The sequence below is a fragment of the Notamacropus eugenii genome, chromosome 5 (genome assembly GCF_028372415.1).
Source record: "Notamacropus eugenii isolate mMacEug1 chromosome 5, mMacEug1.pri_v2, whole genome shotgun sequence".
NCBI lineage: Eukaryota > Metazoa > Chordata > Mammalia > Diprotodontia > Macropodidae > Notamacropus > Notamacropus eugenii.
In genome coordinates, this window is record NC_092876.1 from 122,533,876 (window position 1) to 122,605,964 (window position 72,089).

The following is a 72,089-nucleotide window of genomic DNA, read 5'->3' on the forward strand; positions in this document are numbered from 1 at the left end:
TAAGATCTAGTATGACTAGGCCACCTTCCCTGGCATTTCTTTTCATTAATTCCCTTGATATTCTGGAACTTTTGTTCTTTCAGATGAATTTTTATTTTATTTTTTCTAGATCTATAAAATAATTATCTGGTAGTTTGATTAGTATAGCACTAAATAAGTAAATTTATTTAGGTAGAATTGTCATTTTATTATATTAGCTTGGCCTACCCACAACCAACTGAATATTTTCCAGTTACTTAGATCTGACTTTATTTGTGTGAAAAGTGTTTTGTAATTGTGTTCCTATAGTCCCTGGGTTTGTTTTGGCAGGTAGGCTCCCAAATATTTTGTAGTGTCTAATGTAACTTTAAATGGTATTTCTCTTTCTATCTCTTGCTGTTGGGTTTATAGAAATGCAGATGATTTATGTGGGTTTATTTTGTATCCTATAACTTTGCTAAAGTTGTTTATTATTTCAAGTAGTTTTTTACTTGATTGTCTAGGATTCTCTAAGTATATCATCATATCATTTGCAAAGAGTGATAACTTAGTTCCTTCTTCATGTATTCTAATTTCTTCAATTTCTTTTTTTTCTCTTATTGTTGGCTATGTAACCTATGTATCTTCCTGATCTTCAGTTTCCTTATTAATAAAAAGGAGGTAATAGCTATAGCAACATAACTAATGTGATAATATTCTGAAGGGAATTGATATTTTCACTAAATGCTGCCTTAGTAATACTCCATCTGGAATTGTGCTCTAGTCTGGACATTGGGACCACCTATGGCTTTTAGAATGGATATTGATAAGTTCAATAGCCTTAGAAGAGGATAACAAGAATAATGAAATCATTCCATGTGAAGACTAGTTGATGGAAATAAGCGTGTTTGGTCTGGAGGTGACTTAGAGTTAATATGGTATGTCTTCAGGTATTCTAAAATAAAATGTCATTGATATCTTTTTTATGTCACCAGAATTTCTCCCAGCATACCTTCTTTGTCCTGTTTCCAGAAAGCTATCAAATATAACAAAGCACAGTTTTAAAGAAGAAAGGTTGAGGAGAAAAGAGTCACAAACCATCAATCAGTCAATGAACATTTATTAATTATTTACTATGTACCAAGTACTATGCTAAGTACTTGGGCTACAAAGAGAGGTAAAAGTCTGTTCCATCATCAAGGAACTCACAATATAATGGACACAAATAATAAGTAAAACTGCTCGATGCTGTTTTTAAAAAAAGGCTGAACATATCTGCAATGAACCTCTCAGTCAACCTCTCACCTCTGCAAAGGAGTGGGGTTGGGATGTTTTGTTATATCTTTTCTTTTTGGAGCTATATTTATTCTTTGCAATTTTTCACTTTCACTTTTAATTGTTTTGGGGTTCTTTCTATATTTTAGTTTTGTGTATATAGTTTGCTTGGCTCTTCTTCACTCTTTTTCAGATTGGTTAATCTTTCCATTCTTCTCTGCATTCATCACATGCACCATTTTTATAGCAAAAAAAGTTCCATTACATGCATATACACAATTTGTTCAGTTGTTCCCTAATCAATGAGTCTCTACGTTGCTTTTGATTCTTTGCTAAAACAAAGAAAGTATTGCTTATACATATTCTGTTGTATATCAAGACTTTCTTCTCATCAATCATGTACTCGACATATAAACTTAGTAGTAGACTCTCTGGGTCAAATAATATGGAAATTTAGTCATTTTATTTGCATAATTCTGGATTGTTTTCTAAAATAATTGTGCTGATTCACAGTTCCACCATCAATGCACTGCTGTGCCTCTGACTATCTCTGTCTTATGTCATCTTTACCAATTAGCTTTGTCACTAAACCCCAGGATGCTGTTGATTTATCTTTCTTATTAGTAGGGAATTGAAACATTTTTCATTTGGTTTCTAATAGTTCCCAATTCTTCTTCGGAGAACTGTTTGTTCATATCATTTAATCACTTATGTATTAAAGAATATCTTCAAGTATTTTAAGGTCTGTCACAAAGAAAGAAGACTAGCCTTGTTCTATTTTGGCCCTGGGGACAGTTAGGAAATTGGGTTTGATATTTGAGTAAAGAAGTTTAACTATTAGATCTATACAAAAAGTGTTCTGTGACTATTTAAGTCAAGTGAATTGTAGATAAGGAATATTTACATTTTGGGGGGTCTTCAACCCTGTTGGTAAAGTCAATAGACTCCTTAGAAGAAATTGTTGCCTACACTGATAATTGAAGGAAATGAGAAATTTCTGTTACAGTCTAGTGAACATAAAGATGTATTTGTTTTCTCATCCAAATTCTCAGACACCTTGAAATCTGTTCATAGACTCCTTCTGGGAACTTTGGACCTCAAGTTAAGAACCTTTGTTGTAGAGCAATTTTAGTTCAGGTAAAGTTTCAACTAGATGGCCTCTGAGGCCAATTCTCCACTTAGGATTCTGGGATTCCCTTACCTTCTTCATAAGGTGATAGTGAGGAAAACAGTATTTGAATATCATCTTCTCTTATGAAAGCGTACTTATCAATATATCAGATAAAACAAACATGATGGGACAGCAGAAGCGAAATATTGACCTACAGAGAGGATGACAAAATATCTCCATGAGACAGAAAAATTGGTTGAAACCAAGACATTAAAATGAGAGAAAGAGAGAGCTACTGTACTTCTGAACCTCAGCTTCATCTTCAGTTGAAGCAATAATATTTTACTACATGTTTTATATGGATATTTTCAAAGAAACCATTTCTAAACTATAAATTATCATAATAATATGAATGATTTTTAATACTTTTTTTTTCAATTTTACCTCCTCCATTTGAAAAAAAAATTTAAAAAGTTCAAATGACTTTTCTGGAATCCAAAGGGATGACTTTTAGATGACAATAGTCTGCTAATTAAAAATGATTCATATAGGGTTCTCTTAGTGATTCATGTTACTAAACTAAAGCTTCAATCACTGATTGTTGACTAATGAACACATTTGAATAAAAAGAAATTTAGATTGAATTTTAATTTTCTTTTTGAGCTCCTATGCCCATTTAAGTTTCATTTAATGGTTCTCAACCCCTACAGTTTATTTCTACCTTCTATTTAATTCTTTATTCACAGAATAATAAACAACAAGGGTAAAGAGAAGAAAAGAAGAATATTTAATCTTGCTAGGAGCAAGTACCTTATTTGTTTATGGGCTTTGATTACTTCAAAATAATGATTATTTCCATTCCTGATTCATATTTAAATTACAACAAGAAAGAGAATCTGTCAGGGCCAAAAAAATTCTTTCTGAAAGTATTTGGAGCAAGTAGTAAAATTCTAAAGTTTTCTTGATATAGTTGAGTAAAATAATTTTTGAATTCCTGTGGTTGTTATTCAGCAGTTTCAGTCATTTTCAACTCTTTGTGACCCCAGGGTTTTCTGGGCAAAGAAACTGGAGTGGTTTGCCATTTCCTTCATCAGCTTATTTTACAGACAAGGAAACAGATGAAGCAGCAAGTAGAAAAGTGACTTGCCCAGGGTCAGACAGTATTTCTCTTAGGCGGGATTTAAGCTTAGGAAATTGCATCTTCCTGACTCCAGATCCAGCACTCTGTCTGCTAGACCACCAAGTTGTCCCCTAAAGAACTGGATTCTAATCCAGATTCTACCACTGCCTGTCTTATGTAAAACTGAGCAAATTACTCATTTGAATTTTGATGAAGAAAAAAATGTTTCATTAGATAACCACTTCCAAGTCTGACACTCTGTGTTCTATCCTTTGCTATTGGAACATTCTATATTCTGAAGTCTCTCCTGGTCTCAGATATACTATGTTGTAAGGTCCCTTAACATTCTAATATTCTAATGCCCAATATCCTTTCCATCTCGAAGAGTTAGTGTTCTGTGGTCCCTTCCAGTTCTGACATTATATGTTCTCAGAGCTCTCTAAGGTCCAACAATCTATAATCCTGTTTAAAACTCAAGCATGTTCTTCCCCCCATGGAGTTTCTGGAATAGCTGGTTGTAGTTGTATCATGTCAATAACTTTTAAATAGTTGGGGGGAAATGAAATTGATCTAATTCTCAATTAGCAACAACAATAGGGTCATAACCATTGACCCCCTTCCCATGGAATTGATTTGTCTAAATAAAATGTTTACTTTTTAACACCAGAAGTTTTGTTGAAAGTGAAATTATTAAATGTAGTGTAAACATTACTAAATTAGGGTGTTAACATTTTAAAATTGCTTTGTTCTCCCTTAAAATGTTTTGTTATTTTTTTCTGCCTAATTACGGCCCTTTTCAATATTTATATGTTACATGACCTTTCTTTCTGATTGAATGACTTTAACTATTTCTCACAGCATCGTGATTATTAAATCAAACTATGTTGTTTTAAAAGACAAACCTATCATTAAAAAGAGTCCAAAATGGTGGAAGGAGGGTCAGCTTTTCTACCTTGATAAATTCTTCTCTAGGCTTCACTTCCTCATTTGTAAAGAAACAATGTGTTAGATTAAATGGCCTCCAATTCTCTTAAAGCTTCTAAATTCATCATTCCATCAAAAAGCCATAACTATCTTTTTGGGATAGGTTTTATCCAGGTTACTTTTTAGAGCACACTGTGTCCAAGCTAGGACAAGTTTATGATATATAATACAATGAGCTTATTGTCTTTTTTGTTACTCTGTATGTGTGTCTAAAGAGGTTATCAGGACAACCCCTTTATTTTACAATTCACCTCTCCCATCTTTTCTAATTTCTTATTTCAACTTAGATCATTTCTAACTGCTTTTATAAATCTATTTTATTTTACTGAAAACTGTCTGCTTATATCCACTGCCCATTAGTCATGGTGTATTTTCCTTTGCTTTTCAATTCACATAATTATTTACTCTCATTTTTGTATTGCAAAATTATATTGTTTGTATTGTAAAAATTGCAATTACATTATCCCAAACGTGGGATAATATATTGTCTATGACCTAACATGTTAAGTTCATTTTCAAATAGTAATGTTATCTTTAGTTCTTAATTGAAGAGAAGAAACCAAGCGGTATTAACCTAGAAGTAAGTAAAAATCTTTATTTAAAAGTCTCCATGGCAGACCCCTCAAACTGGCAAGAGGAATATGAAAGACTGTTCCTCTGCTCTCCTGAGGCCTTGTTAGAGAAGTCCCCTAGCTGAAAAGAAGTTCTTAGATGAAAGGGCATGTTCAACTGTGCATGACATCATTTCCTTGGAACAATGAGGAAATATCAGAAAGAGAAAAAATACATTCACAGAAATGATCAATGGCTGGTTGGAAAACAAAACTAAGATTTAACATAAGAGACAGCTCAATGTAAAGTTGGTTGGTCAAACTTATATATGAGGAGAGACTTTTTTAAGTTGCCAGCTTCCATGGAATAGAACTTGGGGGAGAAAATACAGAAGTATAATTATAGAGATGGGGTCATAAAGGATGAATCAGAAGTCCATTTCATTGGCAATATAACCTTGACCATCTTAGCTTGAAACTATGGACCATATATTTCTATACTTAATTTTTTTACTAGTTAATTATATTAACTCCAGTCTTTTCCCAGTTGAATTAAAGGAAAAAGAATTTATTGAATCCCTACTAATACTAATGGAAGTACTATTTACGGTCCCTTGGGATTTGAGGTTAGGTAAATGGTAGTGGGAATAAGACAGAGAAGAAATCCTTTCAGACTAAGACTTTGCAACTCATTTATAGAAAGATGATCCCAGTCTTCCTTCCCAGGGGAATTTATCTATATCTAATAACACATACACACACACACACACACACACACTTATATGTATGTCTATTTGTGTGTATATATGCCCTTATTTACATAATATATGTAAATTAAATACATACATACTATATATGTGTCTATGTATATATACACACACACACACACACACACACACACACATATATATATATGTACATCACCTCTACTCTGAATTGAAAATGGAGGTGATAGCTAAATATAGATATATATCTCCATACATCTAGATATTGATATATCACCTACATTTTCAATTCAGAGTGGAAATGTCTAATCTATAAAGCTTCATTCAGAGGTATAGGCGAGATGTTGACAAATAATTGGGGAAGGAGGAGAAGTTTAAATTGATCAACCTCTAACGCTCTTTTGAGCTCTTAGATTCTATAAATGGCTCAAATGATAATTATATGACCTAACTTGTCTGGAGAATCTCATAACCTACAGAGTTCTTGAGAATCATAACCCTTCTCTCTTCCCCACAGGATTATTTTTATGTCTGGGGTTAACAGAGAGGAAGGCACTTCAGTACTATCACTGGTCCATATGAGTTTTCTTTAAAGAACTGAGAATATTAGATATTCCTAGTACTTCCCTAGCAATTATGGAAAGATCACATAGGATAATGGAAAAGTTACTGGAATCTGAGCACCTTAAATCTAGTATTGGTTTTATTTACTGACCATATCACTGTCATCAAGTCAGTCATCTATGAGTCAAAGACACAGGCACTGCTGAAGAAGAAAAAATAATCAAGAAACAAAGGACTAGGTGAGTGAGCAGTGATTTAATAGAAATGGCTATTTTTAAGATCACTTCTGACAAAAGAGGACAGGTAGGTTACATAGTTGAGAGAATGTAAAGATTGGAGTCAGGAAGACTCATATTCCTGAGTTTAAATCTAGCCTCAGACACTTACTAGCTGTGTGACCCTGGGCAAGTCACTAAATGCTTCCATTTCCTCATTTGTAAAATGAGCTAGAGAATGAAATGGCAAACCACTCCAGTATCTTTACCAAGAAAACCCTAAATATGGTCATGAAGAATCAGACATGTCTGAACACGATTGAACCACCACTCCACCTAAAGAGTCTGTGATTATGGTACCATATAATTCTATTAAATCGCTGCTCACTCACCTAATCCATTGTTTTGTGTTTTTTTAATCCTCTTCAGTAGTTTCACAAGCTGACATGATTTACATTAACGAAATATACCATTTCTATTTTCACTGAGCAAAAGTGCAACTTACCCAATACAAATGAAAGGAGGTGTGAAGTAGAGCCCAACCTCTGTGCCTGTGTCTTTGGCCTCCATTATGGCTCTTCCTCAAGTTTGACAGGGGAATTGTTTTAGCACCAAGCAGATCAAGGGTGATTCTTCACACTTTAGTTGAGAAGACAATTTGAAATAAATTGTTTGCCACAACTTAACTTCTGCCGAAAGACTGGTTACAATAAAAACTGTACCGAGTTTCTTTTTCTTCCTGAATTTCTCATCCAGAATTTCCATAGTGCATTTCTTGGACATATCTCCTTCTATTGTGCAAATAATACTAAGCTCAACCTTTTTACTATGTATAGGTCATTGTTAGTAGCTGGAAGAATTAAAGTGAGTTCAAAAATATTTTAAATGAATGGAATTGAGGGAAGAGTTCTGGGTCTGCCAGCAGAGGGCCTGGTTTGAGATGTCACTTATATGATTTAATTTAGGGATTGTGTGACTTAATACAAGTAACATCTTGCTGCAATTCAATTTCCTCATCTTTGAAAATGATATCCTCAGTGTCTGAGTCAGATGTTACCTCCTCCATGAAACCTTCTCTAATTCCCAATTAGAAATTAACTTTTCCTCCTTGATTATCCCATAGGAATCATTTTAGGATCTCTTCTATGAGGTTATATTCTATTTTGTTTTATATTTACTCATATACATTTCATTTTTCTTTGTTTCATTGGTCTCAAGAGTTGGTAATTAAAAGATCATGGAAAAAATTAATTTCATAAGTTATTTACTGTTTATTAAAGTGTTTAGTACACAGTAGGATGGCAAGAAATGTAGACTAATGAATGTTTTAAAGGAAGTTTGGTATATAATGCTTAATGCTTAGTAAATTATTGTTCTCCTTTCTTTCCTCTCTACAAGCTCAAAGACTCTTCGGATTCACAGAGTGTCACAATAGGAAGGAATACCATAGGTGATCAAATCTAATTCATATCCAAACAAGAACCTTCTAGCCAATATACCTGATGAGATCATTCAGTGTTTTCTTGAAATCCTTCAGAGAAGGGAGACATAACCTATACCATATTTTGATAGCTAATGACCAGGAAAAAAATTCCTTACAGTAAACTTAAAACTGTCTCTTTATAACTTTTTTCTAATTAAATTTATTTTCAGTTTTCTGTATTCACTTCCACAAAATATTGAATTTCAAATTTTCTCCCCATCTCCCTCTTCTCATCACCCCAAGACAGCGTGCATTCTGGTTTCCCTGTCCTGCAATCTATCCTCCCTTCTATAACTCCCCTACCCCCTTCCCTTCTATTTTCCTGTAGGGCAAGATAGATTCCTATACCCCATTGCCTATGTATCTTATTTCCTAGTTGCATATAAAGAGAATTTTTAATATTCATTTTTAAAGCTTTAAGTTCCATGTTCTCTCCTTTTCCCCTCTCTATCCACCCTCATTGAGAAGATAAGCAGTTTGATACAGGTAATACATGTGTAATAATGCAAAACACTTCCATAACAGTCATGTTGAAGACTAACTATATTTCTTCTATCCTGTCCTGCCCTCCATTTATTGTTCTGTCCTTTGATCCGTCCCTCTACAAAAGTGTTTACTTCTGATTACCCCTATTTCCAATCTACTGTCCCTTCTATTATCTCCCCTCTCTTATCTACTCCCCTGCTCACTTTCCTGTAGGGTAAGATAAATTTCCATACCCAATTGAGTGTGTATGTTGTTCCCTCCTGAAGCCAAATCCAGTGAAAGTAAGGTTCTCTTATTCTGTCTCACCTTCCCCCTCTTACCCTCCACTGTAAAAGCTCTTTCTTGTCTCTTTTGTGTGAGATGATTTACTACTTTCTACCTCTCCCTTTCTCATTCCCCCAGTACATTTCTCAAAACACTTAATTTTATTTTTTAGATATCATTCCTTCATATTCAGCTCACCCTGTGCCTTCCCCTCTGTCTCTCTCTGTCTCTGTCTGTCTGTCTCTGTCTGTCTGTCTGTCTGTCTGTCTGTCTGTCTCTCTCTCTCTCTCTCTCTCTATATATATATATATAAAATATATACACATAAGCATATGTTTATATATATATACATATACATAGATACACACATATATATGTGTGTACATATATGTGTATATATATATATGCATATACATACACATATACATATATGTGTATATATATATATATATATATATATATATATATATGCATATACATACACATATACATATTGTCTCCAACTACCCTAATGCTGCGAAAGGTCTCATCTTTCCATGCAGGGATGTAAACAATTCAACTTTAATGAGTTCCTTAAGCCTTCTCTTTCCTGTTCATCTTTTCATGCTTCTCTTGATTCTTGTATTTGAAAGTCAAATTTTCTATCCACCTCTGGTCTTTTCAACAAGAATTTTTGGAATTCCTCTATTTCACTGAATTTTCATTTTTCCCCTGAAGTATTATATTCAGTTTTTCTGGGTAGATGATTCTTGGTTTTAATTCTAACTCCTTTGACCTCTGGAATATAAAAATTCCAAGCCCTTTAATCTTTTAATATAGAAGCTGTTAAATCTGATGTTATCCTGATTGTGTTCCCACAATACTTGAATTTTTTCTTTCTGACTGCTTGTAATAGTTTCAGCCTTGACCTGGGAACTCTGGAGTTTGGCTATAATATTCCTAGGAATTTCCTCTGGGGACCTTTTAGTTGGTGTTTCCATTTCTATTTTACCCTCTGGATCTAGAATATCAGGGCAGTTTTCTTTGATACTTTTTTGAAAGATGATGTTTAGGCTCTTTTTATTATCATGGCTTTCAGGTAGTCCAATAATTTTTAAATTATTTCTCCTGGATCCATTTTCCAGGTTAGTTGTTCTTCCAATGAGATACTTCATGTTATCTTCTGTTTTTTCATTCTTTTGATTTTGTTTTTTAATTTCTTGATTTCTCATAAAGACATTAGCTTCCATTTGCTCCATTCTAATTTTGAAGGAATTATTTTCTTCAGTAAGCTTCTGGAGCCCTTTTCCATTTGATCCATTCTTCTTTTTAAGGCATTGTTTTCCTAATTGACTTTTTTGGACATTTTTTACCATTTGGGTTAGTCTAATTTTAAAGCTGTTACTTTCTTCAGCATCTTTTGGAGTCTCCTTTAGCAAGCTGTTGATTCAATTTTCATGATTTTCGTGCATCACTTGCATTTCTCTTCCCAATTTTTACTCTACTTCTCTTATTTGATTTTCAAAATCCTTTTTGAGCTCTTCCACACCTGAAACCAATCCATATTTTTCTTGGAGGCTTTGGATGCAGTAGCCTCACCTGTCTTCTTCTGGTTACATGCTTTGATCTTCTTCATCACCAATGATGTAAGAAAATACCTTTTCAATGAGAAAGTAAGAATCTATAGTCTGTTGTTTTTTTTTTTCTCCCTGGTTTGCTCATCTTCTTAGTCAGTCATTTGCCCTTTAAGTTCTTTGTTAAGTGGAGAGCTCCAGAAGCTTAGGCAGTGGCTGCCACCATCCTGGGCCTGGGGTCAGGCTAGGTCTGGGACTAGACTAAGCTCTCCTCTAAGCCTTGTTAGAGACCCTTCTTACTGACTTTCTGAGCTTTCTTTGGCGTTTGTGGGTTGAGAAGTCTGGAAACAGCTGCAGCCAGCAGTGATTCATTCTCTAAGTCCTGCTCCAGCTCTGTCTGCTCTGGCATGGCCCATGCTGAACTCTGCTCCCCTCCCAGGCCAGTGCAATAGACCCTTCCTCTCACCCTTCCAGATTGTTTTGGGCTGGAAATGTGCTTCAATCTGTCATTTTGTGGCTTCTGTTGCCCTAGAATTTGTTTACTCATTTTTTGCAGGTTTTTTTAAGGGGTTTCAGGGGAGACGTCAAGTGGCTCCCTGATTCTAATCTGTCTTCTTGGCTATGCCCCCCTCTTTATAACTTTTACCTAACTCTGTCCTCCAGGACCAAATTCAACATTCCCATCAAATTTTCACTTGGAAATAATCTTCCTCTTACACGCTTAATGTACTTTGCTGCTATTTCCTCTATGATATCACACTCCATTTACATTCCTTACAGTAATTTAAGCATTAGTAACTATTATAATGTGAATTCCTAGAGGGCAAGGGACATTTTTGCTCCTTCTTTTGTATTCTTAGAGCTTAGCATAGTGTCTGGCACTTAATGAAATTATATTGATTAACTGTTTGATTGTTCACTTTCTCCTACTTCAGAACAATAGACAGACAGGTAGATAGATAATCTCTCCTAAAAATAATAGTTCATATTTCAATAATTCTTTGTAGCTTACCTGTAAGGTCCTTTTTTAATGTAGTCTAAAATGCCCAATTAAAAGACTGGAAAACTTTGATTTAGAGAGATGATCTGACTTGACCCAAGATCACACAGTTAGTTGAGCCTCAAATCCAGAATTCATGTACAAGTATCTTTTTAAAGTAATTTTTCACACTCTTAGTCCTATCTCCTCATGAAATGCTTCCCAAACCTTATTTATAATCTAGTAGTGCCTTCTGCCTTGGATCAATTATTCACATATTTATCATAGTCCCCACCTCTTTTCCCCAACTAAGATACAAAGTCAGGAATTCTTATTTTCCTTTGTATTTCTAACACTTTGTACATAGTGATAATTTCAGCATTTTGTTCAGTTGGAATTAGATTGAATTATGTCCTAGTGGTAGCTCAGTGAATGGGATGGTAAATTCTTTGAGACCAAGGATGATATCTTTTTAATCATTGTATTACACAAAAATTCATAGGTGCTAAGAAACAACAGTTAAATAGCTTCCACCCTCAAATATCTTACAGTTTAATTTCCTAAATATAACTTTTTGTAGCTACTCATAATGTTTAAAAAAGAATTAAGTTAAAGTGGGTAGAATAGTTGTCTTATTTTCCCTAAGTGGTAGGAAAGATTTTTTTCTAGTAAATGATAAACACCTTGTGGATAGGGTTTATACTTTGTTCATCTCTGTAGAGCTTTTGCAGTGTGAACATATCTTCATACATGGTAGGGACTCAACAAAGGTTGGAATATGAGTGAGTGAATGAATGAATGAATGAGCAAATTAATGAATGAATTGCCATTTTGAGCCTGATATGGATTAAAAATGTCATCCAGAAACTAAGGAGTAGGCACTTATCAGGGTTTCAGATGAGGAACATGAAAAATGAAAGGGTGGATAAAGGGAGAAGAATCATACTTTTTAGGGGAGAAGATGTCAAACTGTCATGTTAGTGTCTACAGAGCCTCAGCAGGCTAATGGTTTCCAAGGCAACAGTGGTGCCAAGCCTCAGCACTTAGGTATTTTTCCATTGATAATTGCTAATGCGAACAAGTGCTGGCTTGCACTTTACACCTGCCTGGCTTGTAAGACTACCTTAATTGGATGTGCCAAGATGGAGGAAAAAGTAATCTGCCCTTTCAAGACAAGTGATGGGGAGATGAAGCGTTGCTTAGGCCTTTATTGTAACAATTTTGCTGACAAAATTACTATGAACTGTCTTCCTTTAGCTCACAGCCTGCCTTTGTTGACTGAATTCTCCGCTGTGTTCCAGGTGCATTACATTTAAGTGGTGAAAACTTTTTAAAAGTATTTTGCTCCCAGGCTAGAACTCTAGAATATTTAAATTGGAGGGAACTTTTTGAAATGGAATGTGAGAACACAGAACATATAATGTTTAAATAGGAAGGCACCTCAGAGATCACCAATTAAACAGGGTATCAGAGAGGTAACCTCTGGGGAAGTATCTATGGTACAAAGGTAATTGGATTTGGAGTCAAAATCTGGATTAAATTTCTAGTTCTGAACTTTACTAACTGTGTGTTGTTGGGAAATTCATTCCTTCATTCTGAGCTGTAATGTCTTCCTTTTAAAGAATAGGTAGATAAAGCAATTTCCACTCTCTGAATTCTGTGAACTTCCATGAATTCTAAGTCATTTAGTGGCATGGCCAAATCAGCAGACTAATTCTTATTCCTCTATCTTATATGTAGCCATAATATCTCACCATGCTGTTATGGAACATCTGTGAGGGGTCATTGATGCTTGATATATAGTCTCTTACATCAGCCCACGGCATCACAATTCAGTACCAGGGACAAATGGGATGTGGAATATGCCACATTTTCCTTCTGCATTAGAAAGGCAAAGAAATGTAATGTTAACAGTCTTGGAGTCACAAAGAACCTTTGCCAGGTTTTAAGAGACTAGTATCCTCAAGTTGAGGGTGGCAAAATGTACCACCTCCATGGTCAAGAATTCTGAGATCCTCTTACCTGACCATAATTTGTTGGTTTTTCACCTCTTCCTCTGCTTCCCTTATATCACCCTGTTCTTCATATGCCCCATGGCCTCCAATCCCTTGACCCTTTAATTCTCTTTTAAACCTTCTCCCCTACACAAGCCCCTCTTTTCTCTTCTCTCCATGTTGACCCCTTGGTAAACCAATTCAATCCTACATTATCGTCTTCTTATGAATCCCTAGCCCTTTTATTATATTGAGAATTACTCCCTACTCTAGACTCAGCTTTGAATCACTTCCACCATTCATCATCTTAGGTTCTACACATATGCTGCTGAGTAAGTAGGAAAAAATCATGCAACCATTCTGACTGGGTCCACTACACATTTAATCTATAAAACCTCAACTGGGCCCTCACTGCTGCTAGGTAATACTGCTGTTTTTACCTTATCAACTCACTATCCTATTCCCCACAGTGGCTCTTCCAAAACTATTCATCCCTCTTCAAACCTTCCAGGGCTCCCCCAAATCTACTCTCTTTTCTGAGAACTTGGCTCATATTTTATAGGAAAAAAATGAGACCACTGTCCTGAACTCCCTCTCCTGCCCCCTTCCTCATCTGTGACTCAGGTACCTTTTGTCACTCTATCCTCCCCTATCCTTGTTTCACATGATGAAGTGGTCTTACTCCCTACCAAGTCTAACCCTTCTACTTCTTCAAGTGGTGTTTTCCATCCTATCTCCTCCAACACATCAGTCCCTCTGTTGTTGATCTCTCTACTGACTTCTTTGCTACTGTCTAAAAATGTGTCCATGTCTCCCCCATACTGAAAAGACCCTCAATTGATCCTGCCGCCCCTACTCTCTTCCTATATCTCTTCTGCCCTTTGTAGCTAAATTCTTCCAAAGACTACTTGGGATAGGTGCTTTCCATTTCCTCTCTTTTCATTGTCTTCTTAATCTCTTACAATCTGGCTTCTGACCTCATTGTTTCACTGAAACTACTCTCTCCAAAGTTACTAATTACTGCTTAGTTGCCAAATTCCATGATCTTTTCTTAGTCCTCATTCTCCTTTAATTCTCTGCAGTTTTTGATCTGATGAGCACTTTCTCCTCTTTGATACTCTCTTCTCTAGGTTTTTGGGAAACTTCTGTCTCTGTCTTTCTCTGCCTGTCTCTGTTTGTCTATTTCTGTCTTTCTGTGTCTCTCTGCCTGTTACTGCCTCTCTCTGTCTCTCTGTCCCTGTCTCTCTCTGTCTCTATCTCTGTCTCTGTCTCTCCCTCTATCTCTTTCTCTCTCTCCCTCTCTGTCCCTCCCTCTTATACCTGACAGCTCCTTCTCTGTCTCTCTGTCTCTTTCTCTCTCTGTTTCTCTGTGTCTTTCTTTGTGTCTCTGTGTCTCTGTCTCTCTCTCTCTCTCTCTCTCTCTCTCTCTCTCTCTCTCTCTCTCTCTTTCGTCTGTCTGACAACTTCTTCTCTGTCTCCTTTTGCTAGATCCTCCTCCAGACATACCCTCAATCCACAGATGTTCTTTAGGGTTCTCTCCTGGCCTCTATTCTCTTCTGCCTCTATTTTATTTGGTGATCTCATCTACTCTCATGGATTTAATAACTATCTCTATACAGGTCATTCTCAAATCTACCTTTCTTCCCACAGTCACTCAACTGACTTCCAGGCTCAGCTGTCCAACTGCCTTTTAGGCATCTCAAATTGGATGTCCTATAGACATCTCAAACTCATTATGTCCAAAACAGAATTCATTATGCTTTTCCCTAAACCTTCCCCATCTCCTACCTTCCCTATTAGTATAGAGGACAATACCATCCTCTCAGTCCCTCATGCTGGCAACCTAGGAGCAGTACTATGTTCTTCACTATCTCTTACTGCCCTGGCCCCCCCATATCCAAGCAGTTGCCAAGGTCTGTTGATTTTACCTTTGCAGCATCTCTCAGATACACCCACTTCTCTCCTCTACCAGTGTCAACTTTAGTATCAGACCTTATCAACTCATGCCTGTATTATTATAGTAGACTTCTGGTGGGTCTGCCTGCCTCAAGTCTACCCCCATGTCAATCCATCATCCATTCTATCACAGAAATTATCTTTCTAAAACACAGATCTGATCATAACACCTACTCTACTCAATAAATTCCATTGCATTCAGGAGGAAATAAAAAAAATGGTTTGACCTTCAAAGCCCTTCATAACCTTGTACCTCCTACCTCCTACAGGCTTCTTACACTTTCCTCCTTACCACGTATTATTTGATCTAATGACACTGATCTCATGGTCATTCCATGAATAAAACACCATACATCTGTTCTGGGAATTTGCTCTGGCTATTCCCCCATGCCTGAAATGCTTTCCCTCCTCACTCCAACTCCTGATCCTCCTGTCTTCCTTTAAGTACCAACTGAAATCCCACCTTTTACAGGAAGCCTTTTCCAACCCCTCTTAATTCTACTGTTTTCAATCTGTTAATTATTTCTGACTGATGCTGTATATAGTTTGCTTTGGATTGATCCATTTGCACGTTGTCTACCCCCTCAGACTGTAGACTCTATGAGGATAAGGGACAGTCCTATGACTATATTTTTATATCCCTAGCACTTAACACAGTGTCTGGCACACAGTTAATAAATATTTTTTGATTGATTGGTTATCAAAAGGAATAGGCAACAGGAGAGATTGTGCTTAGTGAGGATAGAGACTGAGCATTAGTCCTCTTTCCAAATAATCCTTATTAGTGTTTGTAGAATGAATGAGTAGATGGATGGATGGATGAATGAGTGGATAGATAAAAGTATGAGTGAATTACTACGATGTTGAACTCAACTGAAAAGTAAATATCCTTTCATTATTGCCACTATATAGATGAGTGATTCAATATGGGTACACTATTGAGAAACTGTGAAGGGAAAAAATAAACATTTGTTATCAGTTGTTTAGAAGTATTAATAATAAGATAATGAAATTTCTAATGAGTATTACACTTTGATATTATTATTTCTGCCTTGTCTTCACAACCCCATAATGAGGTGGGAATGGCCATGGATTTTATCCCTTATTATATATATGAGAACTAAATTTGGAGTTACTTACCCTAGGTCTCATGGCTTGGAGCAGCCAGGACTCAAAACTAGGCCTTCTGATGTCAAATAGAGTTCTGAACCTGGAGTCAGAAAGACTTGAATTCAAATGCAACTTCAAATAATTACTAGTTTTGTGATCCTGGACAAGTCACCTAACCTTTGCCTCAGTTTCCTCATCTATAAAACGGGGATGATAGCACTACTGACCTCCCAGAGTTGTTGTGAAGATCAAATGAGGAGATAATTGTAAGGCATTTAGCACAGCTCCTGGCACATAGTAGGCACTACATACATATTTGCTATTAGCTATTATCCAGTCTATTTCACTATCCACACTACCACACTGTGTAAGCATTCTTTGTAAGTTGCTGAAGGGTACGATTTCATCCTGTGTAGTTTCACTGGACCTGAAAAATGATTCTCAATAATAAATTCAGCATAAATGTATTATTTCAGTTCTGAAGTGTTCAAGGTTTTAATGTAACTATGAGTTTAAACATGAACAAGACTTCTTTTCTTCTACTCCTAAATTATCCCTGTGCTGGAATGTGTCCCTAAACTTGCTGAAATCCTATGTGTCATTTGAGACTTAACACAGATGTCAGTTCCTCCATAAAATCTTCCCTGATTCCTCTAGTTCCAAATGGTCTATCCTTCCTTGCCCTTTTCAAAGCACATTGTTCCTTTCATATGCACTTACAACAGATAATTATTATAGTCAGCAGAGCACTGGGCTTGGAGTAGCAAAGACCTGAGTTCAAATGTGGTATCAGACACTTACTAACTGTGTGATTGGATAAGTCACTTAGTCTCTGTTTCCTTAGTTTTCTCATTTGGAAAATGGGAATATTAATAGCACATAAGCCACAAGGTTGTTGTGAGGATGAAATAAGATAATAATTGTAAAGCATTTAGTACAGTGGTTGGCACATTATAAGCACTATACACACATACATGTATGTATATATACATACATATATATACTATTATTATTTTATTATTAATACTGTTGTTATTATTTTCTGATGATAGGTAGTGCAATAGATAGAATATTGGGCCTGTAGTTAGGAAGACCTGAGTTCAAATTCAGCTTTAGGCACTAACTAGCTATGTACCCTGGGCAAGTCACTTCATCTCTGTCAGCCTCAGTTTCTTCATCTGTATATTGTGGGTAATAATATCACCTACTTCCCAGGGTTATTGTGAAGGTCAAATGAGATAATAGTTACAAAGGGCTTTGCAAACCTTAAAGTGATAGATAGATAGATAGATAGATAGATAGATAGATAGATAGATAGAAAGAAAGATAGATGATACATATTAGTTAGTGTTATTTTTACTTATACTCTATTGTTGCCATGACAAGATTTCTGAATTTCATCTCAGAAGATATTCAATCTACTGACACTTATTAGACATTTGACTGTGCACAAATCTCTTAACCTATTTCAGGCCCAGTTTCATTATCTTCAAAGGGAAAATAATGATATTTTTCTCCCACCTCCAAAAGCATAATGTGATGAAACTGTGTTTGAAGTTGTAAAATATGACAGAAGTCTGAGTTATCATTATTATTTTGTATGATATCTCTCTCTGCATGTTTTACCTCCCCTAGCGGATAGTACATAGTTTAATAGTAGGATCTTAATAAATAGTGGGTGAACGGATCTCTGTACCCTATTTATCATTGTACACTACCTTTCCCCTTACTCCACCCCATACACACCATTGCATATGAAGGTTTATTGAATGAATATTGAAAGTTGAAGCTGTGACAAACAATGAATGCATCCCAGTGCCAAAGAGGTTTCAGAAAAAATCGAGCTCAGTGCAGATTCAATTAGATAATACAAATAAATCCCTGGCAGAAACCAAACAGACTGGGTTGCTTGCTAGCTACTAATCATATACTTCATAACCGACCCAGAATGCCACCCACATTTCCCAGGCCAAGCAGGAGATCCAGCCCACCAGGTAGAGGAGATTCAGTAAATAAATAGTGCTTCCTTCCCAGGCTCTTTACCCTTTCCCAGTCACCCTGCTGCTATCCTCACAGTTCTGTCTAAGTCAGAGGGCAGGCTGAGACTGCACGTAGACCAACCCCCTTAAGTGTGAAGGACAAGCTGCAAACTTCAGTGACAAACATGGTCACTGGAAATTGCAGGCACTGATTTTGTCAGGCCTTTTGTCATTCTCCTCATTGTCAGAGCTGGCTGTCTAATGCCAAGACAGCTTGGGAAGCAAAAAGAGAACCATTCTCAACAACATTCACACATATTCAAAGGATCAATCATAGAACGTTGGTGCTCAAAAGAACCTGAGAATATAGACAGTTACGACATAAAATGCTAAAGCTCAAAAGAACTTCAGAACAATGAATGATAAAACACAGAATACAAAATGTCAAAGCTCAAACGGACCTTAGAACACAGACTTCTGAAACATGAAATGGTGGTGTTCAAAAGAACCTTAGAATTTAAATAGTTAGAACAAGAAATGTTAGAACTGAGAGGGATCTTAGAACAATGGATGGTAAAAACTAGAACATAGAATATTAGAGCTCAGAGCCCTGAGAGCACATACTGTTGGAACACAAAATGTTGGAGCTGAAATGGACCTTAGAACTTGGAATATTAGAGCTTGATGAGACTTGAGAACGTAAATTACTAGAACATAAAATATTAGAGCTAAATAAGTGAGACCTTAGAACATGGAATGTTAGAACTGAGAGAAACTTTAGAACATAGAAAGTGTTCTCTTCTATGGAACATTTCATAGAACACAATGCCCAAGCAGGAAGGAATCATAAAATTTTGAGTTTGAAGGGACCCTCTGAAAGGAATCTGGTTCAAACCTCTTACTTTACAAGGCTCAGAAAGGCTGTGACTTGCCCAAGGTCCAGCAGACCTGGAAACATAATGTTTTAGATCTGCAAAGATACTTTGAGATCACTAAGTTTAACCTCCTCTTTTCATAAAGGAGGAAGCAGAGGTTTAGACATTTATCCAACAGTCATTTCCCCCAGTCCTTTTCATGGCTACTCTCAAATTTTTAAATTGACTTAATTTTCATGAGGTAATTAGCCTTCTACATAAGTCCTCTGCCAAAGTCTTGCTAAAACATTGGAGTGAGCCTGGACTTTTGATTCTAGTGCAGCACAACTCTGAGAGGAAGGCAGGAAAGAAATATTTATTAAAATTCAACTATGGGCCATGCCCCGTACTAAGCACTTTACAAATATTATATCATTTGATTTTTGCAACAACCCTGAGAGGTAGGTACTATTATTATTATTACCATCACCATCATCCTTCCTATTTTACAGATAAGGAAACTCAGGCAGATAGAGATTGAGTGACTCATCCAGGGTTATACCACTAGTAATTGTCTGAGGCTAGATTTGAACTCATGTCTTTCTGACTTCAGACCCTATTCAGACTCTATCTATTCATTGTGTCACCTAACTTGCTTCTAGGTTGTATACAGATAAAAAGGCTGAGTAGAAACCTGATAATGGGCTACATGGATGAAAACTAAGTATCAGCTGACCACAAAGTCTCATCACCAGAAGGTGGACCACAAGCATATTGATGCTCAGGTTTCTGGCTACCTGCAAAACGTTTTTACTTTCTCTTCTTAATGGGGAGGAGAGGATCTCAGAGAGATTTGTTTTGTGAAGTCTGGATTCCATCAAAGGGCTGCACTTGAGGACCCAGTGGTATGTGACCTTGAGGACGCAGGATCCCCACCTCTGACTAGATGCATAATTTCACTAGAATGAGGAAGTCCCATGGAGAAAATTGTCTGTACTGATGCAGATTTATAAGTCACATAGGACACATATTACAACATTAACTAGGGCACTAAGAGGTTGTACCTTTCCTGTGCTGATGCTACTTGAGGGGGTTAAAGGCAGGACTCTCTGACTCCAAGGCCAGAACTGCCTCTTGGCCTCTCCTGGAAATGCTTAAAAATACAAAATGATACTTGGCCTTTAATGGCTCTATACTGTGGTGATGGTGGAGGAAAAAGGGACAGAACATGCTAAGAGTTATTATCTACTAACATCACTTTATTGTTTCCCTTATCATGCAATCTCTGTCTAGAGGACAACTGTATAAAAAGATAACGATGCTGGAGGAACTAAACCATATCCATGTTCATATTCTGCCTACAAAACCAAATAGAAAATATGTTCCAGGTGATGTATGACCTCTTAATAGGTTGGCTGGCCATGTAGTTAGAATGGGAGATAATGGATAAGAACTGTACCCTGACCCCAAAGATACTAAAGTACCCAGAAGAAGGCCTACAATTTCTTGAACAGAATCTCTATAGGGGATTTGTGAGAAAATCCAAATATGAACTGCACAAGGCAACAAGGTATTAGATTTGTTCTGTGTGGACCCAAAAGGCATATCTAGTACCAAGGGACAGAGGGTACAAAGAGTCACATTTAAGAGTGATGGAAGGAAAAACTTGATAATAATATGCTATATCCAAGAGTACAATGAGCTGTCTTAAGAGGCAGTGGATTCTACTCCATGGAATTCTGTCAAGCATGGCATAGCACAGATTGCTTTCTTATATTGGTTAGACTGAAACAGAAAAAGGAGAAAGAATCAGACCATATAAAACTATTATGGGAATATAGAAGACCCAGATTCATCTTCAGAGGAGGATATTGAAGTAAAGAAATCCCCAAAGAATATATTTCAAGTTATTCCTTGCCCAAAAAGAATTCATAGATCTTCACAAAAGATTTTAAAAATCAAATAGAGGAGGAAAAATGAAAAAAGAACAATCCAAGAAAGATGAGAAAGTTATGAAAGGAAAGCTGATCAATTAGAAAAGGAGATCCAGAATCTTAAGGAAGAAAATGACACCTTGAAAATTAGAATTGGGCAAGGTGAAGCCAGTGAAGTTATCAGAGATCAAAAGTAATTAACCAAAATGTGAATAACAAAAAATAGAAGAGAAAGGGAAATATCTAATAAGAAAAACAACAGATTTGGAGAATAGATCAAGAAGAGAAAACAAAAATAATAAGACTAACTGAAAGTTATGATCAAAACAAGAATCTTGACACAATAATATAAGAAATAATTTTAAAAATTGTCCTGAAGCATTAGAACAAGGGAAAAAAGTAGAAATAGAAAACACCATTTGATCACCACTTAAAAGAGAGCCTATGGGGACAACTTATAGGAATATAACCAAATCCAGAAGCGCCCAGTTCAAAGATAAAATATTGAAAGCAATAAGGAAAAAAACAATTTAAATATGATGGTGCCACAATTAAAATCACACAAGACATAACAGTGGAGACCTTGCAGGAGCACAAGTCTTGAAGAGCAAAAAAACTGGGGCTCTGATGAAAAATATAATAACCCACAAAGTAAGCATGATCCTGAATGAAAAAAAATGGACGTTTGAACAACTGTCAGACTCTCAAGATTTGTAAAAAAAAAAAAAATCTCCACTTAATAGAAGATTTGAAATACAAGAGCCAAGAGAAATGTAAGGTACATACCAAAGACTGATTGATAATAAAGGATTCAATAAGGACAGACTGTTTACTTTTTATATGTGTAAATTGTATATCTAAGATTCTTATTAATAATTGTGTAGCTCATAAGAAAGATAGGGTAAAACCTGAATATGATATGAATTTAAAAAGTAAAACCATTTAGGAACAGCTAAAATGAGTAATTATACAAATGAGATGCAAGAGGAAGAATCAATATAGAAAAATTAGATGGGGGAGGAGGGCTGATAGTTCTGGTAACCGTCTCTCATCAGGAATGGGTTTAAAAGGGAATAATGCATATATATATCTAGAAGAATATAAAAGTCTTCTAAATTCATAAGAAATAAAATGATAGGGCATAGGGAAGGAGGAGAGAATAAGAGAGGGATCCTTAGAGAGGAGGGTGAAGTAATATGTAAGGGGGGTATAGAAGGGTGTTTAGATTTATGGGAATGGGAGAATGGGGGTGGGATCCTTGGAGGTGGGTAGGCAAGCAACAAGAGGGCAAGGTAGCTGATTGAAGTAGACGAGGCAGGAGAAATAGGAAACAGGTATGCAGAAACATAAAAACAAAGATCAGGAGTAGAATTTGTTTGGGAAACTATATGTCTATATATGTATATACATGTATATGCATATATCTGTAGCTATAGAGAAACATATCCAAACTTAATTGTAGCCTGGGGGAGGGGAAAAAAACAACAAAGTAAAAAAGTGCACAAGAAAGGACAAAAGAAAACTTGCAAGGAAGCAAAGAAAAGATGGATAGTTCTCAACACAAAGTGTATTATTTCCCAAACTTTCTTGAAATGAAAATTTATTGTTACATATTTTGAATCCTCTCATGTTCTGCTATGCACATGATATGATTTTTTTTCTTTCTTACTTTGCATTTAAGTTCCAGTATTTAAGTTTATGATATGCTTTTTTTTTTCTTCTCTCTATTCTGTTTTGGAGTTTGAGTCTAAAGTATAATTTAACTTAGAAAAAAATTTTTGAATGATTGCCTAGAGAACTAAGAAGCTAATTGATTTGGCCAGGGTCATATAGCAAATATATGGCAAAGACAGAATTTGAACTCAGCTCTTCCTGGCTCCAAGGTCAGCTTTCTATCTGCTATGTTATATACTACCTCTATCAATCATTATGTAACCTCTTTGGACCTGGGTTTCTTCCTTCCTAAAATAATGTGGATGAACTAGGCACTATCTTTCGGATCTGTCCCAATCCTTTTCTTACTCTGCTTAATTCTAGATCCATTGAAAGGAAGTCTGGTAAAGTCAGAAGACAAGATTTCATAGGCTCACAGTAACTTTTAATTGCAAGGGTCTAAGACGCCATCTAAATTCAACCCATAACTAAATAAAATAAATACTTTATGGACTATCCTTGACAATTTATTTTCAGTTTTCAACGGTCCTTTCCACAAACTTTTGGATTTTAAATTTTCTCCCCCGCCCTTCTCTCCCCCTGCCAAGACTGCATTGCCATTTGATGTAGGCTCTACATATACATTCATATTAAACATATTTTCACATTTATCATGTTGCAAAGAAAAATTAGAACCAATGAGAGGAACCACAAGAAAAAAGAAACAAAACAACAACAGAAAGACAGAGCAAATAGTATGCTTTGATCTATGTTCAGACTCCATAGTTCTTTCTCTGGATGTTGATATCATGAGTCTTTTGGAGTTGTCTTAGATCCTTGCTTTTCTGAGAAGAGCCAAGTCTATGAAAGTTAGTCATTACACAACATGACTGTTACTGTGTACAGTGTTTTCCTGGTTCTGTTCACTTCAGTCAGCATCAGTTCATATAAGTCTTTCCAAGTTTTGCTGAAATCTGACTACTCATCATTTCTTATTCCACAATGGTATTTCATTATATTCATTTACCACAACTTGTTCAGCCATTCCCCAATTGATGGGAATCCCCTCAATTTCCAGTTCTTGGCCACCACAAAAAAAGCTATCCATATTTTTGTGCATGTGGATCTGCCTGAAAAACATTCTTAAAGACCTCCAATGAGTGGAAACCTATCCCCTTCTTAGACAGCCCATTCAATTTCGTATAGTTTTTATTGTCAAGAAGTTTTTCTTTATATCAATTCCAAATCTACCTCTCTTCTACTTTGACCCTTGCCCTTAATTCTGTTGACCAAAGAGAGTAACAAGAATCCCTCTTCCACATAAAAATCCCTTCAAATACTCAAAGACTCCTATATCATGCCCACCCTCACCTCCAGCCATCATTTATTCAGGGCAACCATCACCAGCTCCTTTAATTGATCTTCACATGTCATGATTTCTGATCTTCTGACCACTGTAACCAAAATCTTGCACAAGCCCTAGCTCTATCAGTAACTCTCTGTACTTTAGTTATAAATTGGGGAAGACTCCCACTTCTTCAAAGAGTTGAGTATATGTGGGTATAGAACACTGAATAAAGCAATTTTTTTTTTTTATGTCTAGATTGACTTTGCTAATTCATTCTCTCTCTCTCTCTCTTCTCTCTCTCTCTCTCTCTCTCTCTCTCTCTCTCTCTCTCTCTCTCTCTCTCTCTCTCTCTCCATATATATGGAATTACTCTCTAAGAATGGAAAGTAGAGGAATAAAGGGGAAAGTCTAGACAATGTAAATAAAATATATCAATTAAATTCTATTAAAAATTGAGTGAGCTAAAGCCTATTATGTATCTCACACAACTCTGAAGGAAAAAAAGCATTTTGAAAGAACTATACCAAGACCAGCTTTCATTATCATCCTACTTAGAACCAAGCTGATAGACTGCTGGGTTTTTATTCTATGACTGTAACTTGTCACACACTGACTATGGGTATGAAAATATGGAACATAGTGTGAAAATACAGAAGGATGTGACCTCATTCTTGCCTTCAAAGAGCATGAAATCTACTTGGTGAGACTAGACATTTATATGTCCTTCCATGCAAGACCTGAACTAAAGGCTGTAATTATTAGAATGAAAAAAAATGAGTTATTTTGTTGTTGCAGTTATTTTTAAATTTATAAAGGATTTTTCATTAATTTGGTATCACAGTGCAGATAAGTGATAGAATATGCAAGCTAGTTTCAAAGAAAGATTTGATTTCCATTTTAATTGGTAAAAAAAAAATTACAAGTACAGAAAACAATCATTTTATACATTCTGAAACATTTAACCCAATACAAATCACCATCATATAGAAAATCATGTTTCTACGGTCAGTCTCTGTGTTTGTACAAGAACCCCCCTCTGTCTGAACTGATTTTCCCTGAGACCTATTTTACAGTATTCCTTGACTCATAAGTACAGATTAGGTGACAAATCCCTCCATGAGATTTTTTCTACCCTCTTATTATTCTCCTCTCTCTATAAATTACTTTGCATTATTTTGTGAGAGAACCCTAGTTCACATTCTACTCTTCACCTTTACTACTTCTGTGACCTTGGGCAAATCAATTAACCTCCCTGGGCCTCTGATAATTCATCATTTAATGAACTTAGGTGGCCTATGAAGATCTCTCTAGCTCTTTTATCCATGATCAATATGTACATTACATTTACTTATGAGTATGTACGGTATATGTCAAGAGTAAAATGTAAGCACCTTGAGGGCAGAGTCATTCACTTTTGTCTTTGAAACCCTAGCACATAGCAGAATTCTTTGAACATAGAAGGTGCTAATTGAACTGAATGAAACTAGCCAATATCCCCTGTCTTCTTTAGAAGAAACATCTGAAGTACCATTATTCATGATTTTTACCAAACATTGTAGTTATACTTTCACATAATGTTTCCCTGAACAGTCTTTATTCATTTCCCCCATTCCCCTATTCACTCCACTTTGACAGCATGAATCACCAGGATGAGCTGCAATCATTTCAAAGTCTCCCTGTCTTTTATGCTCTCTCCCTCTCAGGATAAACACCTCTGCTTGCTGTTGCCTCACAAAATGGCTCCAGATTACTTTGTCTTTCGTGGTCTATGATGGACATAACTAATCAAGGTAAAAAAAAAAAGGCTTATTTATTCTTCATGTATATGTGTTTGCTGAATTTCATGCTTTTGGAAACCTGATGTTGGAAGTTTGGATCATTTTTGTTACTGTTAATATTTTGGGGTCTTGGTTGAAAATCTCTCTATGAAAGTGGCTGGTCATTCTTTCTTCAGGTAAATTTCATCTATAAAGTAGATTACTTATGGTAGATGGAAGCAGGATGATGTGTTTAGGGAGCAATGGTGCTCTGCTTTTTTCTCATCAGAGAGGCAAAGTCTGATTGTTGATGGTATCAGACCACCAATTCTTCAGACATGAACTCAAAGACTTCAAGCCATGGCATCACTGTTGACTCTTAAAAAGACCTATAAGTGGGGAAGAGGAGTCTTGTTTTTTTTCATACTTACTAGTTCAGCCCTGTGGTTCAGTGGCCTTTTTGTCTTCTCTTTAACTGTTCAGGGCCATTTTGCTTTTATTACCTCTAAGTTTGTACTATACTTTACCTATAGTCTTGGCAGACCTACCTCATATAACTTTGCTCCAGGCAAAATAGTTTTGCAATAACACTATTAATGTATGATAAACAGATCTTTACATAATGTCACTAAACTGCTGTTGGGCTAATTCCCAAGATGAGAGTTCTATGGTTAGTGATTATCTATTTATCATGATTCCCCTGAGTTCCTTGGACTTTTGTCTTGCCTCAATTACATTTCTTGAGGAATTATATGAAAGCTTTAGGTGGGATGTGACTGTATTGTGGAGATTATGTCATATATTACATTTAGGAAAGTTCCTCTCTGAATGCTTCTCTTCCTCCTTGTGCACTATCCTGATGAAGAAGTGTGGAGGCCCAAACTGTTGTTAAGTACATAAAAACAAAACAAAAATTAGACTTTCTCATAAATCTCTAGTTCCTCACAAAATGTCTCAAGATTGATCTGTACTTCTTTGGCATTTTTGGAAATATATAAGCAAGGTCAAAAAAAATAAAAGTGGCATACTTCCCTATATTGTGTGTGTGAAAGAGAGTGACAGAGAGAGAGAAAGAGAGAGACAGACAGACAGACAGACAGACAGAGACAGACAGAGACAGAGACAGACAGGGACAGAGATAGAGAGACAGAGAAAGTGAATATCTTGCTGTTGGAAGCCTGCTGGTGTAGGTCTATACCTACTCTTTGTCTTCGGATTTTCTGTGAAAAACTGTGTGAGAAAGGTTGCTTGCGTTTCTTTCAGCAAACGTGATCCACAGGATAGGTTACTTTTGGCTGACAAAGCTGCCACGAGAAATACTGAGACTTTATCTTAAAGAAGATATTTTTTCCTTTATGACACCATTATACTCTTCCTCCCCAAAGCTAACCTATAATATATGAAAAGCCTGATTTTACCTTCCTGCAGAACTAGCAGAAATATCATCCTCTTAGAATGCAGCCATGATTTAACACTAATCTGGTATAAACTGGGACTTTTTAGAAGCTTAGTCTTCTCAGCCAATAGGAAGGAAAGGGTTAAATTAATGAATTGCTCCATAGATCTAGCTCTAGAAGGGACCTCAAAGTCTGTCTAGACCAACCCTCTCATTTTACAGAGAAGGAATCTGAGTCTCAGGGGCTTGAAGTGATTTGCTCAAGGTCACACAGGTACTAAAGGTCAGAGATGAGATTAGGATCTGGGTCCTCTGAATTCAGAGTCAGCAAATGATCTTTCCATAATGCTATGCTACTGAGAATAAATTTGTAATCATAACTCTGAGTGAACTTGTAATTAGAGAACCTAGGTTCAAGTCTTGTGTATCCTTGATAAAGTCATTTTAACTCTACTAGACCTTGGTTTCCACTTCTGTAAAATGAGTATGACTCTAAAACCAAAGCCTCACTCCTGCTGTTAGGAAATTCATCTGTGGACATCTTAGGTCATGGGTCTTAAGAAACGCAAACCTGAAATTAGATATGCTACTCCTTGGAGTTATTGTCCTCAGTTGTGAATTGTATTCCCATGATTTCTCATGAGGTTGAGTGTGGAGGAGACTGTCACTGAGAAGCTTTTCTGACATCTGACTGATGAAACATTGTCCCACAAACATTTACCTCTCCCCCCTTGCAACACAGTTTCCACCCTGCTCCTGAAATGTAGGACTTTTATCCATAATTATACAGAGACACACAATTTCTTTCTTTCTATGTCTCTCTGTGTCCATACCTATGTCAATCTCTCTCTGTATCTGTGTTCTCTGCCCCTCCCTCTTCCTGCCTTCCTCTGCCTCTCCCTCCTCTCTCTCTCTCTCTCTCTCTCTCTCTCTCTCTCTCTCTCTCTCTCTCTCTCATATATTTCCATGAAGTAAGCATGACTCTTAAAATTAGACCAGAACAAATTAAAACCTATAACTACTCACCTGACCCAGAATTCCAGCATGAAGTTAGTTCCTCTACCCAGAATTCTCAGTAATACACTTCTGTTGACATGTCCTTGTTATTGCTTTGGATTACATTGGTCACATCAAGTAACATCTTAACTTATAACTTACCTTGATTGATGCAACATGACAGAGCATATCAGAAATACAACCAGACAGCTTAGGCATTTTTTAAGATAGTCTATCCACAGACTTTCAGGGTTAGGGACACTAATACTTGCCTATCCTCTCTCTACCTCCATGCCCTGAAATACAATTCTGTGCAATTCTATACTCTCTACACATATTACACACACACACACACACACACACACACACACACACACACACTTTGTACACATAGTCAAAGTTCCCCTCTACCACCCTTATATATACCTTGTTTCAGATCAAATTTCTCAGATAAATATGCTTAAGTAATTTAGGTTTCATATTATTAGAGTAACATGAAACTCATACCTAAACAAATATAAACACACCATTCTAGATAACCTGACGTTCCAGTTGACATTATCTCTTCCCCTGACACTAGTTGGTTCCCCCAAATCTAAATCCCTACAAACTTTCCATAGAACAAACCAAAAGATCAGCTAATCCAGTCTCCACTAATCATCAACCCAGCTCAAGTTCAGAAGATTTTAGAATGTTGGTAGTCTCAGTCTACCATCAGAGAGAAGATCAAGTCAGTATACCACTGTCCTGTTGAATTTATGCTGACTTTAATTTTGAGTATTGATTTCAAATTTATGAGACTCCAGGATGAGCTAAGTTACACAAGAAGTTAAGAAATAGCTAAAATTTAGCTCCAGCTTAGTATTAATGATATTCCAAAGACTTCATATCATTGGATCATAGATGTAGACCTGGAAGGACTTCAGAGGCCATCTAGCTGGATGCTTTCACTTCACAAAAGAGAAAATTGAGATCCACTAGAGAAGCTAAGTGGCTTCCCTATGTTGGCATAGCTCATCATCATTATAGGCAAAATTCAAACCCCTCTCTCCTGATTCCAAGTTCAGGACTCTTATTACTTCATCAGGCTGCCCTCAGTTTCTCTCTTCTTGACCTCTTCCAGGAAATTACTTCTTATTTCTTTTAAGTGCATTAGGTGTGTGTTTGCTATAGCTTCCCTGATATGTGCCAGCTCCTTGATGGTAGAGACTAATTTTGTCTTTGTACTCTCAACAACTAGCACATTGCTTTGCAGTAAGGTCATAAGATCATAGATTTAAAGTTGGAAGAAACTTTAGAGTCCATCTGTCACAATTTCTTCATTTTATAGGTGAAGTTTAAATGCCTTGTCCAAGGTCACACAGGTGACCATCACTAAAGATGTCATTTGAACCCAAAAACCAGGACAAGTAAGGGAAACTATCTCCCAGTAGATACTCAGCAAACATTTTTGTTGCATTGAATAAAAGTACTAGGTAGGTCTAATGAAAGCATGACCTAAGTCTATTTCCTTATATTATCTACTTAGCACTGTAGCCAATTTTATAACCCAAGGTATCAAATCAGGTTAGTTCCTTTTATTTTTCCTTCGTTATCCTTAGTCTCACTGAGTGAACTTATAAGAGCCTGTAGGTTGACTCTTTGTGAGATTTCTTTAATGCCCAGCAGATGAGATGAGTTGAGACAGAGACAGACAATGACTTCTTCGCCATTTGCCACTTGGCTCACTAATGACATGTGCCCAGAACCATGAGCCTGCTTCTGTTTACATGTGGACAAAGAAGAGTTAAAAACAATTCCAAGAACTGGAAAAGGTTGCGGTCCTATTTGCTGAACAAGAGGAAAGGAAGAGGAGAGGTTTTATTTATTTTCTTTTTTTTCCCTTTGAATTCTGTGAACCTTCTTCCTAGGTTTAAATGTAAAAGGATAGAAGCAGCAAGCCTCTGAGCACTCTGTGTCCCTTGGGTCTCTTAAGACTATATGCTCCTTGCCTCCAACTCTATTTCTACTGTGTTCTTTCTCCACAGTAGTAAACCAAGGGAATAAGCCTACATGTCTATTGCTTGCTAGCGTCTGAGATCCCTCAAGTCTTTGTAGGAGAAAGGATGTAAAGAACTTTATTAAATGTAATGCTATTTAGGAGATATTTGGTGCAAGCTTATGTCAGCTAGTGTTTTTGTAGTTTTCTTCTTTATTAATGAAAAGAACATAACATTAATAATATTAATAGCTATTATTTATATGGGGATAAAAGGCAGGGCAAAGAGCTAGGAACTACTGAGTACAAATGCAGCCCCAAACACTTACTAGCTGTGTTTCTTACTAGTATGTGTCACTTCCCCCTGTTTGCCTCAGTTTCTCCCTCTGTAAAACAAACTCAAGAAAGAAATAGCAAACCTTTCCAGTATCTTTGCCAAGTAAACACCAAATGGGGTCACGAAGATTCAGACTTGGCTGAAAACAACTGACCAAAGACAACAACAGCAAAATTATAAATTGCTTTAGGGTTTTCAAAAGTTCTTTGCAAACATTACTTTAATTTATCTTTATTATAGTTCCAGAAGGTAGGTGCTATTATTATCCTTATTTTAAAGATAAGGAAACTAATGCAGACAGGCTTACCCAAGGTCACACAGTTAGGAAACATCTAAGGTAGAGCTTCCTGCCTCCAGGTCTAGGGTTTTATCCACGGTATCACTGAGCTGCCTGAACTTAGGGTTAAAAGATCAATGTTTCAGTTCTGGGTCCCACAACTCACCTCTGGGCCTCAGTTTCCTCCCTGAAAAATTGGAACAATAATAATTTTATTTCCTAACTCTTGGTTTTTAGGGAAATATGGCTTGAAATAGTGGCTAGGGAACTGACTTCAAAATCAGAAAGTCACAGATACAAGTCCTGTTTCTGACACATTTTGGCGGGGTTACCCAAGGCAGGAAACTTTACCTTTCCAGGCTCAGAGTTAACCCAGATCTGGGCAGAGAGGAGAAAAAGAAGGAGGAGTAGGAACAGTTTTCCAGTTCCAAATATCCTTACTTCCTTGACTTTAGAGAGCTTTTAGTCTAATGGGATAATGAAGACAAAAACATGTAAAAAGACATGAAAATCCACACAAAATAAATAGAAGAGGCAGCTTGGTACAATGATACAAAATACTAATTCTGGAGTCAGGGCACTTAAGTTCAAATACTACCTTATTCACTTACTGTCTCTGTAAGCTCGGACACATCATTTAATCTTCCTGGGTTTCAATTTCCATATTTCTAAAATGAGAGAGTTAAACAATATGGTCTTGGGGGAGGTCCCTTTTGGCTCTATATCAGTGACCCTACCTTACAATTCGGTATATAAGCAAGAGGTAGTTCAGATAAAATGGAGGAAAGAGCTTTGAATTTAGAGTCAAGAGTTTTGTTTTCTCCTTTTTTAAATGCCTGATCATGGACATATTACTTTGTCTCTCTGAGCCTCAGTTTTCCCATACAGAAAAGGGGAATAATAGTATCTGCCTCTTAGGGCTTTTGTGAGCATCCAGTGAAATGTATTTGTAAAGGAAAGCCCTTTCTTTTTCTTATTTTACCAGTAAAGTGCTACAGAATAGTACAGGCATTATTTCAAGAGCATCCTATTAATCCATTCTTACAAAAGATAAGACATCAGCAGAACAACTTCTCTTTGGACTTTAGGCCTAGAGAACTGCATTAGGCACAGGGGAAGGCAGATCTCATTGATTTCTGCAGGTGGTTGTTTATGCCACGCGGCTTCCTCTGTGCCTATCATGTTGTTAACTAACCATGAAATCATGTCATTGCCAAAGTAAATGTAGGTTCTGATACATTTATTCTCCTGTATCAATAAGCATGTCAGGAAAGGTTTTGCTGGATGGAAAGAAACATAGTAGGTGCTGGAATGTAGGAAGGAGCTGCAAGGGTTAATCCAATTCTCTTTCAAAGAGTTGAACTTAATGAAACCTATGTTGTTTTCTTCACAGCAAGCCTTTGAGATCTGATAGATATAGACAAATATAAATATATAATATGTGTGCATATATGTGTATATATGTATATCTATATTAAACCTATACATATTCATATATACATATATACATATACACACCTATACATTGCAGTGGGAAGTACCAGAATCCATTCTTTTCACCTACCGCAAGGGTATTAGCAGTATTTATTTTCATCATGCTGCACAATCAGGAATAGATTTCCATCAGTAGTGAAGTTTATGACCTTGAACATGGTCCTTCTTTTTGCTGGGCTTTTGTATCTTCATCTAGGAAATGAAAGGGCATGGACAAGATACCCCCTAAGCTACTACCAGCTAAGATTGACTCATGTTTCAACATTTTTTTGAGGCTCGTGTGTGTGTGTGTGTGTGTGTGTGAGACAAAGAGAGAGAGAGAGAGAGAGAGAGAGAGAGAGAGAGAGAGAGAGAGAGAGAGAAAAGAAAGAGCACTACCCCCCCTCACTTCTACCTTCACTCAATCAACAAGCATTTATTAATCATCTATCATATGCTTGGTACCATGATATATAGTTCTTATAAGATACCTTTGCAAGAAAAAAAAATAATTAAGAAAACTACCTGCTAGAGTGAGAACATCTAACAACATATCTAAAGTACTACCATCATAGTCTATCCACCCCTCTATTGAGATAAAACAAATATGGGCTATTATCCATTTCTTTATCTTTATTGTTTTTAGTTACTTGGAGTTCAGCTTTCTTTCAGTAATCCGATGTTTTACATTTTTTTGCGTATAGCTACGCTTGAACCATTATGATTAATTTCATCTTTTCCTGTTTCTCTGTATTCTGTGTTTGACTTTTCTTACTGTACAATAATATTCCATTGCATTTATATACTACAATTTATTTTTTTCAGCCATTTTTCAATCATGTCTGCCTTTCCATGACCCCAGTTGGGGTTTTCTTGGCAAAAATGCCTTTGCCATTTCCTTCTCCAGATCATTTTATAGATGAAGAAACTGAGGCAAACAGGGTTAATTGACTTGCCCAGGGTCACACAGCTAATAAGTGTCTGAGACCAGATTTGAACTCAGGAAGATGAGTCTCCCTAATTCCTAGCTCAGTGTTTATTTTGTCCTTCCTTAATTGATGAATATTCCCTTTACTTTTGGAAACTTTACTTTTTGCTGGCACAAAAAGCTCGGAGATGAATATTCTGGTACATGTTTCTATATCTGATCTCCTTGAATCGTTGGTTCAAAAAGTAGGAATAATTTAGTCACTTCTTTCCTTTCAAATTGATAATCTAAAACCATGGGACCAACTTGTAGTTCCACCAACAGCAATGTTAATTTAGACAGCTGGCATATAATAAGTACTTAATAAATGCTTTTTCACTCCTTCATCATCCCTTCAATGGTGAGCACGGAGGTCAGTTGCTCCCCTGGATAACTGCATGGTCAATCCAACTGGATTAGTAAAGCAGAATGAAATGAACACCTACATAAAATTTGAGTTTTAATTATTCTGAATTCTTCATATACTCCTCATTTTTTGTAGCACTGTATGTGTTCAAAATGTTCTCACATACATTCACTCAATTAGTGTTCACAAAACTATGAACTAAGCAGTAGAAATAGTGCCATTTCTGATTATTTCTCAGATGGATTTCATGAGTTCCTGGGTTTTGGAGAAAATTTCCCCCTATTTATGTCTTTGTAGACCATCATCATGATCTGCTATCAATACAAGATGAGGAAAACATGGATCTCTTTAAAAATAACAGCAAGCACTGTATTGAAAGGCAGACATTGGAGATTAGTGAGGAAAAGTATGGTGGATCAGAGAAGGCAATCTTTTGGAGAAGATGAGATGGCTCACTTGTATGCATAGGAGGAGAGAGTTAGCCTCAGCAAGCCTAGATAGGCTACCTCTTTATAAGGGTAAGAGGTGAAGGAGAAAATTGGGTGTGTACATGGCAGGGAGACATCTAAGTGAGATGGAAAGGGAAAGGGAAAGGACCAAATTTTCAATAAATGACCTTAATTTCTTAATAAAAATGAGACAAAATTATCCACTGAAAAAGTGAGATGAGAGGGAAGCAAAGAAAATTTGAGGAGGGATGAAAAGCTTTGAAAAACTACTGTGGTGAGTGAGTTAGCAAGTTAATTAGGTAGGTGTTAAAAGGTTGCCTTGCTTTACTGATGGCCCTTTTGAGATTATGAAATATAAATTTGTACTGGATCCAGTCCATAGGGATTTGAAATATTCTCTAGTTTCATCGGAATGTTAATAGGAGCAGAGGTAGTGAATACTGGGAATAAGTCAAGGCTGGCATTTCATAGGGCAAGATGGGTGGTAGGCTTGTGGGGCAAGGAATTCAAGTATAGAGGATATTGGATTGAATTGGTTCACTGGCCAAAATAGGAAAGGTAAGAGAAGAGTGTAGCCATGAAATAGAAATGCCTTGAGGAAAAGAGGGATTTGGGGTCACAATGAGGACACAGGACAGTGTTAGATTTTGTAAGGCAGTGCTATTTGTGTAAATATAAAAGATGATAATTAGGTGAAGGAATTTCAGATTTCATGAACATGGAAGTAAAATATTTATGAGTTACGGTATGATCAAAGGTATAAGCAACTCTTTGTGTAGCTGAGATGTGATTAGGATAGGCCACAGGAAATGTTAACTGAGGAACTATGGAGTTAGAGTTTGTGGGGGGCATCAGTACATATGTTGAAATTCCCTAATATTAGGGCAGGATTTGGGGAGGAATGAAAACTATGAATGAGTAACTGACCTCACTGAGGAAGGGAGCAAAATGTCATGGGAGTTGGTAGATAACAGCTACCAGGCTCTGATGGGGGATAAAAATGCCTTGAAGGAACCTCATTGTAGTAGAGATTACTGAGTAGTATGGATAGAGGACCAGCCTAGAAATGGAAATGGGGATCAAAAAGCATTACAATTTCTCTCCTTCTGGTCAGTGCGTTCAATGGTACAATTGAAAGTATAACCAGTTCTGAAAAGTGTGACCAGTGATGACATATCACCATGTGGGAGACAGGTCTCAGTAGTGCCAGAAGATAGAAGGAGTGAGAAAGGATGAGATTTAAGATGAAAGCAAATTTGTTACCTGTGTATTTTAGCACACATTCCAGAGAGCATAATGAAAGGAGATCCATAGATCTCAAATGGGAGATTGGAGTTGGGGAGGGAGGTCAATACGAGGGACTTGACAGGCCTGAAATATGGGGGCATTGGACAATGAAGAACATATATTTTACAATATCAGCTGTGGGTTCAGAATCACTGGAATGGAGACAGGGCAACAGGAATGGAACAAGCCCACTATTGAAGGATGGGTTCAGACAAATTGTAAATAATGGAAGAGAAGCCCATTGAGAGAGGAAGGATGAGTAAAAGAGCAACAGAGGGGAAGTGCACAAAACTGAGCCTTCTCCATTTTCCTTTCTTCTCTGAACCCAAGTTCCATTATTTACAAAACAGGAGTGATAATATGTACTTTGCTGAGCTGTAATTCCAGGGTGTTAAAATTTAGAGTGTTGACAAGAGTTGCAATCTTTCAACAAGCACAAACAACTGAGTTTAGCACCTAGTTAGCATGACTAATTATTTAAAATAGGAAACTATCAGGTGATAATCTCCTTCCCTAGAGAATTGTATCCCCAGACAAGCTCCTCTAACCATGGATCCCCTTTTCCCTATTCTAACAATGGCCCACAGTTTCTTAGGGACTCTGCTCCTGGGGGTGTGGTGTCCTAGAGTCTCTATCCTTCTCCCCACACACATTTGTATTCCAAGTTGGCCCACTGTCAATTTTACCTTTCCCAACCTCTCAAACGAATTCCTTGAAATATAATTGATTTGAAGGGACCAGAAATATTTTGTGGCTCTCATCTTGGAGTAGGAGTGGGGTAGGCAATTTCTAATTTCATCCATACTTCTTTAGTATGGAAGGCAGAATGGTGTTGTCTCAAGACTGTTGGACTTCAGATGAGAAGGCGTGGGTTCAAGCCCTAACCCTTCTATTTATTAGCCATGTGCTTGGGGGAAGATTAATTTCTTTGAATCTCAGTTTTATCATCTATAAAAACTAGGACTGATGCTTCCCCAAAGTGGCAACAGTTGATACAGATTTAAATAATTTCCAACCTTCTGTTGGATTTGGGCTATGATGACTTTTCATTTCTTTACTTTTTAAAAATTACTTTTTAAATTAAATTTAAATTTGTATTTAAAAAATAATAAGCATTGATTTTCTCTCCTCATCTTGAAACAAATATGCCTAGTCAAGTCAAACAAATTAAACACTCTCCATTTCCTAAAAGGTAAGTCTCAGTCCATCTCATCTCTGTTTGGGGGTACGTAGAATTCTTCATCTTTGGTCCCCTAAATGACGGTAAATTGTTGTGCTGATCAGTTGGGAAATGACTGAACAAATTATGGTCAATAAATAGAAAGGAATACTATCGTAAGGGAAGAAATAATGAAAGGGATGGGTTCAGAAAAACTAGAGATGACTTATATTAACTGACACAGAGCAAGGTGTGCAGAACAAACACAGAGGTGAGCAGGGAATTAATTACACCACCACAATAACATTGTAAGTGCAAACACTTGATGACAGATACTGTTTTGGGTTGTGCTAAGGTCTAGATACATCCTTGGCTGTGCCACTGATTAGGTGTAACTCGATACTCAATTTACATGTCTATAAGATGTAGGCCTACTTCAAAAGGATTGATATAAAGAGTAAATATGATAGCGTACTTTGTACAAATAAATACCACATATGTGACATATTTGTTGCTTAATCTCTAGGATACATGTTTTTACTGGCTTTGTTAGTCTGTCCACTGTAACTTTGTGATTTACAGAATTGCTAAATATTCAATGTACTATGAGCAGTCTAGTGATGAACCATGACCTCTAAGTTTCCTAAATCTGTATAGAGGATCTTATTTGATGCTACTGGAACTTACTTCAAATGGTCCTCTTATAATAGACACATATATAATTAACATTAAAGTGCCTAGGACTGTTCTCTTTCTGGCTTGAAAGCAGGGGTCAAATTTATTTTTCTCTGGCATAAGCTTTGAGAATCATTAGTTATCTCCACATTATGATGAGGTATCAGAAGTAGATTTTAGTGGAGACTGTGATGAGTTCAGATTTATGACTTCATTGATGTGGGGGACATGAAGCATGTAAACTCCCTTTATTCAATGTATATTAGCAACTCACTTAGAAAGTCACTAGGAACTCTAAGGAGTTCAGTCATGTGTGTGTATATATATATATATATATATATATATATATATATATATATATATATATATATATATATATATATATATATATATATATATGTATACGTATATATATATGTATATATATATACGTATATATATATATACGTGTATATATATATATATACATACATATATATGAATCTGAGGCAGGACTAAATCTCAAATTTTCCTTACTCTGAGGTCAAAATTTTGTTCACTATACTTTACTTGCCTCTCAGTAGAGACTGCATTATGTATCATAATATTCATAAATTCATTCAATCAACCATAGTTGATGACTGAATGCAACTATCGAATTAGATTGTGCCAGCTCACCAATCCCAATCTAACATCTAGAAACATTCAACAACCTTTGATAAGCATCTATTTTGTGTAAAGCACTATAATGGGCACTGGGTTGAGAAAATTGATATATGGTCTCTTTCCTTATGATGCTGGCAGTAGTCTAATGAGGGAAGCGCAACTCATGCTCAAACAATTAAAATATGAACAAACAGTATGAGTATGTAGAAATATTATAAATAAAATGTCATTTATTTCTTCTGACTCAGTGTTGAGGTGGGGAGAGTAGAGTGAGAAACAGGGAAGGCCAGATCTGTAACTAGAGTGGGTTGACCGCAGCTTGGCTTTAGAGTAGTCTTAAACTGGGGTCTATGAATCCCAAGGGATCTCTTGATAGATTTCATGAAGTTTGTGATTTTGGAGAGAGGTGGGAATCCATCCTTATTTTTCCTAAACTTTCTCTAGAATTTATCTTATCCTGCAATTGTTTAAAAATATTCTTCTGATAAGGGCCCATAGCCTTCCCCAGATTGCCAAAGAGATTCATAGCACAAACAAGGTTAAGGAGCCTGCTGTAGAAAGTCCTGATGGTAATGTCAAAAACAACTGAGTTAAACTCTGCCTACTAATTTGATAAAGTAACAAGTTAGATTGAATATGTCATGCCCTCATGGCCACACCCAAGTAAGTTCTTCCCTGACCTGGTTCTGTTCTTTTCCTCTCAACATCAAGAGAATTCCCCAAAAGTAGGCTTGTACTATCCCTAGGTTTCTTGCCCCATGGATCCTTGTGTCCTGGATTCTGTCCCCTTCCTCCCACCTAAGTTTGTGATATGATGATGCATTTCCTGCTTTTTTTCCTCACCTGTGTTTTATATAAAATTTCTAATTTTAATAATTCTCTAGTAATAGCACTATGAGAGAGGGGCATTTGAACTGAACTTTGAAAAGTGGTTAAGGTATCTACAGTGGCAAGTAGGGGCTAGATTTTTTAGCCCTAGACCTAAGTGCTGCCCTGATAAAGCCAGGATGACCTAAAGAGGAACAAAGTAATGAAGATGCCTCAGAAAAGTCCTTCTCTCCCCCCTATTAACAGATCAAGGCATTCATATTCATTTGTAAGTTTACTTCAAAGGATTGTTTTAGAGATTAAATGGAATATTTAACTTTGTATACATAAACTGTTACATAGAGGCATCTAGGTACTTTAGTGGATAAAGAACTAGACTTGGATTTAGGAAGACCTGAGATCAAATCCAGTCTCAATCTCTTTTTAGCTGTGTGGCCTTGGGCAAGCCACTTAATCCCAATTGCCTCATCCTAGGTCATCTCCAGTCATCCTGATGAATATCTGGTCACTGGATTCAGATGGCTCTGGAGGAGAAGCGAGGCTGGTGACCTGCACAGCCCTCCCTCACTCAAAACAAAGTCAAGTGCGAGTCATGTCATTATTTCTCTGATGGCATGGTCTTCTTCGGCAACGAAGGACGAACACACTCACATGGTTTCAAACACTTAAGACAAAAAGTGTGTTCACTAACCAGCCAGGTAATTAGGAAAATGGGATTGGGGGGCACAGAGCATGGAAAAAGAAGTGAGAGAGAGATTACCTCGCCTCCTCCCTGCTTCTGCTACACACATATATACATACACACAAACACACATACACACACACACACACACACACACACACACACACAAGCACACCCACTCAAAGGACTCTATTTTGGGAATGCCATACATTTCCTCTCAAATAGTTGCATGAGCTGCTTCCTAGCCATAGTTATTGAATTAATCAATCAACTTTTATTTTTACTGCCGCATTCTGGAAAATCCACTCCTACTACTTTCCAGTAATACCAATAAGAAAACCAATCCATACAGTCCAATTAAGTACAGAGCATATGTCTTCCTGATGTTGGTAGAGTTGTGGCCATTCCAATGGGTACTCCACTAGAAGGGCTCCCAGGATCTGCTCTGCAGAAGGTCTGGATATTTTCATTACACATTTGGTGTGGGGGGATGGTCCCAGAGGGTCTCTGATGCCCCAGAGTATATGGCCAAATACAATAATAATGACTTGCATTTGTGAAGCACTTTCCTCTCTGTGAGACCAAAGAGCTTCACAGTGCGATATTTAATTCATTCCAACCGCAGCCCTGAGATTTACAACTTCTCCTGGGGCCAGGACCTTAGGGGAGAAGTGCTCATATGCTTTTAGCTACGGTCTTGTGTCTGGTTTTTGTTGATGATTGCTGGCATGTATATTCCTGCCATGTCCCCATCTATTTCTCCTCTTCCCCACCCTCACACTTGCTTCCCTAGACAATTAATGTCTTTGGTGCGTACATAGCATAGTGGCCTGCTTAAGTTAAGCTTTCTGAATTCAAGTAAATTGGAGGCATAAATATGTAGGCAGTTAAGATACCTGGGCTTGAAACCCAGCCCTGTACCTTACTGGACCATGTTAGGGCACTTTACCTCTCTGAGACTCAATTGCCTCATCTGTAAAATGGGAATCATTTCTTTCTTTCAGGGTGTGTTTAAAATAATGTAGGTAAAACACTATGGGAATGTGAACTGTGATTATTGCAAGCGTTTCCCTCTTGTCTCCAGTTTCTGTTATTAACATTTTAATTTCAAATTTGGTGAATTATTTTTATTCTTATTATTATCTCATAGTTGAGAGGATTGTAGGTTTTAAGATAAAAGAGGTCTAGAGGTAATCTAATCCAGCTATCTCATTTTGCAAATCAGGAAACTGAGACCAAGAGAGCGGAAATGAGCTGTTAATGTGGAACTCATCCAAGGGCGAATAGCCCTTATTAAGTGTTCCTATCTGCAAAGTCCTCTAATAGGGGCTATGAAAGAAACAAAGATGAATACACCAGGATCTATTGGGATCTGATGTCAGGTTAACTTAATAACAAATCATATTTCAAACTCTGCCCAGCACTTCCCTTATAGGAGCCATATGAGGGAAGTGGCTTCAGTAGCATCATCCCCATTGTATAGATCAAGAAATTGAAGCTCAGAGTTAAATGGCTTGCCCAAGCTTGCAAAACAGGCTGGAAATCAAGTCCCCTGACTGTAGTCACAGCACTCTTTCAACCATGAAACCCTGCCTCATGGGATCATCAGTCTGGATCTAGAAGAAATCTTAGAGGTCATCATCTGACCCAATTCTGTCATTCTCCAAGAGAAGAAACTAAAGCCCAGGAAATTTAAGTGACTTGGGTAATACCACACAACTAGAAAGTATCAGAAGTGAGATTTAAAAAGAGGAGGACTGTTTCATTATTTCCTTCCCAAAGTCTTTCAGTGAGTTTAGAGAAAAAGCAATAAAAGGAATTTATTTGAGACATAGTCTGTTTGGATCAAGAAAATTATGGATATATTGAGTATATTGACCAAAGAAATTTTATGTAAGTACCTGCTATGTCCCAGACACTATGGTAGACAGTAACAATACACAATCACCAACGTGAAATTGGCCATGTTGTCCAGGAGTTAATAGTCTTTTGGGAATCCTTCAATTTCTTTTGAATTCAGTTAGCATGAAAGCTTATAAAGTCTGTTTGGTGAACATGTGTTCTTAGTAAGTCACCTAAACTGATAATGTGAGTCCATCATCTAAATCAGAAAAACACAAGATTTTGAAGGTATCAGACGTGTTAATTTCAGTCTAGAGCAGCATGATAGATATGGCCATGGGGAGTACAGAAAGAAAGGAGTACCCCTCTCAGTTCCCAGGCTACACAGTCACACAACGACTTAAGTGATCTACTCAGACGTTAAGCAACTGGATGTTGGCTAAGTGCTAGATCTGGAGAAATTCTGCTCTAGAATGTGCCCTACCAACTTCAGTTGAGAGTAGACTTGAGATTTGTGCTAGTTGCAGAAGGATGACAAAGAAAATTTACTTAGTAAGGTCCTAAAATCCTCTACCTAAATTTTTAGTCTCTTCCCTGGCCAATGGCCTTCCCTTAACTACAGCCAGTTTCATATTTGGCCACAACATCAATCAATCAAACGAACAATAAATATTTATTATTTACTATGTGCCTGGTACACTATTTTATTCTAATTTATTATTAAAATAAAATTTGTAGCTAGATTATGTTGTCAACGCTAGGGTGAGAATTTTTTTTTAATAGACCTGTATCTTCATTGGTATAGGGGACTTAAGGTGTAGGAATTCACTCCACAAATACAGCTCAGTACCTTCTGCTGCCTGGGGCAGTGAGAGTTTAAGAGACTTACTCTGGGTCACACAGACAATAGGTGTAAGGAGATAGGACTTCCTGACACTAAGACCGGCTTTCTAAACACTTCTCCATGCTCTCACTAATATAATGTTGTATGTAACACTACTACAAAATGGAGAAATTGGGGGAATGGATGTACAAAAGTCCTCCCATCAAAACCTAATCTCAGAAAAGGATTAGATACAAGTCATCTATGGCCAAGGGAGCGCTCTACCATTAACGTTTTATGTGATCATGTATAAGTTTGTTCCTCTCCATAGACTTCAGTTTCTTTATCTGTAAAATAAAGAGGTTGAATTAAGTGGTTTCTGAAGATCCTTTCAATTCTGAAACCTTAAACCATTTTACAGTTTAAGTCAGGAGTTCTTATTCTAAGTGATCAGCAGACCAAAAGCATCCTGCATTGTGTTTCTGTATGACCTTGAGGTAAGATTAAATCTTCATCTAAAAATGTAAAAAAAAAAATCATCCTTAGCTCAGAGGTTGTATAAAAACAGAGGGAAAGGTTGAATTTGGTGCGCAGGCCATAGTTTGATGATCTGGGTCTAAGGTTGCTTAGCTCTGTGACTTTGATTTCATTGACTCCTACTTTTACAGTAAAGGCTAACGCATGATCATCCTCAATAAACTCATCAGTAGGTGGAGAGGGCAACAAGAAAGAGGGATCTTCCAGATTAAAAAGACTGGAGGGGTAGAAGGAGGCATCTTTATGGGTGAGAAGGCAACAGTGACATGATGGAGAATTAGAGAGTCAGCATCAGAATTGGGAGAGGAATGAAAGAGAACAGGAATCTTCTCTACTATATTTTCAAAAAATTGTCATTCAGTCTTTGCTTTAAGGTTTCAGTTGATAGGGGCTGCAATATATTTTGCAGTATTCCGTTTCGTGTTCAGATAGGTTTAACTTTGGGAGCTTTTTTAGTCATGTGCATCTTAAATCTGCCTACCTACAACTTTACTCCCAATACTCGCTAAAATATAGTACCTACAGTCACAGAGCTTATAGTTTGGTATACAAATATAACATGTAAACAGAGAATTATTATTTTTAAAAGGATACACACATTTGAGAAGTACAAGCAAAGTGCCATGTGTGGCCAAAGATGGGACTCAAGTGGTAATTATTGATAGAAGGGTTTCAGAAGAGAACTCATGGAGACAGAGACAGTTAAGGTGGGCTTCATACAATTCAATGGGTGGAGTGAAGATGGGAAGAGAATGATAAAATCATAGGAACCAGTGTCGTCAAAAGTAATGATCCAAGGAAGGGGGGGAGGGTGTATGAAAGACAGCAATATCCAGGTTAGCTGAAGTGAAGAGGAACAGTATGAGACAAAGCTGGAAGAATAAAAACATGTTAATTTATGGAGAACTTTGAATGCTAAAGAGTTTAAACCTTACCAAGTAGGCAATAGGGAGTCATTGCAGGTTTTTGAGTGAAGAAATGAATATGAGTAGATTTCCAAAGATGAAAATAAATCTAGCAACACATAAAGTTTGGTTAAGGACACTTTAAAGTGAGATGATCTGCAAAACATTGTTAATAACTAATTATTCCTAAAGGTGAGGGAACCCTTTAATTTTAGGTTTACCTGATTCCTCCTTGACCCCTTGTCAAGGGAGCACCCATTCATTCAGCACAGAGTTATGAATCTGTGTATCTCATCATCATTGGGGCATTTTATTGACAGGAGGGGATTCTAGGTTAATTGCATGCTTTCTCTAAGCACTTAGCCAGTCACTTTCCTGCATATAAGTATTGAATGTTTGCAGATATCTCTGACTTCTTACAACCCTTGAAGACTGTGTGAGCTTCTAGTAATTGGATGATGATTACCCAGAGAATGTGATGACTTTTCAAATAGTCCAGTGCTTGCTACTGCTTAAGCTTATCAATACATTTCATAGAACTAGAGAGAAGAAGGCCAGGTAGAAAAGGATTAATTGCCAGCACTTCATTGTGTGGGCTTTAATTTGGCATGACATTAGCATAGTACTTGGAACACAGTAGGTGATTAATAAAATCTAGCTAACTTAAATGTTCATTGACCGAGTGCCTATGCATGTATATATTTGGAGAAAAATAAACAAGAGGGATGAAGGATAAGAGCAAAGGAGAGAATCCACAACAGTATTAAACACTTATTTGAAAAGGATACACAAATTTTAGATGAGCATCCTCTCTAAAATTTCAGACAAGTTGTCATCTGGTGTCTGTTTGAACATCTCCAGTGTTGGTGAATTCATTTCCTTAAAATCCATTTTTAGACTTTGCTAGTCATATGCTGAACTGTATCCTGTATTTAAAATAATATTTTTTCAGTGAACAAAAATTTAATTTTTTTCCCTTCCAATTCCCTTCCCACCAATGAAAAAGAAGAAAAACAAAATAAAATCTTGAAACAAATATGCATACTCAAGCAAAACAAATTCTTGCATTTGGTCACATCTAAAAAGTATGTCATTCTCTATGTTGAGTCCATCATCATCATCTTTCTCTCTAGGGCAGCTTTCCTTTACAGCTGTTATCACTGGCCCTTTTGGCTCATAGTGTAGTCAACAATGCTTATGTCTTTCGAAGTTGTTAGCTTTTATCTTGTTGTTAAATGTTGTTCTCTCAACTCTGCTTACTTCATACTGTGTCAGTTCATATAAGTCTTCCAAGGTTTCTCTGAAACAGTCCCATCATCAATATATGTAAGCCTCCTTGCCTATGATTGACACAGAGCAACACAGACATCACAGTGAAGTCTTTTCTTCACTTATGTAAAAGCAAGCACCCCGACATACACATCCAGGAGGGCCTGCTGTACAGGTTCTTAGATCTGCTTTTCTAAAAGGAAAGCAACTTTTGATGGGTCAACAGTCCCTTTAATCAAGCACATGTATCATTCACTTTGTTTGGTGGGGAAAAGTCAGCACCCTGAACTGAAGAGGAAATATAGAAGAATCAAAAGCAACAGACAGGACTTCCAACTGTCTGACATTAAGCAACACATACATCACAGATCAACAGATAGATAACTGTCCGACCATACAGACATAGTTACCAGAGAGAGAAGCACTAACATCTGGGTTTTCAAAGCCAGGGGGCTCCTTAGCACCTGCCCAGAATCTTATCTGGCCAAACAAACACTTTCAATGAGTAAGCCCTAAAGTAAAACCTCACCTCTGAGTATTTATACACTTTTCAGAACCAGAGGGCATCACAGCTCTTGAGAACTAGTGCATTAGAAATTAAAAGGTGTGGGCATCCTCTAATCAAGCTTTCCTTAATGGGCAGGTCCATTAATGGGAGAGAAATATCTTTAACTCTCTGATTAGCATTACAACTTCCAAGATCTGAACTAATCCTAATAGCTGACATTTATATACCTCTTGAAGGTTTGTGAAATTGTTTACATACATTGTCCCATTTGACCCACACCACAACCTTCTGAACTAAGTACCATAGATCTTATTTTCCTTATAGTACAGCTAAGGAAAATCACCATGATAAAGGTTAAAGTGACAACTGACTTGCCAGCATTAAAAAGTTAAGTAGGCATCTGAGGTTCGATTCAAAAAACGGTCTGAAAACAATCAGCTCATGAGCTTTCACCATACTGATTTTTGAGGACTTCCCCAGTGGGTTACATCTTTGAGACTTCAATGCCATATTCATAATGCAATGAGAAATCAGAAGAATCAGACTCTAGCTGCTGATGATTCTACAACTAAATAAATCTGAGATAAATTTTATATACATACTTAAGAGATTTTTATCCAAACAATTCAATAGTCATTGAAATTTTAGAGATAAAAGGGCACTTAGAACAAAAGAGGCTAGAACATGTTTTTTTTAACCAGGAATTTGATTTTATTGGTGAGGGGGGACTTCTAATCTGGAAACCAGTCCTACTCATGCAAATCAGTCCCTGCTCTTCAATATATAGTATTAGAATTGCCTAGGGCACTGAGAGGCTAATCCACTGGACCAGGGTCATTTAGCCAGTTTCTGTCAAAGGAATGACAAGTCTCTGTGACTTTAAAGTTAGGTCTCTATCCATTATGCCACACTTCCTGTTTTATAATAATAAGTAATATTTATTAAGGCAGTGGATAATATTTATAGAATGCAGTGGAAAGAGTGCTAGGTCTGGAGTCAGGAAGATCTGAGTTCAAATTCAGCCTCAAACATCAACTATGCAGTGTTCTCACCTATAAAATGATCTGGAGAAGGAAATGGCAAGTACTCCAGTATCTTTGCCAAGAAAACTCCAAATGGAGCCACAAAGAGTTGGAAATGACAGAAAATAACTGAACAACAAAATATTTTTAGAGCATTTTTAAATTGAAAAATAATGTTTTACCCACATAATCTAATTTGAACCCAATAACTCTGTAAGTAGGAATAATAGGTCTTATAATCTTTGTTTTACCTGTTAGAAAAATGAGTCTCAGAGAAGTGAAGTGACCTGCCTGTGGTCATACAGTGAAGTATGAGTCAGAGGTATATACACAGCTCAAGGCTTTCTAATCCAGCATTGTAGTCATGACATCAAACTTCCTCTCAGGACTTTGAATTTTAGATCATAAAATTTAGAATTTTATAACTGGGAAGGAACTCCTAGATTATTTAGCTCCATCCCCTGATATTATAGATGGTGAAATTGAGGACTCAAGGTGTGAAGCCACTTCAACAGATTTATGCAGGATGTCAGTAATAGAGTTTGTAATAGAAACCAAGTCTCTTGCCTCTGTTTTAGGTTCTTTCCACGACAGCATACTGTCTCTGTTCTTACTTAAGCCTGGTTGGAATGTTAGCACTCAAGTGGAATGAATGAGGCCTGGATCACTGGAGTTTTTCTAGCATCCATCAATACCTGGCAGCCTCTGCAGAATGTGCCCTGCACATTTCTTTTGAATCGAGGAGGGGGATGGGCTTTTCAGGCAGATTTCAGCCTTTATTTTTTTTTTAATGACTTGGCTCAACTTGTCCTTTTAATTAAAATGTAAAGAAGTGACAGATCTGCCAGCTTACTCCAAGCCTCCCTGTGACTACCTCTTAAGCTACTAGAAGGTAACCTAGTGGCACCAGAGAACAAAAGGTCAAAATACTAAATTGGGAAACATTAGTGTGTTGAAACACTCTACTAGCACTTACTAGGATCAATCTCCCATTTAAGCAGCTCCTTGCCCAGTTGTGCTAACTACAAACCAATCTATACTTCCTAATGGAACAAGGCTGAAAGGTCTAGAATCATAAAACCATCCATTTCCCACTCATTAATATTATAGCTGTAGCCTGTATCTCCCAATCCTTCCTTCTATACGCACACACACATACACACACACACACACACACACACACACACACACACACACACACCCTTCCCTTCTCAACATCCTTTTCCCAGTACAATTGAGGCTAAAGGAACCAGGTTACAAGCAGGTTCAGGAGTTGTACACTCTAATTTATTCCCTTCAATCCAAACTCTTGGTATAAATATTAAGCTATTTCTGTAGTCCTTTATAATTACAGAAATTTTACCTACCATCTTTTCAGGTGGGCATCTGGTATCCTACTCATTTAATAGATGAGGAAACTCAATGATATAAAGTGATTTGTCCAATACTACTTGGCTAATAAGGGTTAGAGTAAGACACTCCAAAGAAACATATTCCTTCCTATGTCTGAATTCAACACACAGGTCCAACTGTCTGACCATAGTTACCAGAGAGGGAAGCACTGACATCTGGGTTTTCAAAACCAGGGGGCTCCTTAAAGTGGCTTCCCAGAGTCCTCATCTGGCACTGAAACCTTCTTACAAAAACTAAGCCCCAAAGTAAAACTTCAACTCAGAATATTTATACCATTTTTAGAACCAGAAGGTATGACAAGCCTGGAGAATCAGTACCTCATTAAAAAAAGGCTTGGTTCTTCCCACATATCTTCCCTAATCAAACTCCCCTTAATGAGCAGGCCCATTAATGGGTGAGGAAGATTTTTAATCACATTAAAATAATTAACAAAACAAATACATATACTGTTTCTAGTTAAAGAAACTATTATTTCTGTACTTTACTCCTTGTAAACACTCTTGATTTATAAAGGCAAGATTCAATCAGAGGCACTTGATTATACTAAAACAAAGAGCAAAAAGATCCTATTTTGATTGTCATCACACTCCACCCTTCCAGGATCCTTGGCCTTACAATCTAAATGACCATGGATCCTGAAACAAATACAGGCATTATACTACTCGATTATACTAAAACAAAAACAGCAAAAGATCCTATTTTACTTGCCATCACAATTTCTGACTGTGATTCTAGGACTCTTTTCATTGTGCCATACTGCCTATCATCATCATCATCATCATCATCATCATCATCATCATCGATAGCATGTATATAGTCTCCTGATGTCCACAAAATCCTTTACATATATTATTTCATTTTATCCTAGCACTTTAGACTAGTATAGTTCTTGATCCTTCACAGAAACCTTCCCCAATGACCACTCAGTCTCCTTAAAAATATGGTGAGTTAACTAGGTCAGATGTCATTTTGTCTGTTTCATACATTTAAAATATGAAGATTGAAGATATGATCATGGGATCTTAAAAATCTTCTAGGCTAATCCTTTCATTTTACAGAAGAGGAAACTGAGGTCCAGTGAAGTTAAGTGACTTGCCTAAGGTGGAACAGGCAATAAACCTGAGAGGCAGGATAGGAATCGGAGTCCTTTGATTTGATAGTGACTTTATTATCTCATTTTCTAAGGTCACACAGGAAGTCAGCAGCAGAACCTTCTCTGTGTTTACCACACATCCCTGTACCTCTGAAATCTTCAGATGCTGTTCATTTTCTTTGTTAAGGTTGACTTCCAAGAAGAGATCCCATATATTCAATATAGCTTATGAAAATGGAATGTAAATTGTCTCCTGATCTTCTCTTGTGTGATATTTTAACTCACAAGTTATTTTACATTATAACCTGATTATGCATACTATTAGTCTGTAATGTACTCTAAGCCCCCTTATTTTCTAAAATAGATTTGTGAAATTAAAATTCAATTACCTTGGAAAGTTGGTTACTGTAGGCGGAGCTTTCATAATTTTTCAGGGTGACTTTGAGTGAGTTGATGGTTACATATAACAAAGTAACATAATACACTGTGACTAATGTAAAAATAAATATGAAGAGCCCAGTGCAACTTTGGGAAAGAAGTGCACAGCTCTACTCAAGATCTGCTTATTACTATACTCTCCATGCTTCAAGTATCAGTTTAAGTTCCATTTCTTCCAAGAAGCTTTGTCTCACCCTCTCTCCTTTTGGAAGGAATCAAATGATCAGAGATTTAGAGTTGAATCAGCAGTTTGGAGAAAATGCTCAGACTAGCTATCACTTCAGTCCCTCATTCTCCAGACTTACCCACTATTTCCCCATGTGAGCACTTGTTCTTTTTTCTTTTTTTTCTTGGTTTTTCTTCTCCCCCACCTCCACCCCAATGGATGAATATCACAAGAAGGCAGATTTAGGTTTAGTATATAAAAAAGAATACTTAGATTTTTTTTCAAAAGTTAAACAAGATGCTTTTCAAAGTATTGACCCTATCCCCCCCCCACACAGATACACATACCTCCTTCATTAGATATAGTCCCACAGGTGGAGGATAAACATTTGTGTAAATCAGGGTGGAGAACCTGAGGCTTTGAGGCCACATGTGGCCTTTTAGATCCTTGGGTGTGTCCTTTTGACTGACTCTAAGTTTTATAGAACAAATCCTTTTATTAAGGGGATTTGTTTTGTGAAGTTTGGATTCAGTCAAACCGTACTTGAGGACCTAGAGGGTCACATGTGGCCTTGATGCTTCAGGTTCCCCATTTCTGATCTGAATTGATGAAGAAGAAATTTGTGATTCAGATCAAGATTGGGTTAGGATGATAAGCCGAAGAATGATGTTTCAAGAGTAGAGAGGAGGAATCATATAGAAGGCAATCAAGGTTAGTCACAAGCATTTTTCAGCTGCTTACAGGTTCCAGGTCCTATGCTAAGCACTAAGGATGCAAATATAAGGGAGGTGAGAAGATATTTTAAGCTCTCTAGGAGCATTCAATGTATAAAATGAAGTTGAGAAAGGTGGAAAGTTGTTGGGGTAGAAGAAATAAAGGTAAGTGGCATAGGATCATGATGGAGAAGTCCAGATTGCAACCTAGAAACAAATAAAAAGATAGCTAGCCTAGATACCCTCTTTAAATGAAGGTTCTGGGAGCAACTATCCAACCAGAGGGATGGGCCACAGGGTCCAAATATACTTCTGAAGTACCAGGGTTGGAAAGATCATCAGGATGAAAAGGATTCTGGATCATGGATCTTGATTATACCCAAGTGAAAAATAAAGCAGATGAAAAACAAAGAAAAAAATCAATAAAATATATTTTAGCTCTCCAGATCAAGATGGCTATGCAGGTACCTGCTACATCAAGCTGATGGCTCCAGAGTCTTCAAAAGTGGTATTACAATGCTGCAGGATTCAGCAAACTTGGGTTAATGCTTGATGACGTACTTTATGAAGATGAAGATGTTAAAGAGGCCATAAGGAGACCCAGAGAATCTGTGTAATGATAAAATATTTCGTATCAAGAGAGCTCTGGACCTGACCATGAGGCATCAGATCTTGCCTAAAAGCCAGTGGATAAAATATGAAGAGGACAAATTATACCTTCAACCATATCTGAAGGAGGTTATAGAGGAGTTAAACCTCTCTCTCTCTCTCTCTCTCTCTCTCTCTCTCTCTCTCTCTCTCTCTCTCTCTCTATATATATATATATATATATATATATATATATATATATATATATATATATATATATATATATATATAGGTGAAAGAAAAGAGAGAGAAGAATGGAATAAGAAAACATCATGTCAAAAGAATCTATCAATACATTAGTATTCAAAATATTTTTTAATAAGTAAGGTTGTGCAAAATATGGTTAGCTAACCATTTGTAACTGCTGCACATTTATTTAATTTAAATAAATGAGTATCATAGAAACTTGTGAACTAGAAAACTTTGCATCAAAATATCTTGAAATTCATTGCATTCACATTAAATTGGTGTCATGTAATTTCTAAAGTCTTTAAGGTTATCCTCATAACTTAACTGCTTCCTCTAGGTTGGAGGTCGAGGTAATTTTAAATGAGTGATTGTTAATATTTTTTGCCCCTATTCTAGTCAATGATCAACAAAATGCTGTTGTTACTTGATAGTTAGCTGTACAAAATATGAATTCAAGATGATTCTAAGGAAAAATTCTAGGAAGATAGTGTCCTGGATAGATATCTGGAATTGTAATCAGGAGGATACAATCTGGGGACTAGTGCTAGAATCTGTGTCTTCCTGTCTCAGTTTAGTGTTCTGTTTACTATAACTCTGCCTCTCCAAGTAGTATAGAAAATCCAGTGAAATTTATTTGTAGTGCATTTCAAAATGTTCTCTCTGCTTTACATAGTTCATTCAAGTCTATACAATTTAAATTCTGATTGGAAAATGCATAGAAATAACCCAGTAACCAAAATAATTTGTTAATTATCAGCATTTATTGAAGACCTAGTAAGTGCAAGACACTGTTATGTAGTTAGGATACAAAGAGACACGATGCTGTTCTTTCTCTCAATGAGTTTATAATCTGGGGGGTGGGGTAGAGCAGTGGTCACATATTAAATAATACAGTTATTATTATACAATACAATATTACACTGTACAATAATTAGCCTATGGTAAGTGCCATGTAAAGAGAGTACATCTATGGGCTATTAAAGATGAGAGCAGGAGAGAACTTTGCAGATTAAGTAAAGCTGGAAATGGTTTTATGGGGGTGGGATTTGAACTGGATTTTTAGCTATCACTGACCTAAGTATTCTAATCTGTAAATGAGAGGATCGGACCAAAAAAATTGTTTCTCTTTCAAAAAATAAAATAAAATATATTTTAAAAGAATAAATAGGAAGGCTCTGACTTCAAGCCTACTCATTTTATAGATGATGAAATGGAGATATGGGGAGGAGGAAAGTCTTGTACAATGTCATTCAAGTCTTAATGGCAAAACCAAGATTGGAACCCATATTTTCAGACTCCAAATCTAGTAGTCTTCAATAGCTCTTTCCAACTCTGGTTCTGGAGATTATGATTACTCATTTTCTCCTTATTTTTTCTTCCCTAGAAATAGAAATTATCACAGTGAATGAGGCTTTTGTCTGAAGAAACCAATGGTCTCCTACTTGGTTTTGTATGAAAAATCACCCTTTTTATTGGAAGAACCATTGATTTACTAAGGCAGCACATTGCTCCTGTGCCCTGGGGGACTGGCTTTCCTGAGTAGAACGTGCATTTGCAGAATGGGCAGTGTGAAACTTGACCATTGCTTCAAAGTACCTGCAAATATACTCTGTAACTGAGAAGGTAGATGACAGGAGAAACTATATAGCATTATGTATCTTGAGTTCAGTGGTAGTGGTCTTTGTTAATTCCATTAAAAAAAAAGTAGTCATATTGGACACATGTGATTCATCTCTGTTTCCCAGGATCATTCAATCAGAATAAAAAGAGATTTCCCCACCTCTGCTCCAACCTTGTACTCAGAATGTAAGAAGAAACCTGATATAATCAAGTGCAGACTGTCTGAGAGCAGCTTTGTCTTCATTGTACCTTGATTTTAGATCATTGGTCATTCAAAACACTGTAAGAAATTACATACATGTTAAAAAGAAAAGAAATAATGAACACTGGATAGCTAAGGGGCAGCTAAGAGTAGATCTTAAAAAATAAGGCTAGATGAATGCTTGAATCAAAAGAAAGCCTAAAAAAGGATTTAGCTTGCAAAAAACAACTGTAAAAATGTGGGTTTAATGATCCCCAAGTTTTCTGCTTCATCTTTATTTGTATTTCTATGTAATTTCCTGAATGAAATCCTTGAGCAATTTTGTCTTCTATTGGCCTGAATATAGGCTATATTTTTTTCCATCTAATTTGGGTTTTCTAAACTCTGAGTGTGGTTTGCATTCATGCTCACAGGTTATTAAATTTTATTTGTAAAAGAAAAATGTTGGAAAAAATTCACAGTAAATAGCTGCCTAATATGATACTTTTATGAAATTTTTCAGAGCATATTTGTGCATTTCCCCTTCAAACAATAATAACTCACCACTATATGGAACTTGCAAGTTCAAAGAGATTTCAGGAGTGTAGCCTATATTCAAGGGTGGTCATACTTGAACCAATATGGAATTATCAATATAGAAAGGAAATGTCATCCTTTAAAACTTGCACCCTGGTGGATTAGAGTTGGCCCAAGTACTTTAGATAAAGTCTATAAATGTGAGCAACTGTTTAATGGGATTTTTAATGAGTAAAAAGCAATTTTGGGTGAAAATCAACTAAAGAACTCATGGAAGGAAACGCCCCACTATAAAAATCACAACACTCATCAGAACGGGCATTAGAATGTAGAGGAAAATAAATATTAATTTAGGGGAAAGCAAGGAGTGGGGAAGAAACATATAAGTACCTCCTATGTGCTAGATCCTGTGCTTAACACTTTACAAGTGATATTTCATTAGATCTTTAATAACTCTCAGCATGAACATGGTTACATATTATTTCACTTAGAAGTTTTGTGGGGATTATAATTTCATGGACCAAGTCAAGTCACCAATCATTTATTAGGCATTTATCATGGGTTAGGTTCTGTGATAAGCACTTGCAATACAAATACAAGCAAACAGAAAGACAGTCCCTGCTTTCAAGGGATTTACATTATAACGGGTTAAAAAACATTTAAAAATAGAGCTGCGGTAAAGTTAAGTTGGAGACTGAAAAATAGCAAGTGTTGGTCCTTCTTCAAAATGGAAATTCTAAGAAAGATTCACCAATGGGAGAAAGGGTCCAACTGGGCAAAGGGAAGGGTGTTAATACTGTACCAGTCCAAGTTGCCGTCCTGCATGTGTTTTTCTGCCTTAAGCACATATTTTTGTAAATCCTTCAGAAAAGATTCACCCAACAAATCGCATTTGATGACGTTTTTAAATGATAGAAGAAATTGTACCCTAAAAGGGTTTCCAAGATACCCCATACCCACAAATGATCACATATGATTCCAAGACAGATATGATCAAGGAAATAATTATATTCAATGACATAGGGGACTTCTTCTTCTTTTATTAAATATCTGTTTTGTTCAAAGCACTATACTAGGCGATGGAGATATGAAGACAAAGCATCTACTTTTAAACGGCTTGTACATCATCAAATGAGGCACACTAGAAGGAGACATATGCTCAATTAAGCTGTGAGCCAATGCCATGGAGGATGTACATGGAGAATTCTCCAAGACTAAGTCCAGTGAGGAGCCATGGCTCAACTCAACATTTTTTGCCCCAATAGCTACCAGGGTTCTGCACATAATAGAGTCTTAATAAATGATAATTTAACAAATAAATGTGTCCGCTAAGTTCTCAATCAATGGGGATAGTATCCAGATTTTCTCTCCTGAAGTTGACATCATATTTGAAGGAAAGGGGAAGCATTTATTAAATGTCTACTATGTGCCAAGTACTGGGCTAAACACTTTACAAATATAATCCCATTTAATCCCCACAATAGCTCTTGGCTGTAGGTGCTGTTATTCTCCCCATTTTACAGTTGAAGGAACTAAGGCAGACAAAGGTTAACACTGCAGGGGAAAAAACAAAATACTAACGTCAATTAACGGATGGGAAAACTGAAGCACATAGAGGATAGTGACTTCTCCAGGGTCACATAACTGGTAAGTGGCTGAGGCAGACCTTGAATTCATAAGTCATCCTGTTTCTAAGTCAAGTGCTACATGTTTCACCACCTACCTGCCTCATTTACCTTTTCCTTTCATGGCTTAAAGTTCCACATCTATAAAATGAAGAGAACTAGATAATATCTGAAGTGCTTCCAATTCTAATATCCTGTATCTTAAATCTCTGGAAACTCCCCAGCTTCCTTATGATCTTGTAACTGTCTCCTTTCATCTTAAGTCAGGTGACATCTTAGGGGACTCTTGGATTCAAGAAGAAACTAAAATGCTGTCAGCTCTGATGACAAATGACCTTGTTCTACTTTGGCTTCCAGAGGCTTGGAATCCTCCAGGGCTTAGTCAGGTGCAACCTGCTTTGTGAAGCCTTCCCTGCTCTCATCAGCTCAGACTGATTTCTCTCTCACATTTTTCTCTAGCTTTTATCTGAATCTCTCCCTTCTTTCCCCCTGCCTACTTTGTAATCTGTTCATGAGAGACGGTATGGTATAATGGAATGAGCAATAGTCATAGAAGCAGAGGAAGGGAGTCCATCCCCTCATCCCTACCCTCACCTATTGGACAGAGAAGGAAACCGAGGCTCAGCAATGTTTCAGTGATTTCCCTAGAGTCACTCAGCTAGTAAGTTGCTGGGGCAATATCTAAACCTAGGTCTTCCCAAATCCAAATCCATTATTGTTTCCACTATATGAAACTGCCTTTTAGTTACTCTAGCAATTTGTGTATCACCTGCTCCAGATGGCTAGAAAAACAAATGATTTCAACCTGCTTTTCTTGGGCATCAGGTCTTAGGCATTTAGCTTATTATTTCATCTGGAACTTTGTTAGACCCTAGGAATCAGCTCATCCCTTAATTTACAAAGGAGGAAGCTGAGACACTGAAGGCTGAGTGACCACATGACAAAATGGAAGGCATAGTTTAGAATTCTCCTAACCCCTAGTGTAGGACTCTTTCACTACCACTGAACAGATTAATAATGTGGCTTCGGCACCTGATCTCTCTTACCTGTTTTCTGTCAAGCTTGCAGATCAGTAAGCTTACCTTAAGAAAACATCTGCTTTCATCATTTAAACCCATGATCTCCTCTCCTCTGTATTCATTTGTGATTGTGAAGCTGCCATAATATAGTAGACATGACATGGAGAAGATTAAGAATATTCACAAAAATGACCTACCTGCCCTGTGAATGAGACAAATGGTGGCAAAGGATACTAGTGCCCAGGGAACTTATTAATAGAAAACTCAATGTTAACATGTAAACTGAAAGAAAAGTAAAACAAAACTCAATGTTGTGTAATTGCATGACCAAGCTTATACCTTGAAACATATCAAGAAAATGCATCTCTCCTTCCCTGCATTGCAGAGGTGAGAGACTCTGGGTATTCAATGCCACATATGCAGGCAGATGCTCTCAGTAGGTTGACTGTTTTTGTTGAACTGTTTTTTATCCTTTTTTTTAGCTTAGAATTTGGGGGGCACAGATAATTGAGCTTACATGACATAGGTAGAAAGTGTTTGAGGCTGAATTTGAACTCAAGTCCTCCTGATTCCAGGATTGGTGCTCTATCGGCTATACAATCTGGCTACTCCTAAAGTTAGTTAAGGAATTTCTTACTGGGGATAGATACAAAAGAAAAGATAAATCTGAAAATAATTATGATGTCTTTTTTTTTAAACTAACAAAATTTTGAGCAGAAAGTTAGTATCTCTGGCTCCAAAGCTCAAGTTTTCATGTTTCTGAGTCTGATGCTCTATCCACTTAGCTAGTTCAAGTACCCAGAGAGGTGGTCTACACTGGGCCAAACTGTCATATATTAGAAAACATCTGGATGAGTGGCTTATGCTATGAGAAAAAAAAAAAAAGAATTCATCTATTTGGAGTGAAAAAGGCCAAACAGCAGATGATATGGGGGAAAAAAATGTTTATTTCTGGAGTATACCAAGACTTCAGTGGCTCTGTGATATAATCTAGTAATCCTTTCAGAGGGCCAGATCATGATTCCTCTTTGGCTGTCTGTGCTAGGTGATTTATCCATGCCTCTCTTAGTTCACCTGGAGTCTACACAACAAAATCTTTGACTATTCATTCAATTAGTCTCATTTCTTATAATCATTTTATTAAGCATATATGAGGAAGTACATATGAGGTTGGAGCCAGTTTAATACAAGCAACTCAAGAAGTCAGTTTCAAATCCCAATTTAACTTTTCTTTTTTTAAAACGTATTTTATTTTCAATTCACAGAACAAAACAAGCATTTCTATAATACAATACAGTAAAAAAGATGATTGCACATGAAACTGCAAATCTGCAATGTACAACATGCTATTCCTTTCAAATATATTTAACTTTTCTGGGCATCAAGTCTTTATCTGTAAAATGAGAGGGTTAGACTTGATGGTGTATGAGATGACCTCCAACTCTAAATCTAATCTTATTTATGATTATCTGACAAGGTCCAGGGATTCTTAATTCCTTTTCATATATCATGGGCTTTTTTGGCAGTCTAGAAAAGACTGTGGACCGTTTCTTAGAATTATATTTTATATTCATTACAATAAAATACACAAAATTACAAAAAAAAAACAATTGCGTTGAAATCTACCTATTAAAGTACACAAGTACACACACACACACACACACACACACACACACACACACACACACATAGACATGTAAATTCCATTGACAAAGTCCCAGTCCAGAGTTTCACAAGAGTTTGACTCTATATAGTTTCCAGATTTGAAGCTTCTGGCCCAGACTCTGAAATATTTCAAAACAACCATCCTTGTAAAGGGATTTTGCTATCTTGAAAACATAAAAGAATACTGGAAATTGAAGCTCCATTGCTGAAAGGCAGAATATTTTTAGGCATTTTCTGTGGATTGGGAAAAATCCATCTGACTGACCTCACACATGTAAAGAAATTGGGTACAAAAATATTGTGAAAACACCAGAATTTCTTTAATTGTCAGAAAACCTTTGAAATTCAAATGCACATGCTATGAGACAGGATTTTAACACTGGGCATCACTTAAATCAACAAGTATAAAGAAAAAACATTTCCGTTTCTGAACTACTAAGTGACAGGAAATCTTATACACTGGACCAATGTGAAATCTGAAGGGATCAAAATGTAACTAAATTAGAAGCTTAAAGAAAATAAAATATTCAAGAAGATTAAAAAATAAATAAATTCCATGAACCTTTCGTTTAATAACTCTTGAGCTTATATAAGCACTTTATTCTATAGAAACAAGTAATAATAATTAAATCAGTCCATCAATTCCAGAAAGATAACATGACCAGCTCAGCTAATAATCAATAGAGGTGGCTTTGCAATTCAGTTCTTTTAACACTCCATTGAACCTTCTTTCTACCAGACCTTACCCACTTAACTCTCTGAAACTCAGTTTTCTCATATGTAAAATCAGTCCCTACTTTCTTCACTGTATATCTGAGGGAAGTAATTAGCAAATTTTAAATAAAGGTAAGCTGGTAGTATTACTAGAGATAAAAGGATCTGAGGACTTCCAGCACTCTGACTCTTCCAGTGATGCTAGAGATTGCTTTTCTTTCCTTTGCAATATTTTTTTAAAGAAATAATAGCTAGCATTTATAGAAAACTTTTAGGTTTACAAAGCACTTCATAGGTGGTATCTTATTTGATTCTGACAACAACCCTTAGAGATAAGTACTCTTATTATTTCCATTTTACAGAAGAGGAAACTGAGTCTGAGAGAGGTTAAGTGATTTATCCAGGATCACACAGATGGACTATATTTGAGGCAGAATTAAAACTGAAATCTTCCTGATTTGAAGTCTGAGGTTCTATACTCTGTGTCACCTAGCCACCTTTAAAACAGGTGAGAGTTAAGCTACCTAACTCATAGAGTGTTTGTGAGAAAAGTCCTAAAGAAACGGGAGCTATTATTGTTGGATACACCCCAGTACTCTGTATACCCTTGACAAGGAATGAACAGCAAAGAGTGGGACCTGCCTGTGATCTAGCAAAGCGAAGGATTTCCAGATTTCAAATGTGACCCAAGAATTCACCCTGGGTCAAAAAGAACACTTTTTTAATCTGTGTGTGAGGTCCACTGGTCTGTGACTCATTGGCACTCACACTTAAAGTCACTAAGCAGAAGAGAGTGAAGTACAGTTGAGAAATGTGACTGAAGAAGTTGCTGTTTTCATGGGCCTTTTTAAATACCTCAAAATAATTGCCTTGATGTAGATGAGTCTAGAAACTCATAAGTATATTTTTGTTATTGTATATAGATATGATTATCCTTCTATCTTCAGTTCCAATAGCTTTTCTTAATAAGAAATCTAAAGAGAGCCTCAGGAAGGGGTAATATGATTTTAATATACTTAGCTCCAGAGAAGCTCTGATGGTTAATTAAGAAACTTTCATCTTTGAAGTACAATAAAAAAAAAAAAAACTTATTAACTAAAGTACATGGGGTCAGTAATAAACCCATCTCCCTTTTGAACATCACAGTCAATCAATCCTAAGAGAATTAGAACAATTATATTTTTATCCAAAAACACAAGGAAGTAAGCATTGACCGGGGGTGGAGTGTGCCTCTTTGGGGTGGGGTGTGCTGCTTACAAAATGGTTTGGGGAAATGATCAGTCCTTTCCTAATCAGACTAATTTCATGAAATGAACGAGAAGTTATTTACAAAACTTGGAGAGGGGCATATGGCAGACCAGGGATTACATGGCTCAGCTTCTGCATTTTAAAACTCTACCATCTAGTCCAATTCTTTTAGCATGGCTGCCTCTCCTTCCATCATTCCTGCCTCCCCCACCTATCCACCACCCTCCTCCTATTTGTCCAATTATTTATTCAGGGACATTTCTTGAGTGACTATTAGAGACAGCAACATTCCCAACCTCATTAGCTGGGTAGACTGGAGGTTAAATGGATTTCCCTCAAGGGTGGCATGGTCTCTTTAGCATGAAAAGCTGAAAATCTGAAGCCCTGGGGCCACCCCAGGCTCAGCCTTTACATTGGTAAACCTTGGGATTGTGGCAGTCATTTCCTGTCTCTGAGCCTCACTCAGGTACTTCAGCTATTAAATAAGTATTCTAATTGCCTTACATGGAGCAAGAGGAAAAGTGAATAGAAAGAATTTCACTGTACAGCATTAAGCAAGCACAGAGTAAATGCCTGCTGGATACTAGGCTCTGGGATAGTTGTTAAAGTTACAAATATGCAAATAAAAAAATCCTGCCCTCTAGGGCTTACAGGTTATTTGAGGAAAACAAAATATAAATGGATATAGTACAAATATGTACAAAGTAAATATGAAATAATTTTTCAAGAGAAGCATTAGGTATTTTTTATAGAGTGCTTTAAGATTTGCAAAGTACTTCTATTATAATACCAATCTTGGGAAGTAGGTGTTATTATTATCATCCCCATTTTACAGATGAGGAAACTAACGTTGAGAGAGATTAAGTGACTTGCTCCTAGTCACATAGCTAGTAAGTGAGGCAGGATTGGAATGTAGGTGTACCCACTGTACCACCAGGCATCCCCTAACAACTCAGACGACCAAGAATGGCTTTGCTTAGTATGTGCCTCTTGGATTTCATCAATGTAATTATGAGTTTTTATGTTTTTGTGTATATAGCCCTATGGTAGGCACCATTGAGAATACAAAAAAGCATAAACAGTCAAGGAACTTCCAATCTATTTGCAAAAAAAAAGATGTACATACTTGAAAATCTGCAAACCCATGTACAGTCCTGTGGGATTACTGTGCTATTTGATGGTTCTAGGATTCAGTGTCTCATCCCATTTCTTTCTTTAACATATTTGGGGAAAAATTCTCCTAACCAGGAAGTTACATTTTTACTTTCTCTAATTAAAATTTAGTATTTCCTTTGCTTATGCTTTTAAGAGACATTCTGAGAAGGGATGTATAGATTTCACCAGATTGCCAAAGGGATCATGACCAAAGAATGGTTAAGAACCATTGTACAGAGAGAGGGGTTAGCCTAATAGTGATAATAATCATAACCATAATTTCTATATTTACAGTAAAGCATTTATTTGTTTCATAACTGTCTGATGAGAGAGGCAGCTTATCTCATTATCCCCATGTTACCGATGAAGAAATTAAGGCTCTGGGAAGAACCATTGAGTGTACAAACAGAGATTGAATTTAGGTCACCAGATTCTGCCTAGTAATTTTTCCATTACATGACACGAAGGTCATCTTACAGTTCTTTTGGTAATTCTGTGTTGACAATGGAGTCATTGGGCTATCCATTTATTGTTTTTCACTTTCATTATGTTCTACTTCTTTTTCCAGTGTCATCCTCAAATAAGCTTGTTTAGCTTTACTGTTAGTTGGGATAAGCTGAACATGGATTCCACAGAATGTTAAACTGGAAGAGATTTAGTGATCATTTAGTCCAAGTTCTCTTAACCTGAGATCTATGGATCCCTTGATCTCTTAACTTTGATGGGAAAACATATTTAAGTTCTCACTGGCTTTTAATATTTCTTGCACCCGAAATAAAAATATGGTTCTGAGAATGAACTCATAGACTTCACCCAACTGTCAAAGGGGTCCATGGCACAGGAAAAAAAAACTGCATGGCTGTTGTTGAATCATTTTTAAATAGTTTCTGACTCTTTGTGATCCTATTTGGGGTTTTCTTATCAAAGATACTGGAGAGTTTGCTACTTCCTTCTCCAGCTCCTTTTATAGTTGAAGAAATTGAAGCAAACGGGGTTATGTGATTTGCTGAGGGTCCCACAGCTAATTAATATCTGAGGCCAGATTTGAACTAGAGAAAGATGAGTCTTCCTGACTCCAGGCCTGACACTCTATCCACTGTACCAAACTAGCTGCCTCCCCAAAAATAAGAATTCTTGATCTAATTCTGGCCCCTCATTTTACAGAGGATAATCCTATTGCTCAAAGAAATGTGGTATATCTTCCAAAGTCATGGTGACTGTATGGCACATCATAACCAAACCAATGGAGGATGAGAAGGGAGTGGCCAGCCATAATTTTCCCCAGTCTGTTTCTGGCCCTAATGAGGGCACAGTGACAGAAGGGACTTTCCTTCTCTTCATTTCAGACAATCCACTCAGCAATCTTTGTGCCTAAAACTTTCCTCACTTTCATATCTATTTTCAGTGTGTTTCTAAAGATGGTTTTTTAGACGAATGAAAAGAGGGGTTGGGAGGGAAGAAAGGATTCAATATTCATCCTGTCAGGGGGAAAAAAAGTCTTTTTATTCAGTTTTCACCAAAAAACTTATTCAGCACCACTCTCTGCCTCCCACTCCCATTTTTTTTTTAAATCCTTGTCTTATTTTCATTAACTCCAGTGCAACTCATTCAGAAGCTTCATCCTCCCCCTTGTAAAACAGAGAACCTCCTCCTTGTCCCCATTTGCAGCCTTGGGTGTCCCTGGCAGTCAAAATTTTTTTTTTTTTATCTTGAAGGTCAGATCTTCACAAATGTCATGGGTCCTTGATGTTGTTGAGTTGTTTTCAGTTGTGTGTGACTGTTCATGACCCCATTTGGGGTTTTCTTGGCAAAGTCACTGGAGTAGTTTGCCATTTCCTTCTCCAGCTCATTGTACAGCTGAAGAAACTGAGGTACACATGGTCACACAGCTAGTAAGTGTTTGAGGCCGGATTTGAACTCAGGAAGATGAGTCTTCCTGACTCCAGGCCCAGCACTCTCTCTACTGTTCCACCTAGCTGCCCCCAACAAAACAGACATGGACACTTGGAGCATCCAGACCAAAGAAGCGAGATGAACAAGTTTTCATCAACACTGAATATTATCCTAGCAGACCCTTTTCCCACAATACATGAGAATGACTATCAACACTTTTCTTCTAGTCAGAGGCCCTTATGGGCTCCCCTCCTCCTCTCCCTCTCTCTTCCCAATCTCATTGCACCTTGGATAGACTTGGACTACTAGATAGATAGATAGATAGATAGATAGATAGATAGATAGATAGATAGATAGATAGATAGATATAGATATATAGATATATAGGTATATATTTTAATCTTTTTTTTTTTTTTTTTTTTTTGCAGAAGTGCTATAGAAACCTGAGTTTGTATAACATATGTTGGAAAGAACTGACTCTGGAGACAGAGGAACAGAATTCCCTTTATGCCTCTTACTCCCTGTGTAAAATTCTTAGCCATACTGGAACTCTATTTCTTCCTATAAAATGAAATGGTGGGAGTTGATGGCCTGTGAGGTCCCTTCCAGCTCAAGATACATGCTGCTATCATACTGTGAATTTGGAGTCAGAAAATTAGTTTGGAATTCAACTTCGGAAATTCCTTCCTAGCAATGAAATCTTCGGTCAGTCATTTTCTTACTCTGAGACGTAGATTATTCATTTGTACAACAGGGATCATAGCTATACTGCCAAATATAGGGTGCTTGTTATGAGGATTAAATGAGGCTTAGGGAAAAGATGAATTCTTCATCTCCAGAGATTTTCAGAGGCTGGAAATTTCTAGTTATCTCATGCGATGATTCTAATATTTGACCATGCTGGAGCTGAGTAAGGGGCTCCCAAGCACATGCTAACTGGTGACCCTTAGAACAGTGGGTATGATCTTACTTGTTAGGTCAGAGGTAGAAGCCATTTGTCCATAAATCATGGAGTGGAATTAGACCAGCATTCAAAATTTGTTCCCATTTAGGGCTCTTATCAATTGGTAAATAGCTTTATGTGAATGGTGAAGAGGTGTAGATCTGTGATTTCATTTTCCTGAAAATGAGGGATTTTCAGGTGTGGAAACACTTGCTACTAATTGAACTAAGTATTTTATAGACTTTTATATTCTAGTCTTGCCTAGAGAGAGTGCTGAGAAGTTAAGGGATTTACCCATAGTCATAGTAGACTGGATCATAGACATAGTGGACATAGTGGATCTACTGATGGTAAAACTACTAGTACTACTACTACTAATAATAATGACCACATAAACAACAGTAGTGATAGCTTTAAAGTTTGTAAAATGCCTTACAAATATTATCTCATCTTTACAATAGCCTTGTGAAGTAGGAGTTCTTGGTATCACATTTTTGTAGTTGAGGAAATTGAGGCAGAGAGAAGTTCAAAGTGACTTGCCAAGGATCCATAGCTAAGTAAGTATCTGAGAAAAGATTTGAAATCAAATGTTCCTGATTCAAATCCAATATTATCCACCGTGCCACCTAGCTGCCTCTCATGTCTTCTTGACTCTAATCAAGCCACAAGCATTTATTAAGCACCTACTATTTCCCAGATACAGGCGCTGGATGTATGAAATACAAAGACAAAGGTGAAATAGCAATTTACAATAAAATATGGAGACAATCTTCTACATATGCCAGTTCAAATATACAGAGATGGGAGATGAAGGAGATTCTCAAAAAGGATTAATAAAAGAATATTTGAAAAGGAAGAAAAAGGCCAGGTCATGAAGAGCTTTAGATGCCAAATAGAGGAATTTATATTTGATTGAGCCACACTCTCCCCATGAATTGCTTATGAATAAGTGACTTATTTAAAACCATGTAGCTTGTTCTCAACAGGGACAAAATTGTAATCAAACCGCTTGACCCCTTGATCTCCCTTCAGGAAGGAGGCTTGGAAGTGAGGTCCCCTCACTCCTCCAGGTCTTGAGGACATTTCCACAACTCATAAAGCTGTTTGGTTTAGCAGTCTTTTTCATCATTCACCTTTACAAAGGGACCAGCCTTTGCTAAGTCACTAGCTGCACTGAGTGGGAATGAATCTCCTCTTTTGCTAAGTGACAAGTTTTTAAGAAAGCTTTTACCTAATGCAAAATGAAAACATTTGCTTTATGTGAAATATTCAATCCATATGTGTATTTATATTTCATCTCTCTCCCTCCTCCTACCCTTTGCCAGAATTTCTCCAGGCTATTTTTGTCAAGGCTTGAAAAATAGCTCCCTGTGATTTTCTTGATGCAGGCTAATATAGTAATAAGCACCATAAAGTCTCTGGGAGTAACACATCATTAATTTATCTCCAAAAATAAGGCTTCAGCAACAAATAAACCTCACAAGGACTCTGTGGTTTAGGTCCCTTGGCCATTGATGGGAATTGCAATTGGCTGAGATTGAAAAAGGAGGGAAAAAAAGTGAGGGAAATGTCACTCATCATGATTTGATACAGCTGACCACATAGTCTGAAACATGAAGGGCCCTTGACTAAATAGGTTGGAGAGCAAAATAAATTATTGGAAATGCTCCATTATAAATGCATTGTGTCTCATAATTATAGGGAAACAGGAAAATATTCTCATGGTGGAGATGGTAGAGGACACATGCAGTTGGAATGAGAGGCTATTGAGAGAGACAGGACACTGGTATCTATCTGATTTCAGCAGCTCTTTCAACAATCTCTTATTCTAGGCCAATATGGGCCCTGGGTAAATGGTTTGTGGGATCACTGTATTATTTCTTTCTGATCTCTACTTGATCACTTTCATGTCTTTGCTAACACTGGTTCCCTAAGCTTAGAGTTTCCCCCTCACACACATTTCTTGGGAAGCTGAGATATTCCCAGAGGAAATTTCCTTGGGTTTCCCAGGAGCTTCATTATATAAACCTAATGTCCCTGATCCAAATCTAAGCTTCATCACATTAATTTAGAAGTCATCTAATCCAGCCTCCATTACTTTACAGATGAGTAAACTGAGGTCAGAGACTTTAATTGACCTGCTTAAGGACTCAGGTATTAATTGGCAGAGCTGGTCCTAGGGGTCCTGCCCTTTAACCTGAAACCAACTTGGTTTTGTTTGCTATTTAATCACTTTGTTTTGCTTTCCTCTGTCCCAGAGACATGAATCCTGTATTATATGAAGATACTAAGAGTTAGGGTTAGAAAAGTCAAGTGTAAAACATTTAGAGCTGAATTCACATTTACATGTGATTCTGATTCACATTTATATGGCACATTAAAGTTTTCTAAGCACTTGGCAATTGTCTTATATTTATCCTCACAACAACGATGGGATGGAGATGATATTGTGCCCATTTTACAGGTGAGGAAACTGAGTCTGAGAGAAATTGAGTATCCTGCCAAAGGTTATAGTGGTTTAGTAAGTATCTGAGACTGCATTTCAATTTACAAATGAAGAAGTTTCAAGAAACTTTAGGCTCAAGAAGCTGAACTGATTTGCTCAAGGTTATGCAAAAGCAAGGCTAGCATTTTAACTCAGGTCATCTTACCCCAAGTCTAGGGGTCCTTCCATTATGTCATGCATGTAAATTGATGACCCATCCCCACCCCGACTAGATTGCAAGATTCTTGAAGGCAGGGTGCATCCATAGTAATAACTCTACCTAACACAAAGAATTGTGCTTAGAAGGCACTTAATAAATTTTAGTGAATGGATGAATCAATGAATTTCCTTCAGTCTTCTTGGTGCACAGATAATAAGGGAGGAACAAAACAGATCCTTCTCTAGGTGAGACGGAGGTAGAAATGGAGTTCAGAACAATATTATTAAGTGTTGAAATGCAAATGTAATAATTTGAAGGGTAAGTAGATGGCAGAGATATTCTGGTTTCTTTTGATAATTTTATTCACCAAGATGATGATGTCCTTTCCTCTTTATCCTGCAGAAGATATTTCCTTTCCAAACTCTGGCCTCGGATTACTCCCATTATCCATGGCTTTCACTCCTATATATGTACTGCTGAAGAAATATACAAAAAAAATCCCTAAACTGCATGTGGGTATATACACATATATACACACATGCACATATATATTTATATGTGCATATACATACATATACTTGTATGTACAAATGTATGTATATAAATATATCCTTAAACCACATATACACAAATATATGTGTCTATGTGTCTATGTATATACATATACATGTATATGCATGCATAGTATATATGAATATATGTGTGTGCATATATATGTATATAATATGCATACATACTCTATAAGAATATGTGTGTACATATATATGTATATATACAACTATATATGCATATGCATGTATGTGTATATATATGTATATGTATATGTATGGTGTATAATGTTACATGATCTCAATTGGGCCCTCACCAAGGCAAGACAATCTTTTTACATCTCCCTAATCACAGTGACTTTTCAAAACTTTTGTCATTCCTCCTTGGATCTCCCATAATTCCCCCTCTTTCTCATCTCGGAATCTTACATCATATTTCACTGAATAAAATTCAGAGTTCCCTCTTCTTCCCTGTTCCTCATTGAACATTAGGCAGATGCCTTCTACCACTATCTCCTCTTTCACCCTTCCTTCTTTCATATAAAGAGATGACCCTTTTCCTTGACAAGGCAAGACCCTTTACAGGCAAAAGAGACCCCTCTCTATTCCATCTTCTGTGACAGATTCCCTTACATTATCCTACTCTCTTACTTTTTCTTCATTCTCTCCCTGTCTATTGGCTGCTTCCCTCCTACCTACAAATATGCCCATGTCTTTCATATCCTCACAAAACCCTCAATCAATTCTTCCAGCCACACTAACTGTCATCCTATATTTCTCCTCTCATTTGTGACTAAACTCTTTGAGAATGACAGTACAATAGGTGACTCCACTTTCTTTCATCTCACCCTTTTCTGAACTCTTTGCAGTTTGGCTTCCAACTTCATCATTGAACTGAAACTACATTCTCCAAAGTTATTGATGATCTTTTAATGGACAATCCTCCATAGCGTGTTCTCATTTTCTTGATCCCTCTGCAGCTTTGGATACTGTCAATCACCCACTTCACCTAAAAGCATCTAGGTAGAGCAGCAAATAGAGCACCAGGTATGGATTCAGCAAGACCTAAGTTCAAATTTGATGCTAGACTCTATATCTGTGTGACATTTAACTTCTATATGCTTCACTTTTCCCAACTATAAAGTGGGAACAATAAGCACATCCATTTCCCAGAATTATTGTGGCGATCAAGTGAGGTAGTATTTGTAACAACTCCTCACATAGAGTAAACATTTTTAAAATGTTTCTTTCCTTCCTTTTCCCTGGTATTCTCTTCTGTTTGAGTTTTGGTGCATTGTTCTTTCCCTGGTTCTTCTACATATCTGAAAACTCCTTCTCTGTCTTCTTTGACGGTTCTTCACTCAGGTTTTGCCTACCAACAATAAACTCTAGAGAGCTCTATCCTATTTCCTCTCCTCTTCTTTCATCTTCTCTCACATGGTCTTCTCCTCTCTTAGTTCTCCTCCTCCCCTTCATCTCCTCTCTCCTCTCCTCTCTCCTTTCCTCTCTCCTATCTTCTCCTGTCCTTTCCTGTCCTGTCCTGTCTTCTCTCTATATACCAGAGTGTATATGTATATATATATATATATATATATATATATATATATATACACATACATACACACACACATACACATATATTTATATATGGATATATGTATGAATACATATATAATAAGTACATAACATACTTATGGTCTATGGACTGCTAATAGCCAGCAAAACTCCTAAGAGAGGCCTGAACCTGATTAAAATGTAATCAAGAAATGTTGAACAAAATAAATGAAAATATAACATATATAATTTTAACTTTTGGTTCTCTAAGTCAGTATGTGGCCAGCAGGGATCTATTTCTATTTTAGCCTGGAACATTGCTTTATACCATTGTACTTGATGATCACATAAGCTCCCATGACTCATAGTCATTTCTATGTAGATGACTCTCAGATCTACTTGTCCATCTCTAACATCTCTCCAGCGTTGCATCTCCAACTGCCATTTAGACATCCTGAACTCTGTGTCCCGTAGACATCTTAAACTCCACATATCCAAAATGGAACTCACTGTTTTCTCCCCAAAACCTCCCCGATTCCCAATTTCCCTTGCACTCTCAAGTATATTATCATCCTCCCAGTCAGCCAGGCTCACAATCTGGGTATCACCCTCAATTTCTCACTGTCTCTCACTCCCATATCCAATTAGTGGTCAAGTTATGTTGACTTTACCTTCATATATCTCTTTTATATTACTCCCCCTTTCTCCTCAGATACCTCCACCTCCTTGTTCCAGGTTCTCACCTCTTCATATCTGGACTATATAAGAGCCTGTTACTTGGTTTGCCTGCCTCAAATCTCTCCCCATTCTAGTCTATACTTCTCGAGGTTCTTAAATTAATCTTCCTAAAGGACAGTTCTGACCAGGTCAACCTCCTACCCCTATTCAACAAAAGCCAGTGACTTCCTCTTTCCTCCCAAATCAAATATAAAATCCTTTGTTTAGCTTTTAATGCCCCTTCATAACCTGTTATCTTTCTACCTTTCCAGGCTTCTCCCTGTGATGTAGTGACACTGTCCTCCTGGCTGTTCCTCACAGGACTCATTCTGTGTCCCCTCTTAGAGCATTTTCACTCACTGTCACCCATGCCTGGAATTCTCATCTTCCTCATCTCTGCCTCTTGGTTTCCCTTAAGTCTCAACTAAAGTCCCACATTCAGCAAGAAGTCCTCCTTCATCTTAATTACATTCCTCTGAAAATAACCCCCAATAAATCCTTGAGCTACATTTTTGTTGAAATTGAATCCTCCCCCTGTCCTGATCAAGAGCAGGGACTTTTTGGGTTTTGTCTTTTGGGATTGATTTTTTTACCTTTTTTTGTATACCTAGCTTACTTCAATGCCTGGCATATAGGAGGTTCTTAATAAATGCTAGCTAACTCACTGACTGACTGATTTAATGGCAAAGATTCTTGATCAGGAATCCATCAATCATTCAGTATTTGATAAGGTATGGTTTGGTTTCTGTGGTCGACATAGCTTCTGCTGTACCTTCAAGTTCTCAGATTATGTGATGAGCCCAGGGCACAGCAGAACTACCACCTATTGTATTCTGGCACACATATGCTAAATGACATGGTTGGCATTCAAACCCAGGCCTACTTTTTTCTGTTACCAGTGCTCTTTCCTCTACAGCAATTCCATTATCCGGAGTCCTTCTTCTGAACATTTAATTTATGGCAGAGGCCGATCCTTCTGGCCTTTCTAAACAGCTGGGATGCAAACAGCTGTCACTCATTATGGTATTTGCTTCACTAAAAGTTTAAGCAGGCAGGCTTCCAACAGCACTTAATAAATACTGTGCTGGCTGATTGATAGATAACAGTGTTATTCACTATGGAGTGGTTCTTTGTCTGCAGTGTTAAACAGGTTCATCTTGGACCTTGCTTAAGTGACAGAGATCCTTAGAGGAAAGGTACTTAGAGTCACCTCCCTGACTCTTCCTTCTTACTCAGCACCCAGTAGGGTGATTTGCAGCTCTAGAACATTCCATTGTGCTTTTCTGCCCCTGAGCACATACCCTCTCCATGAAATTTCTTCCTCTTTGCTCCCATCACCCACTCCCTACCAGTCCTTTAAGACCCAGCTCAGATACCACCTTGTCCATGAAAACTTCTCTGATACTGGCACCTGGGAGAGATCTGCCCTTCTTCCAAAATGATGTGGCCTTTATCATAGTCTATCCTGCATCATCTTATTGTCTCCTTCTAGACTATAATCACCTTGTGGGTAGAGCTTAGATCTTCTTTACACCCTTCACATTGCCTAGTGAGGTCTTGCATACATTCATTAACCATTTGTTGAATTGATACATTAGTAATTGCAAAGCAGTATCATAAGATGTAGAATTGGAAGACACCTTAGAGTCTACTCCTCTTATTTTGTAGATGACTTACTTGACTTAAACGACTTACCATCTCTTAGGTGGTCCTATGTAGTGCTTCTTACACTATGGGTGTAACCCCATATGGTGTTGCAAAAAATTTGGCAACAGTAGAAGGTTTATGAATCCACAGTGACCAAAAATTAATTCAAAATTAAACACGTAATGAATCCAAAGCATTTCCAGTAGCACTTGACCGTATTGTATTGCACAACTTTATTGCAGCCTTGGTTCTGAAGACAAAACTTGAGGACTTTGCCCTGCACATGTCCTTTGGCCATGCAAAGCCAATGAACCCAAATCCAAGAGGTCAAGAGTAGAAAAAGTTTAAGAAGTCCTACTATATAGAATAGGTTCCAAAAGACACCACCATTGTAAGAATCTAGTGTATTTTTTTCTTATAAGACACATTCTAGTCATTCACTAGCATTTTGTTTTTATAAGTCCACTCTCCACTAATGCCATCCTCTAAAGCAGTAGGGAGGTGACCTTTAATTCTCCAAGGTTGTGCCAATGGATCACAAGTTCAAGAAGGTTTTGAAGGCACTGAATATAAATGACATGATTATTTCTGGTTTCTAGAATAGGTAAGTTTGGGGGTGGGGGATTGTGAACTGACTAGTTAGAGAGAGAGAGATGCATTTTTTTGCCTACAGATACTCTTTAAACCATAGCAGAGGGAAGGGAAAGAGAACACACATTTATTAAGCACTTACCATATGCCAGGGACTATGCTTAAGTACTTTATAAATAAAAATCTCATTTGTAACGTCAGTGATTTAAAGTCTGAAACAATATGACTTAGTCCAGAATTTCTTTTTCCTATCAGGAAGTTGAGAAGGCAAAAGAAGTTAAATTATTTGCCCAAAGTCACCAAAATACAGTTGATATCTCTGTCTAAGTCCTCTGTCCAAATACTTCATTCTTTTCTCCATACTACACTGTCTCCTAAGTGGCTATATTTTATCTGTACAGTGACTGGCATATAGTAAGTCTTTAACAAATGCTTGTTGATTGATTGATTACTTTGTCAAATAAGAATGTCTATAACAGGGAAAGTAGGACTCCCACTCATGAAATCATGGATTCCAGGAGCAGAAGTTCAAGACATTTAGTGATAGTTATATAGAAATGACCTTGATAGAATATTAGTTCTCCTAAAGTAGGTATTGTTTCTTTTTCTTGTGTTGACTTTGTCCCCAAAATCTAGCACCACTGTGCTAGACATCACATGAGTTTAATAAATCACTACTGACTGATTGATTGTTTTCTCTAACCATTTGTTTCTATAAAATGGAAAACAATATTATTAAGACTGAACCAATTATTTAAGTTGGACTAACCATGACACTAGAAAGACAAGGATTTTAGGTTAAATCCCTTGGATCCATTAATTCTATCCAGAGAAAAAAGTCTCTCCCAGTCA